Source organism: Eubalaena glacialis, chromosome X (genome assembly GCF_028564815.1).
Source record: "Eubalaena glacialis isolate mEubGla1 chromosome X, mEubGla1.1.hap2.+ XY, whole genome shotgun sequence".
In the NCBI taxonomy this organism is placed as follows: Eukaryota; Metazoa; Chordata; class Mammalia; order Artiodactyla; family Balaenidae; genus Eubalaena; species Eubalaena glacialis.
In genome coordinates, this window is record NC_083736.1 from 91295892 (window position 1) to 91367980 (window position 72089).

The window sequence follows — 72089 nt, forward strand, 5'->3', positions numbered from 1 at the left end:
TATGATTTTAGGCAGCCTCTCTGTTAATGGATGGGGCTGTGTTCCTGTCTTGCTAGTTGTTTGGCATAGGGTGTCCAGCACTGTAGCTTGCTGGTCGTTGAGTGAAGCTGGGTCTTGATGTTGAGATGGAGATCTGTGAGAGATTTTCGCCGTTTGGTATTACGTGGAGCTGGGAGGTCTCTTGTGGACCAGTGTCCTGAAGTTGGCTCTCCCACCTCAGAGGCACAGCCCTGATGCCTGGCTGGAGCACCAAGAGCCTTTCATCCACACGGCCAAGTACGTGGGGATTTTCTTGCCTTTTGGGAGGTCTGACGTCTTCTGCCAGCGTTCAGTGGGTGTTCTGTAGGAGCAGTTCCACGTGTAGATGTGTTTCTCATGTATCTGTGGGGAGGAAGGTGATCTCCGCGTCTTACTCTTCCGCCATCTTGCCCCTCCCTCTCATTGTAGTTTTGATTTGCATTTCTCTAATGATTAATGATGTTGAGCATTCTTTCATGTATCTGTTGGCAATCTGTATATCTTCTTTAGAGAAATGTCTATTTAGGTCTTCTGCCCATTTTTGGATTGGGTTGTTCGTTTTTTTGTTATTGAGCTGCATGAGCTGCTTGTAAATCTTGGAGATTAATCCTTTGTCAGTTGCTTCATTTGCAAATATTTTCTCCCATTCTGAAGGTTGTCTTTTGGTCTTGTTTATGGTTTCCTTTGCTGTGCAAAAGCTTTTAAGTTTCATTAGGTCCCATTTGTTTATTTGTGTTTTTATTTCCATTTCTCTAGGAGCTGGGTCAAAAAGGATCTTGCTGTGATTTATGTCATAGAGTGTTCTGCCTATGTTTTCCTCTAAGAGTTTGATAGTGTCTGGCCTTACACTTAGGTCTTTAATCCATTTTGAGTTTATTTTTGTGTATGGTGTCAGGGAGTGTTCTAATTTCATACTTTTACATGTATCTGTCCAATTTTCCCGGCACCACTTATTGAAGAGGCTGTCTTTTCTCCACTGTATATGCTTGCCTCCTTTATCAAAGATAAGGTGACCATATGTGCGTGGGCTTATCTCTGGGCTTTCTATCCTGTTCCATTGATCTATATTTCTGTTTTTGTGCCAGTACCAAACTGTCTTGATTACTGTAGCTTTGTAATATAGTCTGAAGTCAGGGAGCCTGATTCCTCCAGCTCCATTTTTCGTTCTCAAGATTGCTTTGGCTATTCGGGGTCTTTTGTGTTTCCATACAAATTGTGAAATTTTTTGTTCTAGTTCTGTGAAAAATGCCAGTGGTAGTTTGATAGGGATTGCATTGAATTTGTAGATTGCTTTGGGTAGCAGAGTCATTTTCACAATGTTGATTCTTCCAATCCAAGAACATGGTATATCTCTCCATCTATTTGTATCATCTTTAATTTCTTTCATCAGTGTCCTATAATTTTCTGCATACAGGTCTTTTGTCTCCTTAGGTAGGTTTATTCCTAGATATTTTATTCTTTTTGTTGCAATGGTAAACGGGAGTGTTTTCTTAATTTCACTTTCAGATTTTTCATCATTAGTATACAGGAATGCAAGAGATTTCTGTGCATTAATTTTGTATCCTGCTACTTTACCAAATTCATTGATTAGCTCTAGTAGTTTTCTGGTAGCATCTTTTGGATTCTCTATGTATAGTATCATGTCATCTGCAAACAGTGACAGCTTTACTTCTTCTTTTCCGATTTGGATTCCTTTTATTTCTTTTTCGTCTCTGATTGCTGTGGCTAACACTTCCAAAACTATGTTGAATAATAGTGGTGAGAGTGGGCAACCTTGTCTTGTTCCTGATCTTAGTGGAAATGGTTTCAGTTTTTCACCATTGAGGACAATGTTGGCTGTGGGTTTGTCATATACGGCCTTTATTATGTTGAGGAAAGTTCCCTCTATGCCTACTTTCTGCAGGACTTTTATCATAAATGGGTGTTGAATTTTGTCGAAAGCTTTCTCTGCATCTATTGAGATGATCATATGGTTTTTCTCCTTCAATTTGTTAATATGATGTATCACGTTGATTGATTTGCGTATATTGAAGAATCCTTGCATTCCTGGAATAAACCCCACTTGATCATGGTGTATAATCCTTTTAATGTGCTGTTGGATTCTGTTTGCTAGTATTTTGTTGAGGATTTTTGCATCTATGTTCATCAGTGATATTGGCCTGTAGTTTTCTTTCTTTGTGACATCTTTGTCTGGTTTTGGTATCAGGGTGATGGTGGCCTCGTAGAATGAGTTGGGGAGTGTTCCTCCCTCTGCAATATTTTGGAAGAGTTTGAGAAGGATAGGTGTTAGCTCTTCTCTAAATGTTTGATAGAATTCGCCTGTGAAGCCATCTGGTCCTGGGCTTTTGTGTGTTGGAAGATTTTTAATCACAGTTTCAATTTCAGTGCTTGTGATTGGTCTGTTCATATTTTCTGTTTCTTCCTGGTTCAGTCTCGGCAGGTTGTGCATTTCTAAGAATCTGTCCATTTCTTCCAGGTTGTCCATTTTATTGGCATAGAGTTGCTTGTAGTAATCTCTCATGATCATTTGTATTTCTGCAGTGTCAGTGGTTACTTCTCCTTTTTCATTTCTAATTCTATTAATTTGAGTCTTCTCCCTTTTTCTCTTGATGAGTCTGGCTAATGGTTTATCAATTTTGTTTATCTTCTCAAAGAACCAGCTTTTAGTTTCATTGATTTTTGCTATTGTTTCCTTCATTTCTTTTTCATTTATTTCTGATCTGATCTTTATGATTTCTTTCCTTCTGCTAGCTTTGGGGTTTTTTTGTTCTTCTTTCTCTAATTGCTTTAGGTGCAAGGTTAGGTTGTTTATTCGAGATGTTTCCTGTTTCTTGAGGTAGGCTTGTATTGCTATAAACTTCCCTCTTAGAATTGCTTTTGCTGCATCCCATAGGTTTTGGATCGTCGTGTCTCCATTGTCATTTGTTTCTAGGTATTTTTTGATTTCTCCTTTGATTTCTTCAGTGATCACTTCGTTATTAAGTAGTGTATTGTGTAGCCTCCATGTGTTTGTATTTTTTACAGATCTTTTCCTGTAATTGATATCTAGTCTCATAGCGTTGTGGTCGGAAAAGATACTTGATACGATTTCAATTTTCTTAAATTTACCAAGGCTTGATTTGTGACCCAAGATATGATCTATCCTGGAGAATGTTCCATGAGCACTTGAGAAAAATGTGTATTCTGTTGTTTTTGGGTGGAATGTCCTATAAATATCAATTAAGTCCATCTTGTTTAATGTATCATTTAAAGCTTGTGTTTCCTTATTTATTTTCATTTTGGATGATCTGTCCATTGGTGAAAGTGGGGTGTTAAAGTCCCCTACTATGATTGTGTTACTGTCGATTTCCCCTTTTATGGCTGTTAGTATTTGCCTTATGTATTGAGGTGCTCCTATGTTGGGTGCATAAATATTTACAATTGTTATACCTTCCTCTTGGATCGATCCCTTGATCATTATATAGTGTCCGTCTTTGTCTCTTGTAATTGTCTTTATTTTAAAGTCTATTTTGTCTGATATGAGAATTGCTACTCCAGCTTTCTTTTGATTTCCATTTGCATGGAATATCTTTTTCCATCCCCTCACTTTCAGTCTGTATGTGTCTCTAGGTCTGAAGTGGGTCTCTTGTAGACAGCATATATATGGGTCTTGTTTTTGTATCCATTCAGCCAGTCTGTGTCTTTTGGTGGGAGCATTTAATCCATTTACATTTAAGGTAATTATCGATATGTATGTTCCTATTCCCATTTTCTTAAATGTTTTGGGTTTGTTATTGTAGGTGTTTTCCTCTCTTGTGTTTCTTGCCTAGAGAAGTTCCTTTAGCATTTGCTGTAAAGCTGGTTTGGTGGTGCTGAACTCTCTCAGCTTTTGCTTGTCTGTAAAGGTTTTAATTTCTCCATTAAATCTGAATGAGATCCTTGCTGGGTAGAGTAATCTTGGTTGTAGGTTTTTCTCCTTCATCACTTTAAGTATATCCTGCCACTCCCTTCTGGCTTGCAGCGTTTCTGCTGAAAGATCAGCTGTTAACCTTATGGGGATGCCCTTGTGTGTTATCTGTTGTTTTTCCCTTGCTGCTTTTAATATGTTTTCTTTATATTTAATTTTTGATAGTTTGATTAATATGTGTCTTGGTGTGTTTCTCCTTGGATTTATCCTGTATGGGACTCTCTGTGCTTCCAGGACTTGATTAACTATTTCCTTTCCCATATTAGGGAAGTTTTCAACTATAATCTCTTCAAATATTTTCTCAGTCCCTTTCTTTTTCTCTTCTTCTTCTGGGACCCCTATAATTCGAATGTTGGTGCGTTTAATGTTGTCCCAGAGGTCTCTGAGACTGTCCTCAGTTCTTTTCATTCTTTTTTCTTTATTCTGGTCTGCAGTAGTTATTTCCACCATTTTATCTTCCAGGTCACTTATCCGTTCTTCTGCCTCAGTTATTCTGCTATTGATCCCATCTAGAGTATTTTTAATTTCATTTATTGTGCTTGTCATCGTTTCTTGGTTCCTCTTTAGTTCTTCTACGTCCTTGTTAAATGTTTCTTGCATTTTGTCTATTCTATTTCCAAGACTTTGGATCATCCTTACTATCATTATTCTGAATTCTTTTTCAGGTAGACTACCTATTTCCTCTTCATTTGTTAGGTCTGGTGTGTTTTGACCCTGCTCCTTCATCTGCTGTGTGTTTTTCTGTCTTCTCATTTTGCTTATCTTACTGTGTTTGGGGTCTCCTTTTCACAGGCTGCAGGTTCGTAGTTCCCGTTGTTTTTGGTATCTGTCCCCAGTGGCTAAGGTTGGTTCAGTGGGTTGTGTAGGTTTCCTGGTGGAGGGAACTAGTGCCTGTGTTCTGGTGGATGAGGCTGGATGTTGTCTTTCTGGTGGGTTCGTCCACGTCTGGTGGTGTGTTTTGGGGTGTCTGTGGCCTTATTATGATTTTAGGCAGCCTCTCTGTTAATGGATGGGGCTGTGTTCCTGTCTTGCTAGTTGTTTGGCATAGGGTGTCCAGCACTGTAGCTTGCTGGTCGTTGAGTGAAGCTGGGTCTTGATGTTGAGATGGAGATCTGTGAGAGATTTTCGCCGTTTGGTATTACGTGGAGCTGGGAGGTCTCTTGTGGACCAGTGTCCTGAAGTTGGCTCTCCCACCTCAGAGGCACAGCCCTGATGCCTGGCTGGAACACCAAGAGCCTTTCATCCACACGGCCAAGTACGTGGGGATTTTCTTGCCTTTTGGGAGGTCTGACGTCTTCTGCCAGCGTTCAGTGGGTGTTCTGTAGGAGCAGTTCCACGTGTAGATGTGTTTCTCATGTATCTGTGGGGAGGAAGGTGATCTCCGCGTCTTACTCTTCCGCCATCTTGCCCCTCCCTCTCATTGTAGTTTTGATTTGCATTTCTCTAATGATTAATGATGTTGAGCATTCTTTCATGTATCTGTTGGCAATCTGTATATCTTCTTTAGAGAAATGTCTATTTAGGTCTTCTGCCCATTTTTGGATTGGGTTGTTCGTTTTTTTGTTATTGAGCTGCATGAGCTGCTTGTAAATCTTGGAGATTAATCCTTTGTCAGTTGCTTCATTTGCAAATATTTTCTCCCATTCTGAAGGTTGTCTTTTGGTCTTGTTTATGGTTTCCTTTGCTGTGCAAAAGCTTTTAAGTTTCATTAGGTCCCATTTGTTTATTTGTGTTTTTATTTCCATTTCTCTAGGAGCTGGGTCAAAAAGGATCTTGCTGTGATTTATGTCATAGAGTGTTCTGCCTATGTTTTCCTCTAAGAGTTTGATAGTGTCTGGCCTTACACTTAGGTCTTTAATCCATTTTGAGTTTATTTTTGTGTATGGTGTCAGGGAGTGTTCTAATTTCATACTTTTACATGTATCTGTCCAATTTTCCCGGCACCACTTATTGAAGAGGCTGTCTTTTCTCCACTGTATATGCTTGCCTCCTTTATCAAAGATAAGGTGACCATATGTGCGTGGGCTTATCTCTGGGCTTTCTATCCTGTTCCATTGATCTATATTTCTGTTTTTGTGCCAGTACCAAACTGTCTTGATTACTGTAGCTTTGTAATATAGTCTGAAGTCAGGGAGCCTGATTCCTCCAGCTCCATTTTTCGTTCTCAAGATTGCTTTGGCTATTCGGGGTCTTTTGTGTTTCCATACAAATTGTGAAATTTTTTGTTCTAGTTCTGTGAAAAATGCCAGTGGTAGTTTGATAGGGATTGCATTGAATTTGTAGATTGCTTTGGGTAGCAGAGTCATTTTCACAATGTTGATTCTTCCAATCCAAGAACATGGTATATCTCTCCATCTATTTGTATCATCTTTAATTTCTTTCATCAGTGTCCTATAATTTTCTGCATACAGGTCTTTTGTCTCCTTAGGTAGGTTTATTCCTAGATATTTTATTCTTTTTGTTGCAATGGTAAACGGGAGTGTTTTCTTAATTTCACTTTCAGATTTTTCATCATTAGTATACAGGAATGCAAGAGATTTCTGTGCATTAATTTTGTATCCTGCTACTTTACCAAATTCATTGATTAGCTCTAGTAGTTTTCTGGTAGCATCTTTTGGATTCTCTATGTATAGTATCATGTCATCTGCAAACAGTGACAGCTTTACTTCTTCTTTTCCGATTTGGATTCCTTTTATTTCTTTTTCGTCTCTGATTGCTGTGGCTAACACTTCCAAAACTATGTTGAATAATAGTGGTGAGAGTGGGCAACCTTGTCTTGTTCCTGATCTTAGTGGAAATGGTTTCAGTTTTTCACCATTGAGGACAATGTTGGCTGTGGGTTTGTCATATACGGCCTTTATTATGTTGAGGAAAGTTCCCTCTATGCCTACTTTCTGCAGGACTTTTATCATAAATGGGTGTTGAATTTTGTCGAAAGCTTTCTCTGCATCTATTGAGATGATCATATGGTTTTTCTCCTTCAATTTGTTAATATGATGTATCACGTTGATTGATTTGCGTATATTGAAGAATCCTTGCATTCCTGGAATAAACCCCACTTGATCATGGTGTATAATCCTTTTAATGTGCTGTTGGATTCTGTTTGCTAGTATTTTGTTGAGGATTTTTGCATCTATGTTCATCAGTGATATTGGCCTGTAGTTTTCTTTCTTTGTGACATCTTTGTCTGGTTTTGGTATCAGGGTGATGGTGGCCTCGTAGAATGAGTTGGGGAGTGTTCCTCCCTCTGCAATATTTTGGAAGAGTTTGAGAAGGATAGGTGTTAGCTCTTCTCTAAATGTTTGATAGAATTCGCCTGTGAAGCCATCTGGTCCTGGGCTTTTGTGTGTTGGAAGATTTTTAATCACAGTTTCAATTTCAGTGCTTGTGATTGGTCTGTTCATATTTTCTGTTTCTTCCTGGTTCAGTCTCGGCAGGTTGTGCATTTCTAAGAATCTGTCCATTTCTTCCAGGTTGTCCATTTTATTGGCATAGAGTTGCTTGTAGTAATCTCTCATGATCATTTGTATTTCTGCAGTGTCAGTGGTTACTTCTCCTTTTTCATTTCTAATTCTATTAATTTGAGTCTTCTCCCTTTTTCTCTTGATGAGTCTGGCTAATGGTTTATCAATTTTGTTTATCTTCTCAAAGAACCAGCTTTTAGTTTCATTGATTTTTGCTATTGTTTCCTTCATTTCTTTTTCATTTATTTCTGATCTGATCTTTATGATTTCTTTCCTTCTGCTAGCTTTGGGGTTTTTTTGTTCTTCTTTCTCTAATTGCTTTAGGTGCAAGGTTAGGTTGTTTATTCGAGATGTTTCCTGTTTCTTGAGGTAGGCTTGTATTGCTATAAACTTCCCTCTTAGAATTGCTTTTGCTGCATCCCATAGGTTTTGGATCGTCGTGTCTCCATTGTCATTTGTTTCTAGGTATTTTTTGATTTCTCCTTTGATTTCTTCAGTGATCACTTCGTTATTAAGTAGTGTATTGTGTAGCCTCCATGTGTTTGTATTTTTTACAGATCTTTTCCTGTAATTGATATCTAGTCTCATAGCGTTGTGGTCGGAAAAGATACTTGATACGATTTCAATTTTCTTAAATTTACCAAGGCTTGATTTGTGACCCAAGATATGATCTATCCTGGAGAATGTTCCATGAGCACTTGAGAAAAATGTGTATTCTGTTGTTTTTGGGTGGAATGTCCTATAAATATCAATTAAGTCCATCTTGTTTAATGTATCATTTAAAGCTTGTGTTTCCTTATTTATTTTCATTTTGGATGATCTGTCCATTGGTGAAAGTGGGGTGTTAAAGTCCCCTACTATGATTGTGTTACTGTCGATTTCCCCTTTTATGGCTGTTAGTATTTGCCTTATGTATTGAGGTGCTCCTATGTTGGGTGCATAAATATTTACAATTGTTATACCTTCCTCTTGGATCGATCCCTTGATCATTATATAGTGTCCATCTTTGTCTCTTGTAATTGTCTTTATTTTAAAGTCTATTTTGTCTGATATGAGAATTGCTACTCCAGCTTTCTTTTGATTTCCATTTGCATGGAATATCTTTTTCCATCCCCTCACTTTCAGTCTGTATGTGTCTCTAGGTCTGAAGTGGGTCTCTTGTAGACAGCATATATATGGGTCTTGTTTTTGTATCCATTCAGCCAGTCTGTGTCTTTTGGTGGGAGCATTTAATCCATTTACATTTAAGGTAATTATCGATATGTATGTTCCTATTCCCATTTTCTTAAATGTTTTGGGTTTGTTATTGTAGGTGTTTTCCTTCTCTTGTGTTTCTTGCCTAGAGAAGTTCCTTTAGCATTTGCTGTAAAGCTGGTTTGGTGGTGCTGAACTCTCTCAGCTTTTGCTTGTCTGTAAAGGTTTTAATTTCTCCATTAAATCTGAATGAGATCCTTGCTGGGTAGAGTAATCTTGGTTGTAGGTTTTTCTCCTTCATCACTTTAAGTATATCCTGCCACTCCCTTCTGGCTTGCAGCGTTTCTGCTGAAAGATCAGCTGTTAACCTTATGGGGATGCCCTTGTGTGTTATCTGTTGTTTTTCCCTTGCTGCTTTTAATATGTTTTCTTTATATTTAATTTTTGATAGTTTGATTAATATGTGTCTTGGTGTGTTTCTCCTTGGATTTATCCTGTATGGGACTCTCTGTGCTTCCAGGACTTGATTAACTATTTCCTTTCCCATATTAGGGAAGTTTTCAACTATAATCTCTTCAAATATTTTCTCAGTCCCTTTCTTTTTCTCTTCTTCTTCTGGGACCCCTATAATTCGAATGTTGGTGCGTTTAATGTTGTCCCAGAGGTCTCTGAGACTGTCCTCAGTTCTTTTCATTCTTTTTTCTTTATTCTGGTCTGCAGTAGTTATTTCCACCATTTTATCTTCCAGGTCACTTATCCGTTCTTCTGCCTCAGTTATTCTGCTATTGATCCCATCTAGAGTATTTTTAATTTCATTTATTGTGCTTGTCATCGTTTCTTGGTTCCTCTTTAGTTCTTCTACGTCCTTGTTAAATGTTTCTTGCATTTTGTCTATTCTATTTCCAAGACTTTGGATCATCCTTACTATCATTATTCTGAATTCTTTTTCAGGTAGACTACCTATTTCCTCTTCATTTGTTAGGTCTGGTGTGTTTTGACCCTGCTCCTTCATCTGCTGTGTGTTTTTCTGTCTTCTCATTTTGCTTATCTTACTGTGTTTGGGGTCTCCTTTTCACAGGCTGCAGGTTCGTAGTTCCCGTTGTTTTTGGTATCTGTCCCCAGTGGCTAAGGTTGGTTCAGTGGGTTGTGTAGGTTTCCTGGTGGAGGGAACTAGTGCCTGTGTTCTGGTGGATGAGGCTGGATGTTGTCTTTCTGGTGGGTTCGTCCACGTCTGGTGGTGTGTTTTGGGGTGTCTGTGGCCTTATTATGATTTTAGGCAGCCTCTCTGTTAATGGATGGGGCTGTGTTCCTGTCTTGCTAGTTGTTTGGCATAGGGTGTCCAGCACTGTAGCTTGCTGGTCGTTGAGTGAAGCTGGGTCTTGATGTTGAGATGGAGATCTGTGAGAGATTTTCGCCGTTTGGTATTACGTGGAGCTGGGAGGTCTCTTGTGGACCAGTGTCCTGAAGTTGGCTCTCCCACCTCAGAGGCACAGCCCTGATGCCTGGCTGGAGCACCAAGAGCCTTTCATCCACACGGCCAAGTACGTGGGGATTTTCTTGCCTTTTGGGAGGTCTGACGTCTTCTGCCAGCGTTCAGTGGGTGTTCTGTAGGAGCAGTTCCACGTGTAGATGTGTTTCTCATGTATCTGTGGGGAGGAAGGTGATCTCCGCGTCTTACTCTTCCGCCATCTTGCCCCTCCCTCTCATTGTAGTTTTGATTTGCATTTCTCTAATGATTAATGATGTTGAGCATTCTTTCATGTATCTGTTGGCAATCTGTATATCTTCTTTAGAGAAATGTCTATTTAGGTCTTCTGCCCATTTTTGGATTGGGTTGTTCGTTTTTTTGTTATTGAGCTGCATGAGCTGCTTGTAAATCTTGGAGATTAATCCTTTGTCAGTTGCTTCATTTGCAAATATTTTCTCCCATTCTGAAGGTTGTCTTTTGGTCTTGTTTATGGTTTCCTTTGCTGTGCAAAAGCTTTTAAGTTTCATTAGGTCCCATTTGTTTATTTGTGTTTTTATTTCCATTTCTCTAGGAGCTGGGTCAAAAAGGATCTTGCTGTGATTTATGTCATAGAGTGTTCTGCCTATGTTTTCCTCTAAGAGTTTGATAGTGTCTGGCCTTACACTTAGGTCTTTAATCCATTTTGAGTTTATTTTTGTGTATGGTGTCAGGGAGTGTTCTAATTTCATACTTTTACATGTATCTGTCCAATTTTCCCGGCACCACTTATTGAAGAGGCTGTCTTTTCTCCACTGTATATGCTTGCCTCCTTTATCAAAGATAAGGTGACCATATGTGCGTGGGCTTATCTCTGGGCTTTCTATCCTGTTCCATTGATCTATATTTCTGTTTTTGTGCCAGTACCAAACTGTCTTGATTACTGTAGCTTTGTAATATAGTCTGAAGTCAGGGAGCCTGATTCCTCCAGCTCCATTTTTCGTTCTCAAGATTGCTTTGGCTATTCGGGGTCTTTTGTGTTTCCATACAAATTGTGAAATTTTTTGTTCTAGTTCTGTGAAAAATGCCAGTGGTAGTTTGATAGGGATTGCATTGAATTTGTAGATTGCTTTGGGTAGCAGAGTCATTTTCACAATGTTGATTCTTCCAATCCAAGAACATGGTATATCTCTCCATCTATTTGTATCATCTTTAATTTCTTTCATCAGTGTCCTATAATTTTCTGCATACAGGTCTTTTGTCTCCTTAGGTAGGTTTATTCCTAGATATTTTATTCTTTTTGTTGCAATGGTAAACGGGAGTGTTTTCTTAATTTCACTTTCAGATTTTTCATCATTAGTATACAGGAATGCAAGAGATTTCTGTGCATTAATTTTGTATCCTGCTACTTTACCAAATTCATTGATTAGCTCTAGTAGTTTTCTGGTAGCATCTTTTGGATTCTCTATGTATAGTATCATGTCATCTGCAAACAGTGACAGCTTTACTTCTTCTTTTCCGATTTGGATTCCTTTTATTTCTTTTTCGTCTCTGATTGCTGTGGCTAACACTTCCAAAACTATGTTGAATAATAGTGGTGAGAGTGGGCAACCTTGTCTTGTTCCTGATCTTAGTGGAAATGGTTTCAGTTTTTCACCATTGAGGACAATGTTGGCTGTGGGTTTGTCATATACGGCCTTTATTATGTTGAGGAAAGTTCCCTCTATGCCTACTTTCTGCAGGACTTTTATCATAAATGGGTGTTGAATTTTGTCGAAAGCTTTCTCTGCATCTATTGAGATGATCATATGGTTTTTCTCCTTCAATTTGTTAATATGATGTATCACGTTGATTGATTTGCGTATATTGAAGAATCCTTGCATTCCTGGAATAAACCCCACTTGATCATGGTGTATGATCCTTTTAATGTGCTGTTGGATTCTGTTTGCTAGTATTTTGTTGAGGATTTTTGCATCTATGTTCATCAGTGATATTGGCCTGTAGTTTTCTTTCTTTGTGACATCTTTGTCTGGTTTTGGTATCAGGGTGATGGTGGCCTCGTAGAATGAGTTGGGGAGTGTTCCTCCCTCTGCAATATTTTGGAAGAGTTTGAGAAGGATAGGTGTTAGCTCTTCTCTAAATGTTTGATAGAATTCGCCTGTGAAGCCATCTGGTCCTGGGCTTTTGTGTGTTGGAAGATTTTTAATCACAGTTTCAATTTCAGTGCTTGTGATTGGTCTGTTCATATTTTCTGTTTCTTCCTGGTTCAGTCTCGGCAGGTTGTGCATTTCTAAGAATCTGTCCATTTCTTCCAGGTTGTCCATTTTATTGGCATAGAGTTGCTTGTAGTAATCTCTCATGATCATTTGTATTTCTGCAGTGTCAGTGGTTACTTCTCCTTTTTCATTTCTAATTCTATTAATTTGAGTCTTCTCCCTTTTTCTCTTGATGAGTCTGGCTAATGGTTTATCAATTTTGTTTATCTTCTCAAAGAACCAGCTTTTAGTTTCATTGATTTTTGCTATTGTTTCCTTCATTTCTTTTTCATTTATTTCTGATCTGATCTTTATGATTTCTTTCCTTCTGCTAGCTTTGGGGTTTTTTTGTTCTTCTTTCTCTAATTGCTTTAGGTGCAAGGTTAGGTTGTTTATTCGAGATGTTTCCTGTTTCTTGAGGTAGGCTTGTATTGCTATAAACTTCCCTCTTAGAATTGCTTTTGCTGCATCCAATAGGTTTTGGATCATCATGTCTCCATTGTCATTTGTTTCTAGGTATTTTTTGATTTCTCCTTTGATTTCTTCAGTGATCACTTCGTTATTAAGTAGTGTATTGTGTAGCCTCCATGTGTTTGTATTTTTTACAGATCTTTTCCTGTAATTGATATCTAGTCTCATAGCGTTGTGGTCGGAAAAGATACTTGATATGATTTCAATTTTTTTAAATTTACCAAGGCTTGATTTGTGACCCAAGATATGATCTATCCTGGAGAATGTTCCATGAGCACTTGAGAAAAATGTGTATTCTGTTGTTTTTGGGTGGAATGTCCTATAAATATCAATTAAGTCCATCTTGTTTAATGTATCATTTAAAGCTTGGGTTGCCTTATTTATTTTCATTTTGGATGATATGTCCATTGGTGAAAGTGGGGTGTTAAAGTCCCCTACTATGATTGTGTTACTGTCGATTTCCCCTTTTATGGCTCTTAGTATTTGCCTTATGTATTGAGGTGCTCCTATGTTCGGTGCATAAATATTTACAATTGGTATACCTTCCTCTTGGATCGATCCCTTGATCATTATATAGTGTCCTTCTTTGTCTCTTGTAATAGTCTTTATTTTAAAGTCTATTTTGTCTGATATGAGAATTGCTACTCCAGCTTTCTTTTGATTTCCATTTGCATGGAATATCTTTTTCCATCCCCTCACTTTCAGTCTGTATGTGTCTCTAGGTCTGAAGTGGGTCTCTTGTAGACAGCATATATATGGGTCTTGTTTTTGTATCCATTCAGCCAGTCTGTGTCTTTTGGTGGGAGCATTTAATCCATTTACATTTAAGGTTATTGTCGATATGTATGTTCCTATTCCCATTTTCTTAAATGTTTTGGGTTTGTTATTGTAGGTGTTTTCCTTCTCTTGTGTTTCTTGCCTAGAGAAGTTCCTTTAGCATTTGTTGTAAAGCTGGTTTGGTGGTGCTGAACTCTCTCAGCTTTTGCTTGTCTGTAAAGGTTTTAATTTCTCCATCAAATCTGAATGAGATCCTTGCTGGGTAGAGTAATCTTGGTTGTAGGTTTTTCTCCTTCATCACTTTAAGTATATCCTGCCACTCCCTTCTGGCTTGCAGAGTTTCTGCTGAAAGATCAGCTGTTAACCTTATGGGGATGCCCTTGTGTGTTATTTGTTGTTTTTCCCTTGCTGCTTTTAATATGCTTTCTTTATATTTAATTTTTGATAGTTTGATTAATATGTTTCTTGGTGTGTTTCTCCTTGGATTCATCCTGTATGGGACTCTCTGTGCTTCCAGGACTTGATTAACTATTTCCTTTCCCATATTAGGGAAGTTTTCAACTATAATCTCTTCAAATATTTTCTCAGTCCCTTTCTTTTTCTCTTCTTCTTCTGGGACCCCTATAATTCGAACGTTGGTGCGTTTAATGTTGTCCCAGAGGTCTCTGAGACTGTCCTCAGTTCTTTTCATTCTTTTTTCTTTATTCTGGTCTGCAGTAGTTATTTCCACCATTTTATCTTCCAGGTCACTTATCCGTTCTTCTGCCTCAGTTATTCTGCTATTGATCCCATCTAGAGTATTTTTAATTTCATTTATTGTGTTTTTCATCGTTGCTTGGTTCTTCTTTAGTTCTTCTACGTCCTTGTTAAATGTTTCTTGCATTTTGTCTATTCTATTACCAAGATTTTGGATCATCCTTACTATCATTATTCTGAATTCTTTTTCAGGTAGACTACCTATTTCCTCTTCATTTGTTAGGTCTGGTGTGTTTTGACCCTGCTCCTTCATCTGCTGTGTGTTTTTCTGTCTTCTCATTTTGCTTATCTTACTGTGTTTGGGGTCTCCTTTTCACAGGCTGCAGGTTCGTAGTTCCCGTTGTTTTTGGTATCTGTCCCCAGTGGCTAAGGTTGATTCAGTGGGTTGTGTAGGTTTCCTGGTGGAGGGAACTAGTGCCTGTGTTCTGGTGGATGAGGCTGGATGTTGTCTTTCTGGTGGGCTCGTCCACGTCTGGTGGTGTGTTTTGGGGTGTCTGTGGCTTTATTTTGATTTTAGGCAGCCTCTCTGTTAATGGATGGGGCTGTGTTCCTGTCTTGCTAGTTGTTTGGCATAGGGTGTCCAGCACTGTAGCTTGCTGGTCGTTGAGTGAAGCTGGGTCTTGATGTTGAGATGGAGATCTCTGAGAGATTTTTGCCGTTTGGTATTACGTGGAGCTGGGAGGTCTCTTGTGGACCAGTGTCCTGAAGTTGGCTCTTCCACCTCAGAGGCACAGCCCTGATGCCTGGCTGGAGCACCAAGAGCCTTTCATCCACACGGCTCAGAATAAAAGGGAGAAAAAATGGTAAGAAAGAAAGAAAGAGGATAAAATAAAATAAAATAAAGCAATTATAATAAAAAATAAGAAAAAAATTATTAATAATAAATTTATTAAGAAAAACTTTTTTTAATTTTTAAAATTAGATTTATTAATTTTTTATACTAAGAATAAGAAGAAAATTATTAAGAAAAAATTTATTAAGAAAAAAAATTTTTTTAATTTTTTAAAATAAAAAATATGAAAAAACTTATTAAAAAAATTTTTTTTAACTTTTAAAAATAGAAAATAAGGAAAAATTATTAAGAAAACATTTATTAGGGAAAAAAAATTTTTTTTTAAGTAAAAAAAAAAAAACAAAAAAAAACGGACGGACCTAACCCTAGGACTAACGGTGAGAGCAAAGCTGTACAGACAAAATCTCACCCAGAAGCATACACATATACACTCACAAAAAAAGGAAAAGGGGAAAAGCTAATATATCCTGCTCCCAAAGTCCACCTCCTAAATTTGGGTTGATTCGTTGTCTATTCAGGTATTCAACAGATGCAGGCACATCAAGTTGTTTGTGGAGCTTTAATCCGCTGCTTCTGAGGCTGCTGGGAGAGATTTCCCTTCCTTCTTTGTTCATACAGCTCCCGGGGTTCAGCTTTGGATTTGGACCCGCCTCTGCATGTAGGTCGCCTGAGGGCGTCTGTTCCCCGCCCAGACAGAAAGGGGTTAAAGGAGCAGCTGCTTTGGGGGCTCTGGCTCAGTCAGGCCGGGGGGAGGGAGCGGCACGGAGGAGGCGGGGCGAGCCTGCGGCGGCAGAAGCCGGCGTGACGTTGCAGCAGCCTGAGGCGCGCCGTGCGCTCTCCTGGGGAAGTTGTCCCCGGATTACCGGAGCCTGGCCGTGGCGTGCTGCACAGGCTCCCGGGAGGGGCGGTGTGGAGAATGACCTGTGCTCGCCCACAGGCTTTTTGGTGGCGGCAGCAGCAGCCTTAGCGTCTCATGCCCGTCTCTGGGATCCGCGCTTATAGCCGCGGCTCACGCCCATCTCTGGAGTTCGTTTAAGTGGCGCTCTGAATCCCCTCTCCTTGCACGCCGCGAAACAAAGAGGCAAGAAAAAGTCTCTTGCCTCTTCAGCAGCTGCAGACTTTTTCTCAGGCTCCCTCCCGGCTAGCTGTGGTGCGCTAGCCCCTTCAGGCTGTGTTCACGCAGCCAACCCCAGTCCTCTCCCTGGGATCCGACCGAAGCCCGAGCCTCAGCTCCCAGCCCCCGCCCTCCCCGGCGGGTGAGCAGACAAGCCTCTCGGGCTGGTGAGTGCTGCTCGGCGCCGAGCCTCTGTGCGGGAATCTCTCCGTTTTTCCCTCTGCGTCCCTGTTGCTGTGGGATCCGCGCTGATAGCCGCGGCTCGCGCCCGTCTCTGGAGCTCGTTTAGGCGGCGCTCTGAATCCCCTCTCCTTGCGCGCCGCGAAACAAAGAGGCAAGAAAAAGTCTCTTGCCTCTTCGGCAGCTGCAGTCTTTTTCCCGGACTCCCTCCCGGCTAGCACCGAAGCCCGAGCCTCAGCTCCCAGCCCCCGCCCGCCCCGGTGGCTGAGCAGACAAGCCTCTCGGGCTGGTGAGTGCTGCTCGGCGCTGATCCTCTGTGTGGGAATCTCTCCGCTTTGCCCTCCGCACCCCTGTGGCTGCGCTCTCCTCCGTGGCTCCGAAGCTTCCCCCCTCTGCCACCCGCAGTCTCCGCCCACGAAGGGGCTTCCTAGTGTGTGGAAACCTTTCCTCCTTCACAGCTCCCTCCCACTGGTGCAGGTCCCGTCCCTATTCTTTTGTCTCTGTTATTTCTTTTTTCTTTTGCCCTACCCAAGTATGTGGGGATTTTCTTGCCTTTTGGGAGGTCTGACGTCTTCTGCCAGCGTTCAGTGGGTGTTCTGTAGGAGCAGTTCCACGTGTAGATGTATTTCTCATGTATCTGTGGGAAGGAAGGTGATCTCCGCGTCTTACTCTTCTGCCATCTTGCCCCTCCCCCCTAAGTTATTTAATTTACTTTTTAATTCAACAAATGTTTTAATTCAACAAATATTATATTGTCTGCATAGTTTATATTCTGTTCATTATTTTTTCCTGCTATTTTTATGATTAGCAGACTAGACGTGTCATTACCCATAATGTAGAAATATGATGATAGTGCACATATATCCATTGCGCATAAAATGAAGCAGTGTGGTATAGGACAATAAATGCTTGTCTTTGAAGACCTATGTGATTATCCAGCCTGCTCCACTTTATAGTTGAATGACCATAAATCAATCACTTATTCCCTTTGAATCTCAGCTCATGTACAATAATGGAGTCAATGATACAGACATTGACTGTCTAATAGAATTGTTACACATAGCAATTTACAAAACATTTAAAAAATATGTGCCAAGATTTTAAAGTGCTATACAAATGTGTTGTGTATCTAAATATATTAGCTACTCACTGAATTTTAAAGGTTTCATTTTATGCTGAGGTCAAAGTTCTTTGAAAATGTTCCAGACAATATTTATAGTGTACAATAAGTGTAAATGATTACTTTTTTATAGGTGAGGAACTTTAGTCAGAGAAAGTAAACAGGAGGATAAACTGAGAATAGAATTTCAGTCTCGTTCTCAATCTGATATTTTTATGTGGTAGGCCATATCTTCCTCTTCACCTGTTTCTGAAAACTAAAATTAATGAAAATGTCTTAATGAATAATGAAATGAAAATAACAAGTTATAGAATGTTCAGCTGTAGAGTTTGTGAAACTGTATAGTAACCTCACTGATAGGCAAACACATCTTGTCCAAGAGTGTACATTTCAGTTCAGAGTTCATAAATGAGAAAGCTTAATTTAAAATGTGGTCAAATATATAGTACAGTACAGAATCTTGTCCCCTTCTCAGATAATAGGGTACAGATTATATGAAATTAAGAGTTCTTTCCTATTTAAAATTCAATCACCAAGCAATTTATAGAAGCTTAGTTTAATCTGGAAGTATGAAAAACCTAATACAGTTGAATTACCTATTAAACAATTTAAGACATCTGTTATCATAAATGATATTAAAGTAATGAAGAGGTCATAAAAATCATTTGGTAGTTGTTTCTTTGAGACCAAATCCACATACCACAAAGCTGATCAGTAAAGGAACAACCAAGAGGATGTCTATGCTTTGTAGATGTTCTGACCACAGTACTCTCTTTTAGATTTAATCTCATTGGCAAAACACAATACAGTAGCTGCTTTAGTTACAATGAATTTTGGTTATGTCACTTTGAATCACACTCTAATTGTCACAGAAAATGAAGACAATGAAAAAAAAAGCCTGTGTTCATTTCAAATATATTCATGAGCCATAGACCCAGGGCATTGTTTTCCTGATCATATCCCCAAAGACGTCAGTCAAGCCTTTTCAAATCCAGCCATCTCTTTTGTCAATAAGCCTGCTTAAGAGATGAGATCATTTTGATTCAAATTCAGTATCAAAATATCAAGCCCAACACAATAATCTCAAACATTACCTCTGCATTACCTCTAACTCAATATGCAGAAAACACTTACCCTCTGACATTTCAGAGTAATAAATCAGCACCATCTGTCCCTGGGCTCTGCTTCTTCTCTCCTCCTTACACTCTGTTCAAGGGCATTCATCATGTTCCTTCCATTAGTGCACACCATAAAGATGTGTTGTTTTGACACCTGTATGTCAGCCAAAGTTACACTGCAGGGATGCCAAAATACCTTATCATATTGTCATGAATGCCAGCCCCTTTTTTCCCCATTGAAAAGCTCTTTGGCTGTCTGGAGAAAAATGGCTGCCCATAAACTTACCATTATTGGTTGCATTTTGTTTGAGAAGAACCCAATGTCAACTACATTACAGCTTGATCTTAGAGTGATTTCAAACATCAATAGTGAGCGTGAGAATGGAGAAATATAATCCTGTCTTCAAATATGACAATGCCCCAAATTGTAATTAATTTGACAGCTTCTGAATATAGGGTTTATATACTGCAGATTAGTTTTGTTCCTTGCAGAAAAAAAGTGTATTATAGTACACAGATTTAACAATTGTGACTCCACTAATCCTAAATGACCTTGAAAATTGTTGCTATGTGGTGATTAATATTTTATAATCATATTCAATAACTCTGCTTTAGAAGAGAGAGTTAACATAGCATGCAGCCTATGTTTCTCTAGTCACCATTCCATCTTCTATAACACTTCAGAGGTGAGACAAACTTTATTCCTCTGAGAAAATGCTTCCTCCCAGGATGTGATGCAATTGAAGAGTAAGTAAATGGGGCTAAAAGTAGTGATATACATGGTTTTCAGGATTTCCTTACAATACTTCTAGATAGGAAGATTTGGGATGGTTTTATGGAAGGAGCAGAGACAAATAGTTAGGAATCTTCACTTGTTATCCCATATTTAATTCTCCCAAAAGTTCTGTTTTATGGGAAGAAACAGTCTCAGAGAAGATGAGCAATTGAGTAACTTTTCTGAGCCACATATTCCCCATCTGGATAAAGATTAGATACCTCTAAGACATATAATAGTTATGGCAGTCTGTGATTCTTACTTATTCCCACCTCACCCCCTTTCAGGATCTGCCACACCTCAGATTCCAGAATACTACAGAGGTTGTTGTTGTTGTTGTGTGTGTGTAGGGGTGGTGGGTGTGCTGGGAAGGGGAGGGGTATATGAGACCCATGAATCTTGCTTTTTGTCTTCTTCTAACTTTGATGCTCTGGCTCATGCCTTGCACCTCAGTATCCCCAATCACTGGATTTACTGCCTGGAATGCAAGTTCCCTAGTGTCTAGGTCTCCTGCCAGTGGACTTGCTGCCTTGTAAGTGCTTCTAAAATACCTAAACAAGAATTTTTTCAATGTCATGTCTGCCTGAATTCCCATTACTTAGTTATCCTCTGCTTTCCATGCTGGCCTGATTTCAGATTTCAAATCTTCCTTTAGATTTATAATCCAGTGTTCTGAACCATGTGTTTGAAGTAAACAAACCCTAATATTACTGTGTTGTCTGGATTTTTTTCATCTTTCAGTTTTACCTCAACTTTTCCCAGTTTTGCCTCTCTTAACTGCAGTCTAATTCCCAACTTTGACAAAGTTAATGGTCAAAGTGCACATTTTTTCTGATCTTAATATTGATTGGTGCATGTATGAGTGTGTTGTTAAAGGGGGGAATACCCCCACTCTTCCTAATGTCCACCCTTCTTTATCTTCTTTATTATATTATCCTAAAAGATCTGGTTTTTAGGAATGATTCTGTTTGGGTTGTTGGAACTATAGAGACTTATGAACCACTTCTGCAACGCTTAGTAGATTGTCTCATTAGAAACACAAAAGACCAGGTAAGGTAAAAGAGAAGAAAATGTACCATGCCAATATTTTTTAAAACCACAATTAGAAAACCAAATATTTTACTTTTTCTGAATATATTTGTAAGACATTCTGAAGGCTAAAACATAGTTATCATTAGGTTAGAATTTTTCTTGATTAGGTTATAAGTGGAACACTATAGAAGGATGAATGAGTTCACATTACAAGTCATTTTACTTTTGCAATTTGGATGTAAAATATAGAGTTTACATTTAAATTGTAAAATTAAAAATGTGTCAGGCAACTTAGAGAAGTATATGGCACTTATATTGCAAGTCCCTTAATATGACCGTTTAGTTTATATGACCACCTGTAGTGCCTATTCAATGTGAGGATAAGTTTTAATTGAGGTATGACAAAAAATGTTTTTGGAAGAAAATGAATTACATGGACAAAAATATGTTTAATCAAAATAACATCAATGGATTCCACCTAGGAACATTATCTTTACTTGTGATTATATTATTCTGGAAAATAAATGATAAAATTGAGAATTGTGACCAAAATTACAAAACACAAGATGTTTTAAGAATAAATGCATTCTTTTTCTTTAGGGGTTTACACAACCATTTTGTCTCATTATGCCTTATTGGTGTAAACCCCTGAAGCAAAACTGCATGTATTATTAAAAATGGCCACCAGAAATCCCTGGCCAACCAACATCCTCCTTGCAATTTCTGCATCACCCTTATTTAACTAACAGTGACAGTGGCATTTATCTTTTCCTAGCCTAGGAATGCAAGCATTGTTATCTACAATGTTTTTATTTAAACTATTATAAAAAGCATATCTTTGTCATATTTAATATCTTTTGTGCTACCAACGAGAAAGATTATTTTCCTTTAGATCAAAGAGTCTTTATAATAATCTTCTATAAAAACAAAAAAGCAAAATCAATTCTGTGATGTGAGAACATATTTTTTTTCCATTATACTCCAACTCTAAAAACTGATCAAAATTATAGCAAAGAAACTATTTTTCCAGGTTTGAGTTGATATTTTAGAAAAGTACACACACACACACACACACACACACACACACGTCTCCTAACTTGATTTTAAAATGAGGTTGAGTCTCCCAATATACACTATGTGGGTTTAGGCAATTGCCCATATCAAATTTGTGAAATGTATTGATTTTTAATGAAAATATATTGTAAGGGTGGGAGTACCATAACATTTCAACTATCTTGCCTATAACCAAATAAAGTGAAGTGTGTTTGTTTTTAAAAGTACTCTTAGCTTATCAGTGCTGTTGTCAAAAAGAAGGCATAGTCTCAGGCAGAATACAGGTGTCGACATTTTTGGATTTCATTTTCTCTAAATAGGATTCTTTTTAAATAAGATTGCATTCAAAGGCTGTCTTTCAAGACAGTTCTATTTCTCTTTGAAGTGAGAATTTTCTGTTCCTACGTTTGCATTTTTAAAAGTATTTTAGAAGGAAAAGATGTCATCTCAAATCAGTGACGCAACACTTACTAACCTGGAAATTTAAAGGCAACCACGGTACTCTATAATTAATATACTTCAAACTTTCCTTCAACTACTCTTCAGAGTGGCATTCTGATAAACAAATCCTTTGAAAACTCACAGCCAAGGGTAAGAGTAGAATACTTATTTGGATCTTGTGAACAGAATTAGAGAAAAGGAAAAACACTTTTATCACTTTTCTGAAAATAACTGATCAGATAGGCCTGATTTTTTCTTCATAAGTACAAAAGGCCTGGGATTCCTGATATCCATTCCATTTCACAGCTCTGGCACCATGCTTATATTTAAGTTTCTCTGGTCAAATGTTTTCAAAATGGCGGTAGCAAATAATTCTGCTTTTGTTTTGTTGTTTGTTTTTTGGTGAGTCTTCCTGAAAAATCTGTTTTTACATACATATGTTTCAAGAGAAAATTAAAGACATTTTAAGGGCTTTGCAGGGAAATATAGAAAAAATGTTAGTAGAGATGACAAGTCTATTAACATTACCACCTTTCTTTTGATGTTTTCTTAATTTCTGCCCATGAAGGAATTTAGAATATGTCATCCCAAAATATGCCACTATAGCATGTTGATCATTTTGAATTAATAGCAGATGCAAGAACAGCACTCTGACCCTACTTCTGATCCCTGAAAGCAGGGGATGAAATTCTTATATGAGAGATATCCTCTCTATACTAGAAGGAAAGAAACATTCTTTTTTAAAAAAAATTTTGTATTAATTTGTATTAGAGTATAGTTCCTTTCTTATCAAGGATGAGAAATAGAGACCAAGAGAATTCTATACAAACAGACCTTGTTAAAATAAATCTTATCTTCCTTCAGCCTCTCCACATAATTTAACTACTTTTCCACAATTGCCTCTCGCACTTCAACCTACTACAAAAGCATGTAGGTTTGACATTTCTTTGGGTCTTCATTCCTTATAAGGGCCCCTGTGTCACATAAACTTAATATAAATGTATATGCTTTCCTCCTATTGACCTGTCTTATATCAGTTTAATTCTCAGGCTCAGCCAAAAAACTCTAGGAGGGCAGGGGTAAAAATTTGCCTCCCCTATACCCATGTAAGAACGTAAAGAGAAGAGGACTAATAATTATTAATTAAATATTGTCAAAGCATGTGAGGGGAAAATATCTGTGAAAAAACAGGCTCTTTTCTATTTTTTTTTTCTTTAGTTTTCCAGTCTGGTGGCTCTATTACATCCCTGGCAATAATCAAGCCAGGGCTCCTGAAAAAATGGCTCTCTTTGGGCCTGTAAGGCAAATGTATGTAACTGCTCACCTGTTCTAACAAAACTGCTACTTGGGAAGTTTAGTTTAATCTTGAATGGATAGTGTTTATTATTTTTCCTTTTCTGCTAGCTCTTTGTGCAGCTATGTAGCCATTTACTTTCTCTTTGTGTGAGTTCATACATTTATAAAATCTGATACCTTCCTCTCAGATGTCTTAACAAGTGGAATGCTTGTGAAATGCTTGGAAAGTTGTGAAAGCTACTTCCTATTTAGAACACGTAATAATCAGCATCTTTCTGCTTTGAGAAATTAAAATACTTAGTCAAGATTTTAGTAAGAAAAATCATCTTAGATTGTAGTACTATCACCCGAAGTAAGGGTCAGCAAACTATGGCCCAGAGGCCAAATCTTCCCTGAAACCAGTTCTTGTAAATAAAGTTTCATTGGAACACAGTCACACTCATTTGTTTATATACTATCTATTGCTGCTTTCGCACTGCAACAACAGAGTTGGGTAGTTGAAATAGACTGTAGGTTCTGTAAAGTCTAAAATATTTACTAATTGGCCCTTTATAGAAAAAAATTTGCTAACTGCTCACCTAATCAACATTATCTTGAGTTCTGTTGAGATTATTCATGTGTCAAGATTTGCATTAAGAAGTATTCATTTTATAACAGATAGGCCCCTATATACTGTTTACTATAAATAGATATACATTAATTCCCTTCTCTCAACCCTACATCTTCCCTTTAAGAACTGGGACTTTATGAAAATCTATCAGGAATTCCCTTGCGGTCTGGTGGTTAGGACTCAGTGCTTTCACTGCTGGGGCCTGGGTTCAATCCTTTTTTGGGAAACTAAGATCCCACAAGCCACATGGTGCGGTCAAAAAAAAAAAAAAAAAGAAAATCTATCATCTCTATTCCTACACTGGTGCTGTGAAAAATCTGTCTCGTTAACTCATTCATTCATTTATTCATTTATGTTTACTTAGTAATTACTATGTCAGCCACTGTGCTAGATGCTTGTGCAATAGTGGTGAAAACCTCAGAGACAGTCCTTGCTTTCCCAAAACTGACCTGTAAGTTCTATGCATTCCTTCTCATGGCCAATCTTTCCTGCAACATCTTCCAATTATTTCCCTCCCTACCCCTTGTGGGTCAGACTGGACTATTCACTAACCTCCAAAGGCAATATTGTATTATTTTTTCCATCTGGAATACCTCTCTGTTCCACTGCCAGCTGTCAAAATCCTACCGTGGGTTTCCTTGTAAGATGAAAGCCTGGCTTGTTTTATAGTTTTTTCTTTCAGTCCTCAAATTTCAAGAAGTGGTATAATTGATATAAACAAGTAGTAAAGCTATGATTATCTCCCCCCCCAAAACAAAACAAAATAAAACAAAACAAAAAACAATAATGGTGGACTAGACTCTGTGAGAAAACCTTGAAAGAAGGTGAAGGCCAATAGATAATCAGCTTGAAGAAAGAAAAACATAACCCAAAAACATATGAGGGACTATTCTACTATAAAACACAGGAGTAAACGCCATGCTTGTAGAAAGGTAATACCAGGAGTAAGAAGAAACTCAAAGGCAACCAACAGAAAGGATAATTGGAGTACCACAGAATGGGAAACTGGTCACTTTGGCCACTGCAATTTACATCCCACCTGACATTTGGAGTAGATAGTAGCTGTGTCAGTGTCTACTTTTAGGCAAAAACGGGTTTGAGAGGTGAGGAGAAACTCCTCATGATACATGAGATGATTTTTTTTTTTTTTTGGTAGTACACTGACATTTTTTAAAATTAATAGTTATAAGTAACTGGCATAGTAACCTATGATTTCATGGATATAACTACTTAGAGTGAGTTTAAATTGAGTTAAAAGTGAATTAACTTAAATAAGTTATTAATAAAATAAAATTATAGTGGTGTTCAGATATAAAAATTGTGAAAGTGATAAACAAATGACTTAAGTTTGAGAAATACTGTACTACAATATGTATTACAACAAGAAGAAAAATAAATCCAAGTTGAAAAATTCAAATATAAGAAACAACGATGAATAAACGACCAAAGGGTAACAGATTATGCCACCCCAACATATGCCACTTTTGGCATAAGCATTATTTTGAGCTGAAGGCAATTGAGAAGAAGCCAATGCAAGAAAAGATTTTTCCCCTTGTTTGTCTAAGAATAAGACATAAATTTACAAAGGCATTCCTCATCTCCTCTCTACCAGAGGACAAAAGTTTACCAGAGAAAACTTTAAAGTTTTACCAGACAAAATTTTAAACCCTTAACAGCCTGGAGAATGCACCAGAGGAGTCTACATAACAAACTTTACTAATTAGCCTTTACCTCTGCCCTTGTAGATCTAAAACTGCTTTCCTTTGTCCTGTCATTTCTCCACAAATTTATTGTTCTTTATTGCAAATGCCATGTAAACTGGAATTCTAAGACAATTTGGGTACTTATTTCTCCCTGGGTATCTCCTATGTATGCATGAGGTATACATGTTAATAAACTTCTGTTTGTTTTTCTCTTGTTAATCTTTTATTACAGAGGGCTCAGCCAAGAACTCAGAAGGGTAGAGGAAAAATTATTTTCTCCCCTACAGAACTAATACAAATTGTTAAAACTAATAACTGTTGATGGTAAGAAAAAAAAAGTTAAATTCAAAACTGGAACTGAACTCCACATTTTAAAAGGGGAAGAGGAAGAGGGAAAGCAGGAAGAAAAGAGGTATGTAGGACTTCCCTGGTGGCGCAGTGGTTAAGAATCCGCCTGCCAATGCAGGGGACGTGGGTTCGAGCCCTGGTCTGGGAAGATCCCACATGCCACGGAGCAACTAAGCCCATGCGCCACTACTGAGCCTGCGCTCTAGAGCCCACGAGCCACAACTACTGAGCCCACGTGCCACAACTACTGAAGCCCGTGCACCTAGAGCCTGTGCTCCGCAACAAGAGAAGCCACCGCAATGAGAAGCCCGCACACCACCACGAAGAGTAGCCCTGGCTCGCAGCAACTGGAGAAAGCCCGCATGCAGCAATGAAGACCCAACAAAACCAAAAATAAATAAAATTTTAAAAAAAAGAGGTATGTAAATATGTGCTGCATTTCTTGTTTTTGGTTGAGGGACAGAAAATAAATACCATTGAATACTTTTGAAAATCTAGGTTTAAATGTTTGTATTGTTGTTGAAACCAAGTTCCTGTGCCCCAGGCACAGTAAGGCCAAACAAACCTAATGTTGGCTTTTGGAGCAGAGAAAGATTTGTTGTAGGGCTAAGCAAAAAGAATGGGTAGCTTGTGCTCAAAAGACCAGAATTTCCCAATGGGTTTCAGGGAAGAAGTTTTTATAGACAAAATTTGGGGGGAGGGCTGCAGGGTGTGTAACCCTCTTCTGATTGGTTGGTGGTGAGGTAACAGGGAGGTGTTCCAGGAATCTCAGTTATCAGCCTTCTTTTTCCAACCAGTCTGGGGTCCATGTGCTTGTGGTCAGTCTGAAGTTACCATCCTCCACCTGGGTGGGGGGCCTTAGCTCCTGTAGAAGAACTCAGAGATATGTTTCAAATTGTTATGCACATCCCCAGAGGAGGAACCAGGACCAGGCCCCATGCTGCACTATTGTTTCTTTCTGCATTTCCTCACTCTCCTAATTAGTAACTGTTGAATCTGCCCTTTGGAACTCAGGGAAGGGCTAGGAGGCTGAAACCTTTTCCCTACAAACAGAAGTGGGAGACATGGAAAGGCTTTTGTACTTGGAAGGGCCCCACAGGGTCCTGCTTGGTTTCAATCCCCCCTTTTCTTTGATACTCCTCAATCTTGAGGGGAACAGATGTTGGACAAGAAAGGGAATAATGTTTTGGCTAGAAAGGTTAATCATAAACTCAGCAGAGAAACTCGGTTTTAGGGGGACTCAGTTTTAGTATTAAAGTTTAAGGATTATCACTAGCAGAATACACATGTAGAGAGAAACACACATAAACCTAAACAGAAACATATTTCAAAAAATTAAGAAAAAACATGAATTAAAGAAAAAAAAAACTAAATGCATAGATAATAGAAAGGACAAAATTATACATTGGGAATAAGACCAAATATATATAGGCGTAATATAAGGAGGTTAAACTCTCTCAGATTGGCTAAAAATGTCCAACTGTTATTTACATGAGACACAAGAAGTTTGAGAATAAGAGATGAAAAATATACTAGGAGAATATTAATAAAGAAATGCAGGTGTAACATTATTAATATCAGAAAAACAATTCAAAGCAAAAAGTGTCAAAAGGGCACAGAGAGAATATTTCATACTGAAAGAATAATCCATCAAAATATATAACAGTCATGAACTTTTATTACTTAATTATGTAGTTTCAAAATATATCAACAAAAACTGATAGAATTTCAATGAGAGCCAGGAGGAAACACTTAACTTTGCATAATGAGGTCAGGAAAAGCAAAAAAAAAAAAAAAAAAAAAAAAAAAGAATTTCAATGAGAAATCTGCAATCGTAGTGAGAATATAACATATTTCACTAAGTTTCTAGATCAAGTACATTAAAAAAGTGAGAAAAAATATAGAGTATTTGAATTTAACAATTAAAAAATTCAATTTAATAAACATATAAACATATAAACACACACACACACAGTTGTACTGTTGCAGGAGAACAGGGTGTGAGAATGGTCACGTCCCAGGTCTCAGGTGAGTCCCTGGGATGGGCCACCAAGTGAGGGCCCTTAGCTTCGTGCAGAAAAGAATATAAGAATGAGCCATAGTAAAGTGAAAGCAGGTTTATTTAGAGAGGTACTCCATAGGCAGAATGTGATCTGTCTCAGAGTGTGAGAGTGGCCCTGGGATGATTAGTTTTTATAGGCTAGGTAGTTTCATAAGCTAATAAGTGGGAGGATTATTCCAACTATTTGGGGGAAGGGGTGGGGATGTCTAGGAATTGGGCCACTGCCCACATTTTAGCCTTCTATGGTCAGCCTCAGAACTGTCATGGCACTTGTGGGTGTGTCATTTAGCATATGCTAATGTATTACAGTGAGCATACAGTGAGGCTCAAGGTCTACAGGAAGCCGACTCTTCCTCCATCTTGGGCTTAGTAGGTTCTAACCAGTTTTTTTTGTATCCTCAATGGCTATGTTATTCTTTTAAAGGTTGTTCCGTGCCCCCTTCCCTCCTGTCTCAGTACCTGTAAAAAATTACAGATTATTTTCAAGCACATATAAAATATTCTCAAAAACAGACCATATACTAAGCCTCTAGAAAAAAATCTCAACGAATAAAAGAATTAAAATCTTCTAGGCCACTTTACCCTTCTTGATCACCACACAATAAAATTAGAAAGGAATAACCAAAATGTAACAAGACAAAAGAAAGTCTTATATACCTGCAAATTTAAAAGCACACTTTGGAATATCTCTTGGGTTAAAAAGGAAATAAAAATGAAAATTACAATTTATTTAAAACTGAACGACACCCATATCAAACTGGTAGAAAGGGACCAAAAGAAAATTTAGGGGAATATATATATCGCTCTAATAAAATGAATTTATTAGAAAACAAAAGTACAAAATAAAACAAGCTTTTGACTCATGAAGCTGATAGAGGAACCACAAAATACATCCCATTAAATTGAAGAAAGAAATTAATAAAGATAAGTGCAGAAATAATAGAAAACAAAACAAAATAGAGACTTGATCAATAAAACACAAACTAATACACTGCAAGGACCAAAAAACTAGACAAACTGTTGTTGAATGTAATTAAGGAAAAAAGGAAGGGAAATTCAAATAAACAGCTTAAGGAATAAAAAGGGGACATATTTATTTATTTATTTATTTTTATACATTTATTTTTATTTATTTATTATTTTTGGCTGTGTTGGGTCTTCATTGCCACACACGGGCTTTCTCTAGTTGCAGCGAGCAGGAGCTACTCTTCATTGCAGTGCACGGGCATCTCATTGCAGTGGCTTCTCTTGTTGTGGAGCACGGGATCTAGGCATGTGGGCTTCAGTAGTTGTGGCTCACAGGCTCTAGAGCGCAGGCTCAGTAGTTGTGGCGCACAGGCTTAGTTGCTCCGTGGCATGTGGGATCTTCCTGGACCAGGGCTCGAACCCATGTCCCCTGCATTGGCAGGCGGATTTTTAACCACTGTGCCACCAGGGAAGCCCAGGACATATTTTAAGAAGAAATTAAAACTGCTTATTAACTCAGGCTATGGAAATTCTATATTAGAACACTGATGTGGTAAAATCACCAAGATATTTGTTGAATAAAATAAATAAATTGCAGATCCCATGCAAAGTATGATCCCATTCAGGTTAAACACAAAGCAAAGCAACATTGTGTATGTAATCGTGTTAAAAAAAAATCTGGAAGGACTCATTTCCTAACTGATAATAGCACTTACCACTGGGAGACAGGATAGGGCATTTGAGGTAGTGTGCAAATTGTGTCCTAGTCTTGTAATATTTTAATTACTTTACCAAGGGAACATATTCATTTATTATTTGTTTAATTAAACATTAGCCTAAAAAAAAAGCAATCACAACAAAACAGTAATATTGACCAATTAACTTGTCATTATGATTGGATTATAGAGATAATGGAGAGAGTTTAAGGAAACAATGAGGCTAAGAGGGGCAGGCAGGAGTCAGATAAAAAGGCAGGAGTCAGTCCTGCAAAATATTCAGTTGGCCAAAAAGTTTGTTTGGGTCTTTCCATAACATCTTACCAAAAACCCAAACAAACTTTTTGGCCAACCCAATATTATTGATTTTTGCCACAAAGGTGAAATGGGAGCAGTTGAAGAGTATTAAGAAAGATTTGTGTTTGAGAAAATTAATCAGATGCTAGAGAATATGTTTGCACATGAATGCATTTGTAGTAAAGAAGTTATTTGTGAGCATACCTTATTTGCCTGTCTAAATTGTACATTTTTGAGAGCAGGGCATGTGTTTCATTATTTTGGAATTCCACCACAATGCCTAGCCAAATGTTTTTTTGTAAGTCAGCATAAGAAAGTTTGTTAAATCAAATTTGAATTGTGGTGCTCTGATTCCATGAAAGTGAGAGTATTCACAAAAGTCTATAATTCTCCTTAATTCCTAACATATTATCAGAGTGGTTAGAAGGATTTTGTGATTCTTAGAGAAAAATATTTAAAGTGCAAAAATGATCAGTTATTAATGACAACCACTGCTGAATATTGTGGTAAGTGAAACTGAGCAGGACCCTGTGGGGCTCCTGGGCATGGAAGCCTTTCCATGTCCCCTGTTTCTTGTTTGTAGGGAACAGACTCCAGCCTCCATAACCTTCCCTAAGTTCCAAAGGGAAGATTCGAACAGTTGTTAATCAAGGGAGGAGCAGCCAATAGACCACCTGAGGAAAGATTAAAGGAACCAGAGAAGCTCATCAAGAAGATTACTTGAGACCAGATTAGAGGAGTGCAGGCCCTGCACACACCCTAATCTTATCAGCAACCCCACCCCTGAACCAATGCCATAAAACTCCTCACCAAACTCCCTGGGTCGGGACACACAGTTTTCGAGGCAGGAGCCTGCTGTGTCCCCCTTTGCCTGGTAAAGCAATAAAGCTAGTCTTTTCTACTTCACCCAAAACTCCGTCTCTGAGATTTGATTCGGCACCGGTGCCCAGAGGCTGAGCTTTTGGCATCACAATTTTTCCTGGCATTCAACATTGCAATTTAGAATTGTAGTACTTACTAATAGAAAATGAAGATATAGTTAAAGTCCTATGCTTCACTATGGAATCTAAATACCTCATTTCAAGCTATATGAGAAAAAAAAAACCTTCACAATGTTTCAATATGCTTCAAAAATGCTAATTGTTCTCTATGCTATTTGCTTGATTCAAGCAAGGGGCAATCCATATATTAACCATGTGAAGTAATGGGTGCACAGGTTGAAATTATTGCCTACACTGTAGTTCCCCATGGCTAATTTAGGGTTCAAGCAGGTCTAAGGGACCAATGAGTCCTTGATGCATAACTGCAGTGATTTTTGTCTTTTAAAACATTCTGAATCGAAGAATTTGCCCATCAGAATAAACCGCTATTACAAGTAAAGTTCTCTCACTGGTAATTGTTAATGAATAATCTGACAAGGAGCTTCTTACTGTTAGGCGGTCTGTCATCTACAAGGCTCTCACATCAACCATTTCTGGACTTATGCTACAGTAATGATAATTTAAAAAATGAGTCATTTTACTAAATCTCATGTAATCTTGATATTTTGTGTTAACTTTCTTTCCTTTTAGTCATAGTCATGTTCTTTGCTCAAGACTTAAAGCAATTCAAACAGGTCAGTGAGAGCTGAAGAGGAACCTATGCTCTAAGGCCCTGGCATCTTCCTTTGAGATCTTTTAAGTATGTTCTAGAATGTTCTAGTTTTAGTATTCACTTCATACTACTAAAAGGTAGAAAATCATTATTGTCAAACCCTTCTACTATCTTTTTTTCCCCAGCTTTATTGAGATATAATTGACGTATAATGTTGTGTAAGTTTAAGATATACGATGATTACTCCAATAGGGTTAGTTAATACTTCTATCATTCTATCACCTCACATAATTACCTTTTTTTTTTTTTATGGTGAGACCACTTAAGATTTACTCTCTCAACAACTTTCAAGTACATAATACAGTGTTGCTAACTATAGTCACCATGCTGTACATTATATCCCTAGAACATAGTCATCTTATAACTGCACGTTCGTACCCTTTGACCAACATCTCTCCATTTCCCCCACCCCCAGCCCCTGGCAAGCACCATTCTACTCTCTGTTTCTGTAAGTTTGGCTTTTTAAGATTGCACAGATAAGTGAGCTCATACAATATTTTTCTTTCTCTGCCTGAATTATTTCCTTTCTACTATCTTTTGAGAGATTTTGTTAATACTTATGACAAAGCAATTGCCTTATACTGGTAAGGTTCTCAAAATATTTTATAGAAAAGTTACAATGCTATTTTCCACACACTTATGGAAATATCTCCACATCATTCAAACTCTTTCAACTATTCAACTATTGAACACAGTTGTCTCTCCTGTATTGACATAATTTGTGGGGAGGAGAAAACAAACAAATAAATAGACAAATCTACCCCCCTCTCAAAAATAAAAGGAATAAATGCAATAACCCTTTCCTCTGATCCCCTCTTTTTTTTTAATTAAATTTATTTATCTATTAATTTATTTATTTTTGGCTGCGTTGGGTCCTTGTTGCTGCATGCAGGCTTCCTCTAGTTGTGGCGAGCGGGGGCTACTCTTCATTGTGGTGCACGGGCTTCTCACTGCAGTGGCTTCTCTTGTTGCAGAGCATGGGCTCTAGGCATGCGGCCTTCAGTAGTTGTGGCTTGCGGGCTCAGTAGTTGTGGCTCACGTGCTCTAGAGCGCAAGCTCAGTAGTTGTGGTGCACGGGCTTAGTTGCTCCGCGGCATGTGGGATCTTCTCGGACCAGGGCTCGAACCCGTGTCCCCTGCATTGGCAGGCAGATTCTTAACCACTGTGCCACCAGGGAAGCCCTGATCCCCTCTTATATCTTTGTTTGAATGCTGGTTTGTAAAAAGTGCAGAAAGTGAATTGTTAGATGATGTTCATCTTGTAGCTTTATTCTCTAACAAACTCTGAGGAGCTTTCCTGGAAGGGACAAAGAAGGAGCAGTTACTTTGCTCTATAGAGAAATTCCTCTTTATACTTACAGCAAACCACATGACAAAAAATGAGCCAAGAACTCAAAAGTTAATGATAATGTGTAATACCTAAGAGTAAATGAACTATGTGCAAGCCTTTGTTTGCTATGGATTGTCTCTTCCCCACTAGAATTACTATCCAAACAGAAGCCAAAGATATTTTTTTAAAAATCCCTTCTTCATTGGATACCCTGAAATTTATATTCATTCTCCCAATTTATGTTGCAATTAAATTTGGGGCAATATAACTCTACAAATAATCACACCAGTTTTTCCTTTTTCATTAAAACAAGTGCCATCTCCACAGGTAAAGGTAGGGTATTTATATACATATATGTATATACCTTGATTTTTAATTCAGAAGCAAGCTCATCAATAATGCATGCATTCTCTTGTCTTTATTGGTAGTTTGCCAAAGGTGTATGCCTCTGCATAGGCCACAGAGAAAGAGTTAAGTAGAGAAACAAAACAATTAGCCCTTTTCAATGCCCCAAATAAGTGACAGTAAGGTAAGGCAGAGTGGGTCGCCTGCTGTTTGGTACTCATAATAAGTATTTTTAACTGCATTCATTAACTTATTATGTTATAAATAATTATGCGGATTTTAAATACAAAATGTTAGTTTCCATGGAAGAAGATCCATTATTGTAGTGTAATTGTCCAGATATTTTTTGTTTGTTTTGAACCTATGTAGCACTAAATTCTATCAAAAATGTCATTTGTTAATACAGGTGAAATCATTTTAATGGCAGCACCTGTCTTTTTATAATGCTATTTAGGTAATTTTGAACCTATAATTGGTCTATGCTTAAGAAAAAAAATGGAAATTATAATAAAATGATTGACTTTTTTTAAGAGAGGAGAGGAGAAAGAAGAGGGGAACAAGTCGTACAGGTACCCAAGACACTGATCAGGAGGATAGCCCAGGGATGGAATAGGGTTCCAGCTTGGGGGTGAGGGCACAGGGCTGACAGACAAACAGCTCCTTTCCTTCACTCTTCCCTCCCTGCTGCTCTGTTTCTCATTAATTATTCCTGTCTAATGGAGCAGGAATGAAAGCAGACTAGAGAACTAAAAAGGAGGCTGGAGGCCTGCTGTGATATCAGCCCAGATGTGGTTGTCCTGACCCTGACTTTGGGGGCCTATGGAAGGCCCCCTTGCCCACTTTGTCCTGGCTGACCAAGAAAAGAAGGAGACAGGGAACGATTCTCCTTGAACCCATTCTCCCTTCTCTGGGCACTGAACTTTGGGCAGGTGAGAGAGGTGGTCCTTGTGTGAGGGGACCAGCATGACGTGAGCTCCAGGGGTTTTTCTGCTTGCTCTTTTTGGTTGGTTTTTCCCTGACCTCAGTAGTTTCCTAATGTGCATGTGCAGATCAGTCTATAGCCAAAAAACTCAAGGGAAACCTTCATAGATCTTCAGAACTCTCTTTTTCTGGGCGGCTCTCTCCTGTATGGTACTCTGCCCTATGAATTCTATCTGCCTGACTTCCCTGAATGCTGAAGTTTGTCTCAACTTTGGGAAACTGTCAGGCTCTGTTTGGGTCCTCCCCTCCCTGTTCTACAGCCTGGGCACTCTCCAGACATTAAGCCAGGATAATGAAGCACCTGTTTCATTCAAATATATATATTAAAATAGAATTTTGTTTGATTTAGTTGTATATATGTCTTTCTCTGTGTGTGTATGTATATACATATACACACAGAGGGAAAGACACAGACACACACACACAAAGTTAGACAGAAAATTAAACACATGATCTTAGCCTACCTGTGTGAAAAATGTAATTTATTTGAATTGCAATAATTTCAGAGTGATCAAGGTGATGGAGTTGCCTGCTTTCTATATGTGAATTTATTTTCTTTCTGCATTTTTACCTTTCTTCCTCAGGTTTTCCATAGCTTCAACACTACTGCTCTGCTCTGGCTATGCATGCTGATTCTTGGACTCTCAGCCACTTTTTACTCTCTCTAAACTACCAGAATGATGAAATCATGAATGCTGAGTGACATTTAATAAAATGGTACTTTATATTACAGTTTTCTTATTTGTGATTTATGACAAGGATATATATACTATGCAGAAAATCATTTCGGTTTCTACCTTCTTTTATTTTGTGTTTCCACATGCTTTATTGAAAATACCTTGGCATAACTGGCCTATCAGATGACTTTTGAACTTAGACATAAATCTTTGTTTTTTTAATTAATTTTTGTTGGAGTATGGTTGCTTTACAGTGTTGTGTTAGCCTCCACTGCACAACAAAATGTATCAGCCATACACATATAGATATCCCCTCCCTTTTGGACTTCCCTCCCATTTAGGTTACCACAGTACACTAGGTGAGTTCCCTGTGCTATACAGTATGTTCCCATCAGTTGTCCATTTTATACATAGTATCAATAATGTATATGTGTCAATCCCAGTCTCCCAATTCTTCCCATCCCACCCCTTTCCCCCTTGGTATCCATACATTTGTTCTCTTCTAGACATAAATCTTGAGTCTAGTGGCAGGGAGGGGGAGATAGGATTCTGTCACCCTGGCCGAGATGTTTATCTTTATGTAAATGTGCAAAGCTTTGTGTTCAGTTGGGGTCCCATGAGTGATGCTTTAAAATGACATTTTCCAAAGTCAAAGAGCATGTCCACACTGGGAATGGAATTAAAATATGTGGTCCCTGGCAGTGATTTCCTCTGATATTTGTGTTCCACATTTGAATATGCAGTTTAACAATATTACTGACTCACATGTTGAGAGCACAGAATTTGTTTCTAAAACAAAATAAGACATGAGACATCATTTACAATTTTAGCAAATGTTCTGTTTTTAAAAAATTAGGGACATTTAGCCCTATATCATGCATCTGAAATCCATACTATGTATTTCATTTGGAAAACCCACAAGTTCAATTTATATTAAACCGTATCCTATTTTACAAATCCATTTTACTTCCTATGCAATGTGGTTTGCAATGAAGAGTGAAAGTCATCTGTATAGACTTTTGGCTATATAACCAATCTTCTAGGAGCTGATTTTATTTATTGAAAACTAGCTGGATATTATAGTTGAACTCTTTTAGTCAAGTCCACTTGCCAAATGTGAATCAGGCCATAATTACTCACTATACAACATCCTTTTTATATATCACATAAGCTGATTGTTCCTGTCATTTTTTTATATTCAAAGCTTATTATATTCAAAGTTTATGAAAATCAAATTGAGAGCTACATGATGCCAATGACTTGAAATATGGAAGTCATTCAAGAGCACTTTTCATTTGGTCTTGAAGACTATAATTTTGGAAACAAACTGTGGAAACAAAATTATTTCTTAATTGGAAATAAACCAGAGCTACCTAATACAATCAGGTCCTAAAAAGCCATCAGGAAAAAAATAATTACATCTGGCTATGGGAAATGCTATTGAATCAATCAAAGCAGGAGTCATGTTGTCTTTTTGGGACTTTTTTTTACTTATCAAGAGGGACATAATTTTGTTGATCAATAAACATTACTGATTGTCAGATACTGAGATAAAAATATATTCAGGTTATGATCCTTCTTGAAAATTTTCTAAAATCTTTTTGGAGATATTACATATATGAAAAAAGAGGAACAATGATACAAAGTAAAATATACTACTAATAATAATATATCTAGGAAGACAAGATGTAATTCCCATGAATTACATGGTGAGGAAAGTCTTCATAAGTAAACTGGCATTAAAGCTGGATCTAGAAGAATGAATGGTTATTAAATAAATGAAAATGAAGGAAAACATTCAAAGCAAAAGAAATCAAATGAGCAAAAACACAGATAGATGAAGAGGTCACACCTCCGGGACAGAGGAATCATCTGGAGAAGAAATGAGGAAGGTAGGAATTTTGAGTTTTTTCACTTTTGTGTAAGTTACTTCTTCAGTATTTATAATCAGCAACAAAGCAAGTCTAAGTTGTGAAGAACTTCCAATTCCAGGAAGTATTTTGTGCAATATAGAGTCCTGAATACTTTTTGAGTGGTAGAATGACAATTGATGTTTTCAGAAAGTTAATTTGGCAACAGACGATAGTGTGACTTGGACCAGAAAGAGATTTGCAATGAGAAGACAAATTTGAAGATTAAAAATTGATAGTTGCAGGTCTGTGGTTATTATGCCATGAGATGTATTGTTATGAGTAGAATTTGAAAGGAAACGAAAGTTGCATAAAGATGGTAAGACTGGTTGATTGGTCTTAGTGAAGGCAGGAGAGGTAAGAGAAAATTTGGAAATGGGAGACAAATAATAGAGTAGGAAAATTAAATTTAGAGTTGAATTGTTTTTAAAGCTCTGTGTGACTCCTGAAAATCCATTTTGCCTTTCAGTATTTCTTGCTCCCTATGCAAAATAAGGAGATTTGGGTGAGAGGGTATCTTATGTCCCTTGTCAGTTCCAACATTCTATGATTCCAAGCACGTGAATAAATTGAATAAATGTAGGTGTAATTGAAAATCGGCAATAAATACCAAAAGAAAAGATATACAAACTGTGAGACTTCAGAGGAGAGAGACATTGTTTTGATCTGGGGTTATCTGAAAGTCTTTACAGCATTTTGTAGCATTCTGACTGGGTCCTTAGAAGGATAGTGTAGGCATTGGGTGAAAGGAAATCCCAGGAGAATAATGTGATCATGTATGATTAATATGCTGTTATTATCAAACACTGATCAGTACAAAGTTAAAAGAACACATTTAATGATGTACATCATTTATAAAGGTTAAAATGATTTTTTTGAGTTCCACTTATGGGACTATGTGTGTTACATATCTTGTTCATCTACAACTTGCAGATAATTATGCCTACCTTGTGAGGTTTCAAATAGGAAAACATGATGTTTAGAGAGATTGAATAACTTACTTGAGATCATTTAATTAGTAAGGGACAGAAATGGAGTAAAGAACCAGGGTTATGTGACTACTAAATATATTCCCTTTCTGCTTGACTGTGGCATCTTCCATTGTCCTTCATGGTAATTAGTCCTAAAACATTTAGCATTTTATGTGCATGTCTAAAATTCATTCAATTTTTACACAGATAAGCCACCATTTTTGTTTTTCTTTTCTGACTTAGAAATACAATAAATCTCATCATAGATAAGCATTAACAAAATTTATAATCAATTTTAATGCCAGGGAATACTAACTTTGCACCCTAAGTGAAATGTTACCCCCTTCCCCAAAAGAAGAATTCCATTCTTCTCATTAGTTTTCCAGTAAGAAGTAAAAGCACAATTGCTAACAGTTTCTGCAGATAGCAGGGAAGATTCAATCATCTTATATCTTAATCACCATATAGAGACACATTGATATTCATCTATTCACAGTGAAAGATGACTATTCTCTTCTTCCATCCCCAAGAACTGTGGTTCCCTGTTTTCCTCTCATGTATGCCCATTGGTCTAGCCAGTTCCATATTCATGCTCATTGGCCCACACTTTCATTCACTGCTAATACAAACACATGCACACCTCTTATGAGAAGCCTATGGGTCATTTTGCAGGGCTCTTTGCTTGCCTGAGAGTGGACTCAGTAGGGTTTGAAACAATATAAATATTATATGATGAAGGAGTGAATTGCCTGCTATACAGTGATAGCATATTCACTACACTGCAGAGTGATAGGTATACCCAGTCAGGGGATAATGGCATAGGAAAGGAGAGTAGGAATCTGGGAGCAGAAGTATGGGAATGGGGCAGTTAAGAGAGGGCCTAGTAGAAAGGAAAAACCTAGACCCCCTTTTCTATTTTCTGTCTCTTTGTCCCCCTGAACTTTCTGCCACCAACACCATCAAAAGTCAACTGTAATCCACGGGCATGCCATAGAGCTAGAGTCAGCAAACCATAGTCAAGGGCCAAATCCAGCCTGCTACCTGTTTTTGTTCAGTCCATGAGCTGAGAGTTATTTTTACATTTTTAATGATTGAAAAAAATCAGAAGGAGCATAATATTTGGGGATGTGAAAATTCTATGAAATTCACATTTCAGTTCCAAAATAAAGTTTTACTTAAACACAGCCACACTCATTCATCCATTTTCTGTGGATGATTTTGTGTTACAACAGCAGAGTTGAGTAGTTCTGACAGAAACTCTATAAGATGCTCTTATTTCTCACTGTTACTATAAATCATAATGATGTAGTTATCAGCATTCTGAATGTCACATATATTACCTATCTGTGTGAAAAGACATTTTCAAAAATGAAATTCTTAAAATCTCATTACAGATCAGCATTAACAAATGAAATTTGCAGTTAATTTTAATGATTGGGAACACTAACTTTGAACCCCATGAAATGGGGTAAAATGAAATTTTACTGCTCCTTTCCCAAAAAAGAATTCCATTCTTCTCATTAGTAGACTTATATTACAAAAAAATAAATGATGATGATTATATTTATAATTTTAATGTTATTATTATTATATTTTAAATTTTGTCAATAAAAAATTGAGGAAGTTTTCTCTTTTTTAATGTAAGTACTTTCATAATATCCTCAGTTTTGCCTCTTGGCCTACAAAGCCTAAAACATTTACTGTCTGCTCTTTACAGAAAAATATTTGCCAATCCCTGATATAGAATGTTGGGGAACTTACTGGGAAAAGGAATCAAGAAATATTGGAAGTAATCCTGTAGTCTGCAAGCCATAACTAGAGATTTTTAAATTTGTTTTGTGTTTTTCCTTTGCTCTTCACTGTAATATTAGGAATCATGCGCTGTAGATTTGAAATAACTTAGGTGGCCGAGCAGCAGCAAAAAGGTGTGAAAGATTCAAATATCTATCCCATTAAAAGGTTGGAGCTGTTGCCCATAATTAACTCCTTCAATGGGAATACTAAAAAGAGGGGGAAAAAAGCCTCAAAAATCAAAAACCAACCAACCAAACGAAACCTCCTTTTCCTTCCATGCTCAGGTTTTGATGTGGATTTTGTCAGTATAAGGAAGTTCAGCTTTCATTTTACATGGCTAACTTTATACTTGCTTGTATGCTGTTTTTAAATGCCAAATTATATCTTATTTAGATAATGCTATGGATAAGAGTATCTGAGGCACATTTAAGACATTCTCTGGAGTGCCAGGGCAAACAGAGAGGTAGGGATGGGAGAAATACATCTACATGTAAATCACAGAGAGATCACATAGTCAGTGATGGGTCACAATGGACACAGCACAGAGCTGTCCCCATCTGTCACATATCTATATACCAAAGTATGCTTAGCTGGAAGGGTATATTCATGCTTTCATTCATTTCTATGTAATAGTTATGCAGCTGGAACTTTGCTGGGTACAGAGGGTGGGAGGAAGGTAAGAGCAATGCCTTTAATGAACTCACAGTCTAGTGGGGGGAAAAGACATAAGAATTACAACAAAATGTAATAAGTGGTGGTATATCTATTCGGTAATTACTTGTACAAAATTAGTATACAATGTAATGAGAAGAGAGAGGAGGTTCTACTGGCTCTGTCTTGGGGAGTTAGGAAAGGCTTCACAGCAAAAATGGCCTTTCAGCTCAGTTCTATAGGTGAGAGGGAATTAATCAGAAGAAAAAGAGTTATATAGAAGATGGAAAAACATAGAAGCACAAAAAAACATTTTTTGGTGTGTGTTCTAGAATAAAGTTTTGTATGGTTAGAGTACTTCCTACTTCCTGATTATGGGTGGTTAGGGAAGAACGAATGAAGGTGAGAGTAGAAATGCTTCTATAATTTAGGGAAGGATTGAAAATACTTGTTTTTTTCTTCCTACTATTTATGAATGTATTATTTCTCATTGGAAGAATAAATAGTGCAAGAGAACTTAAAATGGAAAGACAACCTGATACCTATTTAAAGATCAACATTCATATCTAAGAGTGACGGCTGTTTCTAGAAATACTCAACTTTACAGTGCTTCTTTAGACCAGTAAATCCTATTTTAAAGCATTTAAAAATTTCATATGTATGATGTACTTTCTAATACATTCTTCCATTTTGAAACTCGTGATATTTGTTGGAAGTGTTTATAGTCCCATTTTATTAGATGAGAAAACAGAAGCCCGTAGAGTTTAATTGAATTACCTCAACAGCAGAGCTTAATGTAATTTAGAACAGAGATTCTTATCCCTCAGGACCAAAGCTCAGCTCATTTGCCATTGTCAACCACACCCCCCTGAATCACCTTTAAAATTGTTCACTTGTTCTTGGAAATAGTCTCAATGACTTACACCATCTGGACAGGACAAATCAATTTAGATGGAATAAATTTGGCGATGTGTTTCTATTCAGTGGCACTGTTTTCCATTTGAAGCTTTTTCTTGCTAATGAGTCTTCCCAGAGCCTCTGCTAAAATCACGTGAGTTTCGATTTGTGAATATCATTTTCCTAGATTTTGACAGCAGAGGAGAGAGAAGTTAGTAGAGCACTGAGTTCATGATTGTAACTGAATCTGAAAAAGACCTTGAATGTGTAGAGAGTGACACTGACAGACAGCCCCAGGTGACAATGGGAGACATTTATGGCCTCAGGTTATCAGCGAGTTCTATAGGACTTTTACCATTTTAGGTCCTGGTGAGGCCAATGGCTTGCTTGTCTCTGTAATCCCTACATCTCTAGTTAATCTTCTGTTAGAAGTCATCCTCCCAGCCTCAAGGAAAAAATGAAATGTAAAAGAAAGAAATGAAAATGTAAGCAATATTGCATCCTGAAACCTAGATCTGAAAGGCTACAGTGAATATAGGCATGAACACAAAACAGTTCAAAAAGATTCACAGCTGTTCACTTATGGATTATTATACAAAACAAAATCATTGAATTATGATGAATTAAAAGATTTAACAGCTATATAGTTTGTTTGAATCCCAAATAAGAGGTTCTACAACAGTTTGTCCTAAGTTACCATACAGCTCAAATTTATACAACTCTCTCTCTTCTCAATTGACTTATTCCCATTAGTATTTACACTCCACAGGGACAGGGACAAATATTAGCTAAATAGTTTCTGGAAATTTCTGTTTCATAGACCAATGTATCCTCAAATCTTACCACAGTAATGAGAACATAGTAATTTCAATGTTAACACATATTGCAATCTCAATAACAGCACCAGTTATAATAACCCCTTCCTATACTCCCCCCAGCCCCCAATCCCCATCCCTCCTCCAAAAACTTCCTCCAAAGCCTAGAAAACAATTTCAGAAATATTTGCTGTCTGTAGTCTGGCTTGCAGGAGAACACTCTGTATCAACAGAAATCAGGAAAAAAGGCTGAACAATGTAATTTCAAGTGAAGAAACCCTGTAGGAAGAGACTAATCTCAATAACACTCAATAAATCTCAGCTAAATAATTTTTGGAAATTTCCCTAAATCCCAATTATTGTGGCACTGGCAGGTACCATATCTCTGTCATGGTTTTCTATCTCTCAAAGTGTGGTCTGCAAGATCCCTTCAGGGGATCCACAACATTCACACTATTTTGTTTTGCATTTGTTTTTGTTTTTTAATTTTTATTTTATATTGGACTATAGTTGATTTACAATGTTGTGTTAGTTTCAGCTGTAGAGCAAAGTGATTCAGTTATACATATGCATATATCTATTCTTTTTCAAATTTTTTCCCCATTTAGGTTATTACAGAATATTGAGCAGAGTTCTCTGTGCTATACAGTAGGTCCTTGTGGGTTATCTATTTTATATATAGTATTGTGTATATGTCAATCCCAAGCTCCCAATTTATCCCTCCTCCCCACCTTTCCCCTTTGGTAACCATAAATTTGTTTTCTAAGTCTGTGAGTCTGTTTCTGCTTTGTAAATAAGTTCATTTGTATCATTTTTTTGTTTTAGATTCTGCATATAAGTGATATCATATGACATTTGTCTTTCTCTGTCTGACTTACTTCACTTAGTATGATAATCTCCTGGCACACTATTTTTTTAATAATCCTAAAATTCATTCATTGTGTTGAAATTCACATTGATGATGCAAAAACAGTGATGGGTAAAACTGCAGGGGCTTTGGCATGAAATAGCGCAGTGACAATGAACAGTAAGATTAGTCGTTGTATTCTTCACCACCATGCATTTGCAGTTGAAAAGAAAGCCAGTTTCACTTAAGGATATACTTGATGAAGTGTAAAATTTGTTAATTTTATTAAAGCTTGACACTTATGTACATGTCTTAATAGTCTCTGATGAAATGGAAGTGCACGTAAATTACTTCAGTATACTGAAGTACTATTACTATCTCAAGGAAAAGCACTTGTGCAGTTGTTTGAGGTATGTGCTTGAAAGGCCGATTTTTTTCATAGAACATTATTTTTACTAGAAAAGATGAACGTAGACTATTGTTATTCAGACTTGGATATGAGGCAGATGTTCTCTCAAAAATGAATGAAGTGAGCCTGTTTCTTTAAGGAAAATGACTGGCAGAATTTTTGGCCAATAATGATAATATTTAAGATTTCAAGCAGAAGTTAGAATTTTGGACAACTTGTTACTATTATTACTTCCATGAGATTGACAGCTTCCTAATACTTGAAAACTTTTCTGATAAGATTAGTGGTGATAAAAATAAAGGTGACTTTGTGATAGTGTATAATGAAATACATCAATATTTGGAAGATCTGTATAACTTAGTGAATGAATATTTTCCAAATGATCAATACCTGTTGGTATAAAATCATGCATAAAAGATCCATTGAAGGTCTTCTGCCCATTTTTGGATTGGGTTGTTTGTTTTTTTGTTATTGAGCTGCATTGAAAATATAAGTTTATCAATAGCTTTTCATGTAACAGAATACAAACAGTTCATTGACATAGTTTCAAGTTTTATATCACAACTGTTTTAAGAAACTACCTCCTGGTTGAGTTTTGGTAGAGCAGGGTTTTAGGGAATGACTAGTTTTCACTAGACAGCAAAGAAGAGAAAGAAGAATCCATGTCAAGGGCAGAGCTTATACAAACTCATAGAAACATGAAAGAGCATGGTGTGCTTGAGGAATTACATCTGGCTTCATGTTGCTGGGTCATAGAATGAGAAGCGAGGGGGAACAAGAAGTGAACTAGATCACCAAGGGTCATGAATGAAATAATAAGAATGCAGATTTTATCATATGGTCAATTTGAAGGAACTGGAATTTGTCTAATATTTCACCTGAGAAAGTGTGGGCCATAGATTTTATTCTGGAAAGCAACTTAGAAGGCTGTTGCAATACTTCAATTAAAAAAAGTTTTGGTGTTTGGAATAAGACAGTGGTAGTGGGTGCTGGAAAGTAGAAGACTGTTTCAAAATCTGTGTGTGTTGAAATCAAAATAAATGATTTAGAGACTGAATACTGGTAATGCAAAAGAACAACAAATCTAGAATGGCTCCCAGCTTTCAGACTTTGCGACTAGAAGGATTGTAGAGTTAGTCCCTATCTACCCACTAAGTCTGAAAGCATTTTAACTACAAAATCTATTTCTTTAATAGATATAGGGCTATTCAGGACATCTATTTGCTTTTAAGTGAGATTTGGTAATTTATGTCTTTCAAGGACTTTTTCCATATCATCTAAGTTGTAGAATGTATTGACATAAAATTGTTCATATGATTCTCTTTTAGTATTTGTAGAGTCTCTGGGCAGATCAACCTTCTTATCCCTGATAATTGTAATATGTGTGTTCTCTCTTTACCCTACTCTGTCTTTCAGGGACTCTAATTACAGATATATTAGGTCATCTAAAGTTGTCTCATGATTCACTGATGCTCTGTTCTTTTCTTCTTTCTTTCTCTTTTTCTCTCTCTCTTTCCTTCCTTCCTTTATTTTTCTTCTCCATATTTCATTTTGATTAGTTCTTATTGCTATATCTTAAAATTTTACTAACACTTTTCTTTTACAGCATTTGATCTCTGTCCATCCAGTGTATTTTTTATCTCATTCATTGTAGCCATCATCATTAGATATTTAATTTGGATCAATTTTTTATCTTTCATGTCTCTCCCTATGTAATAATTATAATAACTGTTTTAAGGATCTTGTCTGTTAATTTTAACATCTGTGTAAGTTTTGAGTCCATTATGATTGTTTGGTTTTTCTCCTTATTTTTGGTTCTGTTTTCCTGCCTCTTTGCATGACTCAGTTTTTGATTGGATATTAGCTACTGTGAATTTTACCTTGTTGGGTGCTGCATATTTTTCTATTCCTAAAAATATTCTTGAGTTTTTTTTCTGGGATGTGGTTGAATTGTTTGGAAATAGACTGATCCTTTTGGGACTTACTGTTTAGATTTGTTGAGTGAGACTGAAAAAGTATTCAAACTAGTCCTAATATTTCCCACAAATAAGTCAAGACCCTCTACTCAATGACTTGTGAATCATAAGGTTTTCCAGTCTGGCTGGTGGAAACAGGCACTATTTCTTGCCCTGTTCTTTCCTAGGCCTTGGGTAATTTTCTCACACACATTTGCTGATCAGTAGTCAGTTTAATACTGAAGGGGACCCCTCTGCAGATCTCTAGAGTTTGCTCTCTGTGCAACAATTTCCTTTCTGGTACTCTGTTTTGTGAACTCTAATCCCCTTGTTCTCTCCAGACTCTCAACAATGTCTCCTCAATTTAGACACTCTTCCAGGCTCTGACTGGGTTCTCCCTTCCTGTGCCATGGCCTGGAAACTCTCTCGAGGCAGTGATAGGGAACAATCATAGGCCTCACTTTGTTCCGTGCTTCTCAGGTGTCACTGTCCTTCATTGCTTGGTGTTCAGTGATTTGGAAACCATTATTTCATGTATTTTGTCTTGTTGTTTTGTTTGTTTGCAGGTGGGAGAGTATATCTTGTCCCCCTTATTCTATGTTGGTCAGAAGTAGAAGTATTAGCTGCTATTTTTAATGTATCCTCACCCCTCTGCTAGTCTACATCTATTCAGAGACAGCACGTCCCATAATACAATTGAGTAGAAAATAGGAATTGAAATGGAAATATCACATGGCATACTGGGAAATGTAATTCTGACAAATCATTTATATAGAAAGAGAAACAGAAAGAATCCATGTAGAAGTACATGCTAGGAATTATGAGTTTTCATATATGTAATGGACTGAGTATTCAAGGAGAAACGGTGTGGACCCCAGATTAATACATGACCTAGAATCTAAGACTGATACATGAAATGAGACGGATGAAGCTATCCCACTTTGGTTGGGAAGAGTAATAAGGCTATGAAATTGCTGCTTAGGAAAACAGAAGAAGGACCTCACAAAAGACAAGAGAAAGGATTCATAGCAATGGTCAGTGATTACTTGTACTTACCATCTTATACAACAGGAAATCAAGCTATGGGTATTTCTCTTACCAGTGGAGCATATTACTTTCCCTTCCTTGCTTCCTTCCTTCCTTAAGTAAAAATAACTAACGTTTCTTGAATATTTACTTATGTAACAGGCACTGCTCTAAAATATACTAATTCATTTAATACTCAAAACAAACCTTTAAGTACCTTATTGTCCCCATTTTACAGAGATGAAACTGAGGCACAGACGGTTCAAGTAACTTATCAAAGGTCATCCAGCAGTGGCAAAGCTGAATTTAATGCCAGTCAGTTTGGCTCTATAGTCCATGCCTTTAAGCACTATGCTATATAACTGTCTAGAACTAATGGAGAAACATGCTCCAAAAAGAATATTTTCCAGATAATAATATGTTATACCAATTTTCCACAACTTCCCATTATGCACATGATTGTCACCCATGAACTATTTCTAAAGATGCTTTCTAATTTCTTACTAATGGACACATCCGATATTTATCTTTCATAAGTTCTCAGTAGCACTTGACCATTCCCTCCTCCTTGAAAGATGTTATATTTTCCTGGTATCTGAGAAACTAGTTCCTTGACCTATCTCCCTTTCTCTGTCAATTCACATAGCCAATAAATATTTACTGAGCCATTTAATTTGTGCCATTCTTCTAGGTACTGAAGGTAAAATGAGAGATTTGAAATCCCTGCCCTAAGGAGATTGAATTCTACTGGGAAAGAAAGACAATTTAAAAGTAATGCATAATTGTGAAACTTCAAATACTGTGGAAAAGTAGGGGGATAACCAAAAACATTGCCTCACCCCGTCCCAATCCTGCTTTCAAGAAGTAACCATGTTAATAATTTGGTGTGCTTTCTTTCAGATATGTATGTAAGGATACACACACACACACACACACACACACATGCTGTATGCACACAAATATATGTATATATATACAAATATACACATACACACATATACACTTAAATACATCTAGACACACAGAGAGAAATACATTTGGACTTAGTTTTCTACAAAAATGTCATTATACCACACATTTTTCTACCATGAGCTTTATTCATTTAAGAGTGCATCATTAATATCGTTCACATACTTTTTCCTTATCCTTTAACCACTCTCAGTTGATGGACATTTAGTTAATTTCCAAATTTTTGAACACAGATAATGCTGCAATGAATAACTTTGTACATGAATGTTTGGGTGTTAATGCTAATATTTCCTTAGGCTAGATCCCAAGAAATGGAACTGAGTTTTTGAAGAGTATGCATATGTAAACCAAAGGCATGAGTTCATCATGCCTTTTATTTATTTATTTATTTATTTAATTTATTTTTTATATCCTTAGTACTTATTTATCTTATACCTGGAAGTTTGTACATTTTGACTACCTTCATCCAATTTCCCCTCCCCTACCCCCACCTCTGGTAACCACAAATGTGATCTCTTTTCTATGAGGTTGTTTGTTTGCTTGTTCCTAGTATACAACATAGTGATTCAATATTTCTATACATTTCAAAATGACCACCATAATAAGTCTAGTTACCATCTGTCACCAAAGGTACAATATAATTATTGACTATATTCTCCACATTCTGTGTTTCACACCAGTGACTCATTTATTTTGCAATCATGCCTCTTAATATCTACATAAATAGATAAGATTTATTTTTTTACTGGAGTATAGTTGCTTTACAATGTTGCATTAGTTTCTGCCGTACAGCAAAGTGAATCAGCCACATGTATACATATTCCACGCTTCTTTGGATTTCTTTCCCAATTAGGTCACCACAGAGCATTGAGTAGAGTTCCCAGTGCTATACAGTCTGTTGTCATTAGTTATCTATTTTATACATAGTAGAGTATATATGTCAATCCCAATCTCCCACTCCATCCCACTCCCTCTTCCCCCTTGGTATCCATACATATGTTCTCTACCTCTGATTCTCTATTTCTGCTTTGCAAATAAGCTCATCTATAACATTTTTCTAGATTCCACATTTATGCATTAATATACGATATATGTTTTCCTCTTTGTGACTTACTTCAACTGTATGACAGTCTCTAGGTCCATCCACGTCTCTGCAAATGGCACAATTTCATTCTATTTTATGGCTGAGTAACACCCTGTTGTTTATGTATACCACAACTTCTTTATCCATTCATCTGTTGATGGACATTTAGGTTGCTTTCATGTCCTGGCTATTGTAAAGAGCACTGCAATGAACATTGGGGTGCATGTATATTTTTGAATTATGGTTTTCTCAGGGTATATGCCCAGGAGTGGGATTGCTGGGTCATATGGTAGCTTTACTTTTAGTTTTTTAAGGAACCTCCATACTGTTCTCCATAGTGGCTGTATCAGTTTACATTCCCACCAACAGTGTAAGAGGGTTCCTTTGTCTCCACACCCTCTCCAGCATTTATTATTTGTAGATATTTTGATGATGGCCATTCTGACTGGTGTGACGTGATACATCATTGTACTTTTGATTTGCAGAGACAGAGAAATATGTTGCAGACAAAGGAGCAAGGTAAAAATCCTCAAGACCAAATAAATGAAAAGGAAATAATAGGAAATCTACCTCAAAAAGAATTCAGAGTAATGATACTAAAGATGATCCAAAATCTCAGAAAGAGAATGGAGGCACTGATTGAGAAAACAAGAAATGTTTAACAAGATTTAGAAGAACTAAAGAACAAAGAAATAGTAATGAACAATACAATAACTGAAATGAAAAATACACTAGAAGGAATCAAGAGCAGAAAAACTGAGACAGAAGAAAGAATAAGTGAGGTGGAAGACAGAATGGTGGAAATAACTGCCAAAGAGCAGAATAAAGAAAAAAGAATGAAAAGAAATGAGAACAGTCTCAGAGACCTCTGGGACAACATTAAACACACCAACATTCGAATTATAGGGGTTCTAGAAGAAGAAGAGAAAAAAGAAGGGTCTGAGAAAATATTTGAAGAGATTATAGTCGAAAACTTCTTCCCTAACATGGGAAAGGAAATAGTCAATCAAGTCTAGGAAGCACAGAGTCCCATACAAGATAAAGTGATGATAGAGAAAAACCTACAGCCAAGTTTATTCTACCCATCAAGGCTCTCATTCAGATTTGATGGAGAAATCAAAAGCTTTACAGACAAGCAAAAGCTAAGAGAATTCAGCAACACCAAACAGGCTTTACAACAAATGCTAAGGAAACTTCTCACGGCAGAAACACAAGAGAAGAAGAAGAAAAAGGCCTACAAAAACAAACCCAAAACAATAAAGAAAATGATAATAGGAACATAAGCATCAATAATTACGTTAAAAGTAAATGGATTAAATGCTCCAACCAAAAGACACAGACTGGCTGAATGGATGCAAAAACTAGACCCGTATATATGCTGTATACAAGAGACAAAATTCAGACCCAGGGACACATACAGACTAAGAGTGAGGTGGTGGAAAAAGATATTCCATGCAATGGATATCAAAAGAAAGCTGGAATAGCAATACTCATATCAGATAAACTAGAATTTAAATAGAGACTGTTACAAGAGACAAGGGAGGACACTACATAATGATCAAGGGATCAATCCAAGAAGAAGAAATAACAATTATAAACATTTACATACCCAACATAGGAGCACCTCAATACATATGGCAAATGCTAACTGCCATAAAAGTGGAAATTGACAGAAACACAATAATAATGGGGAACTTTAACACCCCACTTACACCAATGGACAGATCACCCACACAGAAAATAAATAAGGAAACACAAGTTTTAAATGACACAATAGACCAGACAGACTCAATTGATATTTATAGGATATTCCATTCAAAAGCAGCAGAATACACTTTCTTCTCAAGTGCACATGGAGCATTCTCCAAGATAGATCATATCTTGGGTCACAGATGAAGCCTTGGTAAATTTAAGAAAATTGAAATTGTATCAAGCATCTCTTCTGACCACATCACTCTGAGATTAGAAATCAATTACAGGAAAAAGAAACCATAAAAAACACAAACACATGGAGGTTAAACAATATGTTGCTAAATAACCTAGAGAACACTGAAGAAATCAAAGAGGAAATCAAACAATACCTAGAAACAAATGACAATGAAAACACGATGACCCAAAACTATGGGATGCAGCAAAAGCAGTCCTAAAAGGGAAGTTTATAGCAATTCAATCATACTTCAAGAAACAAGAAAAATCTCAAATAAACAACCTAAACTTACACCTAAAGCACCTAGAGAAAGAAGAACAAACAAAACCAAAATTTAGTAGAAGGAAAGAAATCATAAAGTTCAGAGCAGAAATAAATGAAATAGAAACAAAGAAAATGGTAGCAAAAAATCAATAAAACTAAAAGCTGGTTCTTTGAGAAGATAAACAAAATTGATAACCCTTTAGCCAAACTTATCAAGAAAAAAAGGGAGATGATTCAAATCAATAAAATTCAAAATGAAAAAGGAGAAGTTACAACAGACACCACAGAAATGAAAAGGATCATAAGAGACTAGAACAAGCAACTGTGTGCCAATAAAATGGACAACCTGGAAGAAATGGACAAATTCTTAGAAAGACACAACCTTCCAAGACTGAACCAGGAAGAAATAGAAAATATGAACAGACCAATCACAAGTAATGAAATTGAAACTACAGTTAAAAATCTTTCAACAAACAAAAGTCCAGGACCAGATGGCTTCAGAGACGAACTCTATCAAACATTTAGAGAAGAGCTAACACCCGTCCCTCTCATGCACTTACAAAAAATTTCAGAGGGAGGAACACTCCCAAGCTCATTCTGTGAGGCCACCATCACCCTGATACCAAAACCCGACAAAGATACTACAAAAAAAGAAAATTACAGACCAATATCACTGATGAATATAGGCGCAAAAATCCTCAACAAAATACTAGCAAACAGAATGCAACAATACATTAAAAGGATCAATCACCATGATCAAGTGGGATTTATCCCAGGGATGCAAGGATTCTTCAGTATACACAAGTCAATCAATGTGATACACCATATTAACAAATTAAAGAATAAAAACCATATGATCATCTCAATAGATGAAGGAAAACCTTTTGACAAAATCCAACACCATTTATGATATAAATTCCCCAGAAAGTGGGCATAGAGGGAAACTACCTCAACATAATAAAGGCCATATATGACAAACCCGCAGCAAACATCATTCTCAATGGTGAAAGACTGAAAGCATTTCCTCTAAGATCAAGAACAAGAAAGGATGTCCACTCTCACTCCTATTATTCAACATAGTTTTTGAAGTCCTAGCCATGGCAAACAGAGAAGAAAAAGAAATTAAAAGGATTTCAAATTGGAAAAGAAGTAAAACTGTCACTATTTGCAGGTGACATGATACTATACATAGAAAATCCTAAAGATGCTACCAGAAAACTACTAGAGCTCATCAATTAATTTGGTAAAATTGCAAGATATAAAATTAATACACAGAAATTTCTTGCATTCCTATACACTAACAATGAAAGATCTGAAAGAGAAATTAAGGAAACAGTCCCATTTCCTATTGCATCAAAAAGAATAAAATACCCAGGAATAAACCTACCTAAGGAGGTTAAAGACCTGTAATCTGAAAACTACAAGATATTGATGAAAGGAATCAAATATGACACAGACAGAGAGACATATACCATATTCTTGGACTGGAAGAATCAATATTGTGAAAATGACTATACTACCCAAAGGAATCTACAGATTCAATGCAATCCCAGTCAAATTACCAATGGCATTTTTCACATAATTAGAACAAAAAATTGTACAATTTGTATGAAAACACAAAAGACCCCGAATAGCCAAAGCAATCTTGAGAAAGAAAAATGGAGCTGGAGGAATCAAGCTCCCTGGCTTCAGACTATACTACAAAGCTACACTAATCAAGACAGTATGGTACTGGCACAAAAACAGAAATATAGATCAATGGAACAGGATAGAAAGCCCAGAGATAAACCCACGCATCTATGGTCACCTAATCTATAACCAAAGAGCCAAGAATATACAGTGGAGAAAAGACAGTCTCTTCAATTGGTGGTGCTGGGAAAACTGGACATCTAAATGTAAAAGAATGAAATTAGAACACTCCCTAACACCATCCACAAAAATTAACTCAAAATGGATTAAAGAGCTAAACGTAAGATCGGATACTATAAAGCTCTTAGAGGAAAGCATAGGCATTACACACTTTGACATAAATCGCAGCAAGATCTTTTTTGACCCACCTCCTAGAGTAATGAAAATAAAAACAAAATGAAACAAATGGGACCCAATGAAACTTAAAAGCATTTGCACAGCAAAGGAAACCATAAAAAAAAAAACAAAAAGACACCCATATAAGGGGAGAAAATATTTGCAAATGAAGCAATTGACAAGGGATTAATCTCCAAAATATACAAACAGTTCATGTAGCTCAATATCAAAAAAACACACAACCCAATCAAAAAATGGGCAGAGGATCTAAATAGACATTTCTCCAAAGAAGACATACAGATGGCCAAGAGGTACATGAAAAGATGTTCAACATCACTATTTATTAGAGAAATGCAGATCAAAGCTACAATGAACTACCCCCTCACACTGGTCAGATGGGCATCTTCAAAAAAATCTACAAACAATAAATGCCGGAGAGGGTGTGGAGAAAAGGGAACCCTCTTACACTGTTGGTGGGAATGTAAATTGATACAGCCACTATGCAGAACACTATGGAGGTTCTTTAAAAAACTAAAAGTAGAACTACCATATGACCCAGCAATTCTCCTTCTGGGTGTATACCCTGAGAAACCCATAATTCGAAAAGACACATGCACCCCAATGCTCATTGCAGCACTATTTACAATAGCCAGGACATGAAAGCAACCTAAATGTCCATAGACAGATGAATGGATAAAGAAGTTGTGGTACATATATACAATGGAATATTACTCAGCCATAAAAAAGAATGAAATTGGGTCATTTGTAGAGTTGTGGATGGACCTAGAGTCTGTCATACAGAGTGAAGTAAGTCAGAAAGAGAAAAACAAATATGTATATTAACACACATATGTGGAATCTAGAAAAATGATACAGATTACCCTATTTGCAGGGCAGGGTTATAGACACAGACGTAGAGAATGGACTTGTGGACTTTGGTGGGGGAAGGGGTGGTGGGTTGAATTGGGAGATTGGGATTGACATATATACACTACCATGTGTAAAACAGATAGCTATATAGTGCAGAGAGCTCAGCTCAGTGCTCTGTGGTGATCTAGATAGGTGGGATGGGCAGGTGAGAGGGAGGTCCACGAGGGAGGGGATATATGTATACGTATAGCTGATTCTCTTCATTGTACAGCAGAAACTAACACAGCATTGTAAAGCAACTATACTCCAGTTGAAAAATAAGATAAACTTGAAATTAACATATCTTCCATTTTTCTTATTTTCAGTAAATACATTTAAGGTTATACATATTCCTTTCAGAATCACTTTGTTTCCAGACTAAGACTTTGAGATGCAGTAACTTCATTTCTTAATTTTCTGTATTTCAGTTTTGATTTCTTCATAAAGCAAGTTAATTAGAATAGTTTAAAAATATTTGTCAAGTAATCTTTGTGTTTTTTAGCTAATATTTTGATTTATTTCTAGTTGATGACACTGAGATTGAAGAAAGTAAAGTAAAGTAACCTCTATGTTTTCTGCTTTTGTATTTTATTGAGTCTTTCTTTGTGACTTAGTACATGGTAAATACTGTAAGTATTTTGTTAGAATTTTGTGGCATTTTCAACTTATGATAGGTTCACATAGTAGAATTAATTTTGTGAGAAATATATGTCATCAGCTTTGACAGAATAGCTTGCAGCAGACCAATACTCCTGCTGAGAACAAACAGAAAACCTGGATAAAATTCAAGATTTATTTTGAAGTTCTCAGGATAATTTCAAGACAACTAGGATATGATGGTCCAAATCGAAGAGAAATTGGAAGTTATCGAGGTAAGCCTAACCTTTTATTTGCTGCTTTTCCTCTTGGTCTATTTGTTGGTGCCAAGAAAGAGGCAGAGAAGCCAGGATAGCTTTGGTCAATATCACAGAATAGGGGGACAGATACTGGATTTCTGGTATTTTAAAGCATCACAGCATGAGAGACTAAGATACCAGAGAGGAAGAAGGCACAAATACATGAGTTAGACACCTGGCACCAATTTCCTCCTCAAGGCCTTTTCTCACTGAGCTGCACAGGGCAAGATGGTAAGAAACCAAGCAGAAAACTGCTGAAAAGCAAAGTGGAGTTTCCATGGTTTCACGTCCTAGCAGCAAAAAATTGAAGTTAAGTGTCCCTCATTACGTAGTATCGCTAAGAGACACTACAGGTTTTCAGTTGGAATCCATGAAGGATTCAACTCCAGGAATGTGGGCAAAACAGAAGGAGAGGGAGTTTATAGAGACTGCAAAGTAGGAATGGGCCACTTCAGTCCAGGACCAGATTCAGGTGATCTGCCCCTTTGCAGCATGGATAGGAAATAGAGTAAATCTTCTCTGGAAGAAGATAACCTCATGTAGATCTTCCATAATTTTTCACAGACAACTTCTAACACTCAATAAACAAAAATAACCAACTTCACAAAATCAATTTCAAGAGAAATGTATAGACAATAGAAGAGGACCTTCTGGGAATTCAGCCATTCAGTTGACAGACTTTGACTTTATGATTATTGTGAGCAATATCTTCAAGAAAATAGATGGCAAGAGAGTAGTTTTGAATTTTTCCAAATGAATGAAAGACATTAAACCACAATCCAAAAATTGTGATGAACCCCAAGCAGAATAATACAAAAAGAAAGCCACATATAGACAAATCACAGTGAAACTGCAGAAAGCTAATGTCAAGGAGAAAATCTTGAAAACATCTAGAAAAAAAGACTCACCACCTTTAAAACAGCAGCAAATAAACAGAAAACTGCAAAGCACTGTTGTGAATAATTAAAGAAAACTAAATAATTGAAGGAATAAACCAGGCTAATGAATTGGAAGACTTTATATTGGAATTATATCAGTTTTCCCCAAATTTGTCTATAGGTTTTGTGCAATTCCAATAAAAATATCAACCAGTTTGTGTGGGTGTGGGTGTGGGTGCATGATTTCAAGAGCTCATTCTAAAATTTATAAGGAACTGTAAAGGCCCAAAAATAGCCAAGACAATCTTGAAGAACAAGAACAAAGCTGAAGGATGCACACTACCAGATATTGGGGCTTATTTTTACAGGTATAGTAATTAAGACACCGTTAATTGTGCAAGAATAGATGAATAGGAGAAACAAGAGAGTTCAGAAATGGAGTTGCATGATCAAGTCTGCACTAAAATTCAATGAGGGAAAGAATAGTATTTTCAATAAATGGTGTTGGATTAATTGGATATCCAAATTAAACCTTGATTTCTCCCTCCTACCATACTAAAAAATTAATTCCAGATGTATTGTGACCTAAATATAAAAGATAAAGCATAAATCTCAAAGAAGAAAATAGTTTAATCTTGGAATACACACAGATCTCTTAAACAGGACACAAAGAAAAATATCCATAAAGAAAATATATAATAAATTAGACTACATTAAAATTAAAAATACATTTTCATCAGAAAACATAATTAAAAGAGTAAAAAGGAAAGCCATAGAGTAAGAAAAGATATTTGCAGTTTTTTATATATAACAAAAGACATGCATCCAGAGCAATGAGCAAAGTAAAAGGCCCAAGAGAAATAAAATGGAAAAAAGACTTGAATAGCTTCTTCAAAAAAATATATCCAAATGGCCAACACACATATTAAAAAAATTAAGACAATGCAAATTAAAACCACCATGAAGTACTGCTGCACATTCACTAGAATGAATACTTTAAAAGACTGGCAATACTACATACTGGAAAGGATATAGAGCAATTGGACCTTTCATACACTATTGATGGAAGTGTAAATAGGTATAAACACTTTGGAAAAAGTTTTCAGTATCTTTAAAAGCTTAGCCTATACTAATCATGTAACCCAACAACAGTCCTAGGTACATGCCCATGAGAGATGAGTGTGTATATCTACCAACATAATATAGAAGAATGTCCATAGCAACTTTGTACAGAATAGCCCCAAATTGAAAACAATCCACATATTTATCAACAGTAGAATGGATAATGTGTTAATACACTGTATTACTACACAGCAATAAAAATTTTTTAAAAATCATTATTACATGTAACATTAAGTATGAATCTCAGAAACAATATTGATTGAAAGATGCTAGGTACAAAGAATAATTACTGCAAGTTTACATTTCTATAAATTAAAAAAATCAGCTTAACAAAACTACTTTGTGGCATTAGAAATCTGGATAATGATTACTTTTGGTGAGGGATAGTAACTAGTTGGAAACATAAGGAAGGCCACTGTTGTGTTGGTGATGTTTGTCAGAGAGGTGAAAGGATCAAAGAGCACCTACATTACCACAACTGAATTTTTGAAGGTGAGGGTATTGGTCAGTGCCAGAACCTTAATATGATATGCTGGTAGGAGAATATTTGAAAATTTATGAGAAAGATAAAAAGATATCCAACTAAGAAAATCTAATTCTGAAAGATATATGGTCTAACTGATGCAGTATTTGACGATTCAAATTATTGTGAGGAGTTTTGGCTCATTGTTAGTAAATTCTATCAAAATATATGTAAAGCAGTAAATATTCTTTATATACTGGATGGAAGTAAACATGTTAATATCTCTTTAGGGATCTAAGCTGCATATCTGAGCTATATATATATATTTGTTCTCTCGTGGAGACAAAAACCTCCCGTTTTGCTGATTTTTGCTTCACTCTTTTGTCCAGAGCTAACCTATGGTAGCTTTGATATTTGGAGCTATATTTTTAAATGATGCTTATTCATTCATAGATATTTTTAAAAATTCTGTGAGTGCAGAATGTAAAAGTTATAGGCTATATTTTCATTTTCTGAAATAAATTATTTGAACTCAACATGGAGCAGTAATCTGAACTTCACTTCATGTCATTCATTTATTCATACGGAAAATTTATTTAGCAGCTCCAATGCATTATATACCATGGTAGCAATGGGAAGAATATGCAATACTTGCTCCTAAGAATTTTCTGACAGTTTGGTATCAGAGACAGAAACAAACATGGGATAAGTATAGTATACTGGTTAATAGAATGACGTTTGGAATCAAATTTCCTGGATTAAAAACCAAGCTTCTCCAGTTGCTAACTGGGTGACTTTGGACAATGTGCTTAACCTCTTTATGCCCATTTCTTCCTCTTAAAATGGAATAATAGTACTAGACTTACAGGGGTATTGTGAGGGCTAAATTAAAGGAGAGAGTATGTATAAATTGCTTAACACAATGTCTAAATGCCTAATAAATCCTAATTATTATTGTAAAGTCACCACACATTGTGATATATTTTATGATAAAGGTCAGTACAGGGTATTATGTGAACCCAGAATAGAGGTAACACACTAAACTTGGTTTAGGGAAGAACTTCTGTAGGTGACATATTCTAAGGTCACAATTCAAATATTCTTATTGATTGCCTACTAGTGCTAGGTATTGTGCTAAGTCTTGAGAACATAATGTGAACAAATAATAATTTGTTCCCTCAAGTTATTTGCTGTCGACTGGGGAGGCAGACAACTATAATGTAGTATGATACATGCTGTGATTGGGTAAAGTACAAGGTATCCTAGGTACATAAAGGCAAGGTATCTCACTCAATATTGGGAGACCAAGAAAAACTTTTTAAGGGAAATGTTACTTAAGCTTAGATGTAAAAAATGAATAGTAGTAGTACAGAAGAAGTAAAGGAGACTCAGTATTCCAAAAGAAGCAATGTGTACAAAGAGCTGAAAGGAAGAGAGAGAACAACACAATTTTCTAGAACAAACCTGATATTTGCCTAGTACCCCCCCTCCAGTTTTAGATATGAAAGGATTTCATTAGCATTTGAATAGACAGTGAGGAGGACTAAAACGTCAAGGCCTGAATTTCTGTACTTTGGCAAATTAAAAAATATATATATATAAGGTTTATGAAAAAAACGCTATAGCCTAGAGAAGGCTAAGAAGAAAAGTACATCTCTGAAAAAAAATTACTAAAGGAAACAGAAGAACAATATAGAAACTACCTGTTTCAGTTTCTCATTATATAAGAATAAATTTTTCTATGCTATAAAACATGACTACTGCAAGACAAAAATAGTTTGAGATTTAAAAAAAAAGACAACAGATTAAAAACAAGATATATGGGAATAGACTAATGTAAGATAATGCAATGGTAAAATTAAAACTCACCAAGTAAGAATTAGAATTGATCCTCCAAAATAAATCAGACATGTAGACTGTTTTAAACTAAAAATTGAGCTCCCCCAACAAAATATCCACATCAAATCCTTGGAACTTACAAATGTTTCCTTACATGCCAAAAGACGTGATTAAAGATCTTGAGATGTGGAGCTTATCCTGGATTATCCAAGTGGGTCCTAAATGTAATCACATGTATCCTTATAAGAGAGAGGTACAGGGAGTTCTGAGAGAGATACACAGAAGAAGAGAAGGTGATATTGAGATGGAGGCAGAGATTAGAGCAATGAAGCCAAGAAATGTCAAGTCACCAGTAGGTGGAAGAGGCAAGAGACAGAACCTCCTGCAGAGCCTCTGTAGAGAGCACTGCAGACACATTGATTTCAGACTTAATGGCCTCCAAAACTGTGACGGAATAAATTTCTATTTTTTTAGGCTACTAAGTTTGTGGAAATTTTTTTACAACTTCAGGAACTAATACATTGATTAATACTAATAATACAACTATTTTCATATATGCAAGGGTTGAAAAAAGAGCGTACCCTGGTGCCCATTCTGAAAAAAATGTTACTTTAACAAGTATTAAGGGTTATAGACAACTGAGAGGGAAATAAAGATCAAGAACTCTGGAATGTTAATATCATAGTGTAGAAGCATTGGAAATGCATTTTGAAGTTAAATATATATTAAGTAGAAATAATCATTAATAGTTAGGTCACATAGATAGCTAGAAGTATAGATAGCTAGAAAATTCAAGACAAAAGCCAAAAGTACTCTTGGAATTTTATGTTTAAAAATATTAATAATATGATAACATAAAGTAAACAAACTAGTAAAACTTGCCAAATCACCAAATCCACAAAACCTTCTCCTGAAATCAACATGTAGTCTCCCTAGTGTTTTCCAGTCAGAGAATAAGAACAAAAGGGAGAGGGTGCTCTTTTTTTTGGCTGCTATTTGACAGAGCAATTATTGCATTTCACACAAATGACTAGTAAGAAATAGGGGCAGTGACTAGATTTTTCAGAAATTTTTTTTGTCACAAAGATAAAATTATTATGAGAAATGCTTTGAAAATTTGGAATCTTGTACATGTGAATTTTTATACATTTCTACTTTTTAGACTTTTGAATTTCAAAATGCCCAAATGATGGAATTTCTTTTCCTTCTTCCTTGAAAATACATGATACATAATAAAATGCTAAATTGAAATTAGGAATCTAAGATTCTAATTTTGGTTCTACCATTTACTAAACATATATTATTAGGCAAATAAATTAATATAATCATCTAGATTATGCTTAAGTTCTTTGATGACTTAAAGTCAACCTGTATTTTAAGATTTAGATAAAATTGAGTTCCTTATATATTTTGGATATTAGCTCCTTATCAGATATATGGTTTGCAAATGTTTCTCGCATTTTGTAGGTTGCTTTACACATACAACTTAATAGCAAAAAAAAAAAAAACCAAAAACTGATTAAAAAATGAGCAAAGGACCTGAATACGTCCCTTTTCCAAAGAAAACATGCAAATGGCCAACAGGTATATGAAAAGGTGCTTAATATCACTAATCATCATGAAAATGCAAGTCAAAGCTACAATGAGATATCACCTCATACCTGTTATCCAAAAGACGAGATATAAAAAATGTTGGCAATAATGTGGAGAAAAGAGAACCCTTGTGCACTGTTGGTAGGAGTGTAATTGGTACAGCCATTGTGGAAAACAGTATGGAGGTTTCTCAAAATAAATAGAACTACCACATAGCCCAGAAATCCTACTACTGGTTATATATCCAAAGGACATGAAATAAGTACCTCAAAGATACATCTGCACTCCCATGTTCACTGAAGCATTATTCAAAAGAGCCAAGACATGAAAACAACCTAAGTATCCATTGGCAGATGAATGGATGAGGAAGTAGTGCTCTATATACAATGGAATATTATTCAGGTGCAAAAAGAAGGAAATCCCATTGTTTTTGACAACATAGATGAAACTGGAGGACATTATGCTAAGTGAAATAAGCCAGACAGAGAAAGACAAGTACTTTATGATCTCAGTTATATGTTGGAATTTTAGAAAGTTGAACTCATAGAGCCAGAGACTAGAATGGTAGTTACCAGAGGGGTGGGGTCGGTGGGGAAAATGGGGAGATGTTGGCCAAATGGTACAAACTTTCAGTATAAGAGGAACAAATTCTGAGGATCTAATGTACAACATGGTGACTACAGTTAGTAATAATGTATTGTACACTTGAAATTTGCTAGGAGAGTAGCTCTTAAGTGTTCTCACCACACCAAAAAAAAAAAAAAATTGTAACAATGTGAGATGCTGAATGTGCTAGTTAACTTGGTTGTGGTAATCATCTCACAATGTGTATGTATACCAACTCATTACGTTGTGCATTTTATACATAAATACAATTTTGTCATTTATACTTAAAGCTGGAAAAAATAGTAAATGACTTGACAGTACACTTGGAAAAATATTTAAATAAAATAGACTCAAATCCTCACCCATATGTTATGGGAGGCACAGGGTCCTTTCCAATATCTCTAATCTACATTTCTCTTGGTCACCTCTGTCTTTGATTTCCTGATGCTGCTTTATTCTTGATTCCCATTATGCTTCTCACATATTCCAAATGTGCAGTCACCATACAACTCTATGCAAAACACTGCACTTACTCTAGCATTCCCTCAATGTAGCACTGACACAAAACTTGGTTGTAGCAGCCTTTTACTGAAGCTTTAAACACAGCGGGAGGTGACAAAATATAGGGCAGAACAGGGTACTTAAAATGAAATACCAGGCATTCTTTGCCCATTCTTGCCACTAGAAAGTTCTCACTTGTTTATTGCCATTTACCCAGCCTTTCTCTGTTTTATTCTCTCTCATAGTTACCCCATGCATCCCTCCCCTCTTGACAAGTTCTGTCCAAAGAAATTCAGCTATTTGTTTGCCTCCACCCCTGCTTTTCCACCGAGACAGGCCATGCCCTGGGGATCAAATTTTTAATATCCAACAATCTATTAAGATATTTTGCTAAATAAAAAAGAATTCTCTCCCTGAAGTAATCTACTGCCAAATTTTAAAGTAACAATAACTCACAACTTTAAAAATATTTACCTCAATTACCTCCAAAACAGAGAGGAGAGGTTTCAAAATAAAAGATGGATATATAATAGAATCATTCAAATACAAATATATATGTATGGAGCAATAAGTCTAACACAATCTGGGTTAATATAATTAGTGAATTTGAATATTAAATTCAAATTCTGGAAGCCAAGGCCAAAAATTGAAAGCATGGTGGAATATCTAATCCTCATTATTTGATAGAAACATTAGGCTTTAATGATACTATCAAACTCTTCCTCATATTAGAATCCCAAATTAATTTATTATATTTGTATTCTTATAAGGGCCATAACATAGTGAGTGCCATCTTTATATTTTATAGAACATACAGAAACTTCTTTTTAAAGACCCTTTCTTAACTTTTCTATATGGCCAATAAAGATAAAATGTAACTCAGTAAGACATTTTCCAGAATTTAAGTTAATGATATTAAGGTACAAAAATTTCTGGTGACTAAGTAGTTACTAAGTTAAAATTTAAAATAGCTAGTGTAGATGGATAACAACTCTCTTAAGCAGGGGTCAACAAACCACAAGTCAAAGGCCAAATCCAGCCTACTGCCTGTTTTTGTATAGCCCATGAGCCATGAATGAGTTTTCCATTTTTAAATGGTTGAAAAAAATCAAATGAATAGTATTTTATGACATATGAAAATTATATGAAATTAGAATTTCACTATCAATAAATAAAGTTTGATTTGATACAGCCATGCTCACTTATTTGCATATTGTCATTGCTTGTTTTCACGCTTTGAATGAAGAGCTGAGCCCTCCCAACAGAGACCACATGACCCACAAAGCCTAAGACATTTACGATGTAACCCTTTACTGAAAAAGTTTGCCAATCCTGCCTTAGATTGACAGACTTAATTAACAAATGGCTTCAGTAGGCTCTTGACAGAAATTGGGTATCATTAGTTTAATCCTGAGAGTTTTGAAGAACAGTTGAGCAGGAAGCATGTGCTATGAAACTCTAAGAATCTGACTTACATTCTCTCCCTGTAGGAGGGCTACCCCACCTCCGCAGCGAATTGGGTCACAGGTGTAACTGGGAGTGAGCCAAATTTTTTCAAAGCAAGAGCTATGATTGCTACCATCCCTATGCCTGAGAAAGCACTTGACTGAGACTCAGAGGTTTTTCTGACATAATTAAGAGGATCAGCACCTGCCCACCCTAATATTAAAAAATTCCTATGTGATCATTTTAGCAACTTCATTGAGATATAATTAATTCACATACCATACATTCACCCATTTAAAGTGTACAGTTTAATGTTTTTAGTGTATTTAGATATGTGCAACCATCACCACAGTCAAGTTTAGAACATCTTTATCACCTCAAAAAGAAACCCTGTACCCTTTAACAATCACCCTTCTATCACTTGTCCCTCCCCTAGGCCTAAGCAACCACTAATTTACTTTCTGGACATTTCATATGACTGAAATGATATAATATGTAGTCTTTTGTAACTGGCTTCTTTCATTTATCATAATGCTTTTAAGGTTCATTCATGTTGTCATATGTATCAGTACATTATTCCCTTTAATGGCTGAATAATATTTCATTCCATCAATATAGTATATTTTGCTTATCCATTCATCAGTTGATGACTATATTGAATTATTTCCAATTTTTAGGTATTATGGATGCTTTTATGAAGAGTGGCATACAAGGTTTTGTGTGGTCATATGTTCTCATTTTTCTTGGGTAAATACCTAGGAGTTGGAATCACTGGGCCATATGATACCTCCATGGTTAATCATTTGAGGATCTGCTACACTGCTTTCCAAAGCAGCTGCCCCATTTTACATCCCTAACAGCAGTGTATGAAGGTTCTTATTTCTGCACATCCTCACAAACAATTGTTTCTGACGTTTTGATTCTAGCCATACTAGTGGGTGTGAAATATCTCACTGTGGTTTAGATTTGCATTTTCTTGATGACTAAAGGTGTTAAAGATCCTTTCATATGTTTACTTCTCTTTTTCCAGAGTTTACTACACAGAGTTTCTCTTTCTCCAGTGTTTTAAGGTAGAAAATTAGGCTATTAATTTTGAATCTTTCTTCTAATTTTTTTTAAAAAAATTTTATTGGCATATAGTTGATTTACAATATTGTGTTGGTTTCTGCTGTACAACAAAGTGAATCAGTTATACATATATATATCCAATCTTTTTAGATTCTTTTCCCATATAAGTCATAACAGAGTATTGAGAAGAGTTTGCTGTGCTATACAATAGGTCCTTATTAGTTATTTACATTATATAGTAGTGTGTATATATCAATCACAATCTCCTAATTTATCCCTTTCCTCCCTGGTAACCATAAGATTGTTTTCTACATCTGTGACTCTATTTCTGTTTTGTACCTAAGTTCATTTGTACCATTTTTTTAGATGCCACATATAAGCAATATCATATGATATTTCTCTTTCTCTGACTGACTTACTTCATTCAGTATGACAGTCTCTAGGTCCATCCATGTCTCTACAAATTGCACAATTTCATTCCTTTTTATGGCTGAGTAATATTCCATTGTATATATGTACCACATCTTCTTTATCCATTCCTCTGTTGATGGACATTTAGGTTGCTATCATGTCCTGGCTACTGTAAATTGTGCTGCAATGAATATTGGGATGCATGTATGTTTTCTATTATGCTTTTCTCAGGGTATATGCTCAGTAGTGGGAGTGCTGGGTCATAAGGTAGTTCTATTTTTAGTTTTTCAAAGATGCTCCATACTGTTCTCCATAGTGGCTGTACCAATTTACATTCCCACCAACAGTGTAGGAGGGTTCCCTTTTCTCCACACCCTCTCCAGAATTTATTGTTTGTACATTTTTTGATGATGGCCATTCTGACCTGTGTGAGGTGATACCTCATTGTAGTTTTGATCTGCATTTCTCTAATAATTACTGGTGCTGAACATCTTTTCATGTGCTTTTTGGCCATCTATATGTCTTCTTTGGACAAAGGTCTATTTAGTTCTTCTGCCCATTTTTTGATTGGGTTGTTTGTTTCTTTTAGATATGGAGCTGCATGAGCTGTATGTATATTTTGGAAATTAATCCCTTGTCAGTCTCTTTGTTTGCAAATATTTTCTCCCATTATGTGGGTTGTCTTTTCATTTTGTTTATGGTTTCCTTTGCTGTGCAAAAGCTTTTAAGTTTCATTAGGTCCCATTTGTTTATTTTAATTTTCGTTACTCTAGGAGGTGGGTCAAAAAAGATCTAGCTGCGATTTATGTCAAAGAGTGTTCTGCCTATGTTTTCCTCTAAGAGTTTAATAGTGTCCAGCCTTACATTTAGATCTTTAATCCATTTTGAGTCTATTTTTGTGTATGGTGTTAGGGAGTGTTCTAATTTCATTCTTTTACATGTAGCTGTCCAGTTTTCCCAGCACCACTTATTGAAGAGACGGTCTTTTCTCCACTGTACATATTTGCCTCCTTTTTCATAGATTAGGTGACCATGGGTACATGGCTTTATCTCTGGGCTTTCCATCCTGTTCCCTTGACCTATATTTCTGTCTTTGTGCCAGTGCCATACTATCTTGATTAGTGTAGCTTTGTAGTATAGTCTGAAGTCAGGGAGCCTGATTCCTCCAGCTCCGTTTTTCTTTCTCAAGATTGCTTTGGCTATTCGGGGTCTTTTGTGTTTCCATATAAATTCTACATTTTTTTTTGTTCTAATTCTGTGAAAAATGACATTGATAATTTGATAGGGATTGCATTGAATCTGTAGATCACTTTGTTTAGCATAGTCATTTTGATAGTTTTGATTCTTCCAATCCAAGAACATGTTATGTCTCTGTGTGTGTGTCATATTTGATTCCTTTCATCAGTATCTTATAGTTTTCTGGGTATGGGTCTTTAATGTCCTTAGGTAGGTTTATTCCTGGGTATTTTATTCTTTTTGATGTGATAGGAAATGAGATTGTTTCCCTAATTTCTCTTTCTGATCTTTCATTGCTAGTGTATAGGAATGCAAGAAATTTCTGTGTATTAATTCTGTATCTTGCAACTTTACCAAATTAATTGATGAACTCTAGTAGTTTTCTGATAGCATCTTTAGGATTTTCTATGTATAGTATCATGTCATCTGCAAACAGTGACAGTTTTACTTCTTTTCCAATTTGAAATCCTTTTTATTCCTTTTTCTTCTCTGTTTGCCATGGCTAGGACTTCCAAATCTATGTTGAATAATAGTGGTGAGAGTGGACATCCTTGTCTTGTTCCTGACTCTATAGGAAATGCTTTCATTTTTTACCATTGAGAATGATGTTTGCTGTGGGTTTGTTATATATGGCCTTTATTATGTTGAGGTAGCTTCCCTCTATGCCCACACTCTGGGGAATTGTTTTCGTAAATGGGTGTTGAATTTTGTCAAAAGCTTTTCCTGCCTCTATTGAGATGATCATACAGTTTTTATTCTTCAGTTTGTTAATGTGGTGTATCACATTGACTAATTTGTGTATATTGAAGAATACTTGCATCCCTGGGATAAATCCCACTTGATCATGGTGATTGATCCTTTTACTGTATTGTTGCATTCTGTTTGCTAGTATTTTGTTGAGAATTTTTGCGCCTATATTCATCAGTGATATTGGCCTGTAATTTTCTTTTTTTGTGGTATCTTTGTCTGGTTTTGGTATCAGGGTGATGGTGGCCTCATAGAATAAGCTTGGGAGTGCTCCTTCCTCAGCAATTTTTTGGACGAGTTTCAGAAGAATAGGTGTTAACTCTTTTCTAAGTGTTTGGTATAATTTGCCTGTGAAGCCATCTGGTTCTGGACTTTTGTTTGTTACAAGTTTTAAAATCACAGTTTCAATTTCATTACTTGTGATCGGTCTGTTCATATTTTCTATTTCTTCCTGGTTCAGTCTTGGAAGGTTGTACCTTTCTAAGAATTTGTCCATTTTTTCTAGGTTGTCCATTGTTTTGGCAGAGTTGCTTGTAGTAGTCTCTTATGATCCTTTGTATTTCTGTGGTGTTAGTTGTAACTTCTCTTTTTTCACTTCTAATTTTGTTGATTTGAGCCCTCTCCCTTTTTTTCTTCATGAGTCTGACTAAAGCTTTATCAATTTTATTTATCTTTTCAAAGAACCAGCTTTTAGTTTCATTTAATTTTTTACTATTTTTTTCTTCATCTCTATTTCATTTATTTCTGCTCTGATTTTTATGATTTCTTTCCTTCCATTAACTTTGGGTTTTGCTTGTTCTTCTTTCTCTAGTTTCTTTAGGTGTAAATTTAGGTTGTTTATTTGGGACTTTTCTTGTTTCCTGAGGTAAGATTATATTGCTATAAATTTCCCTCTTAGAACAGCTTTTGCTGCATCCCATAGTTTTTGAATTGTCTTGTTTTTGTTGTCATTTGTCTCTAGGTATTTTTTAATTTCCTCTTTGATTTCTTCAGTGGTCCATTGGTTGTTCAGTAACATGTTGCTTAGCTCCCATGTGTTTGTGTTTTTTACTTTTTTTTTCCTGTAATTTATTTCTAATCTTCTCTATATTGGTGTTTATATCTATAAATCTGTAAGTACTATGTTAGCTGCATCCCATTTTTTTTTTTAGGTTGTATCTTCATTTTCATTTAAGCAAAGTACATCCTAACTTCCCTTTTGATTTCTTCTTTAACCCATTGGCTATATAAGAATATGTTGTTTAATTGCCACATCTGTGAATTTTACAAAATTTTTTTTCTGTTATTCCTTTCTAATTCCATTCCATGTGGTCAGGGAACATACTTTGTATTATTTATAACCTTTTGATTTTATTGAGGTTTGTTTAATAGTCTAGTATATACTCTATCCTCAAGAATGGTCTGTGTGAATTTAGGAATAATATATTCTGTCACTGTTGTTGGGTAGAGTATTCTATATATATACATGGTTAGGTACTGGCTGATTTATAGTGTTGTTAAAGTCTTCTCTTTCCCTGCTGATCTTCTATCTAGTTGTTCTGTCCATTATTGGAAGTGGGGTATTGAAGTCCACAACCATTATATTTCAACTGCCTATCCCTTCATTTCTTTTAGTTTTTCCTTCTTATATTGTGGTGCTCTGTTATTAGGTGCATATATGCTCATAATTTTTATCTTTCTCATGAATTGGCTTACTTGTTATATCTTTTTTGTCATTTTACTTTCAGTCTATTTGTATCTTTGAATCTAAAATTTGTCTCCTATAGAGAGCATGTAGTTGAGTCATGTTTTGTTTTTTGGGTTTTTTTTAAACCCTATTTAACAAGCTCTGCCTTTTGATTGAATCATTTAGTTCATTAACATTTATTATTATGATTGATATAGTTGTTTTATGTTTCCCATCAAAATTTTTGTTTTTTATATGTCTCATGTGTTGTTTGTTCTTTTATTCCTTTTACTTATTTCTTTTGCATTAAGTGAATATGTTCTAATGTATCATTTTCTTTAATAGTTTTTTATTGTATTTATTTTATTTATTTTTGAAGAGTAGTTTAAGGTTTACCACATACATCTTATCGTATCTGATTCAGCTTCCAATTTGTGCTAGCTTAATTCTAGTGCTAGAGAAATGTTACTCCTCTATAGCTCTATTCCTTTTCCCCCCCTTTCTGTTGTATTTTTGTTATATGATTTCATCTATTAATGTTACAAACCTAATGATACCCTGTTATAATTATTACTTTAACATTTTTGGTCATTTCCTTAGCCTAATTCAGCTTTGCTCCCACCAATCTCCTAGTGTTATTATCAGTGAATATATTATACATATATTACATTTTTATATGTTATAAGCCCAACAATAAACACATTATATACATATTATCTTATACAAGTACTTTTTAAATCTGTTAAGAGAAAGGAGAAAAAAATGCATTTCTACCGTCTTTTATAGTTGCAATTACCTTTATTGGTGTCGTTTGGTTTTTCATGTGGATTTGAATACTGTCTGAGGTTGCTTGCTTTCAGTCTGAAGACCTTCCTTTAGTATTTCTTGTAAGGCAGTTCTGCCAGAAACATATTCTCTTAGTTTTTTTAATAACTGGAAAAGTCTATTTAACATTTATTTTTGAAAGATAGCTTTGTGGATATAGGATTCTTGGTTGACAGTTTTGTTTTTTTGAGCAGTTTGCCTTCTGGCCTCCATTGTTTCTACTGAAAAGTCAGTTATTCAACTTATTGACACTCTCTTGTAAGTAATGAGTAATTTTTCTCTTGCTCCTTTCAGCATTTTCTCCTTGTCTTTGACTTTCAGCATCTTTTACTCTGTGCCTTTTTGTGAATCTCTTTGTGTTTATACCACTTAGAGTTTTTTGACTATTTTTTTTGAATATGTAGGTTATTGTTTTTCAGCAAATCTGCTAGGTTTTCAGCCATAGTTTCTTCAAATATTTTTCTTCTCCTTTCTTTCCCTTCTCTCCTTTTGGTAATCCCATACTGAATAATTTGGTTCACTTGATGGTATACACATTTCTCATTTTTCTTCATCCTCTTTTCTGTTTTTTGGCTTCTATGATCTTTATTCCTGTATCTTCAAGTTTGCTTATTCTTTCTTCTGCCAGTTCAAATCTACTGTTGAGCCCCTCTAGTGAATTTTTTATTTCAGTTATTGTGCTTTTCAACTGTTTCATTTCCATTTGGTTCTTTTTTTGTAATTTGTATCCCTTTATTGATATGTCTCTATTTGATGCAACATTGTTGTCATACCTTCCTTTGCTTCTTTAATCATGGTTTCTTTTAGTTTTGTGAACATGGTTAAAATGGCTACTTTAAAGTATTTTTCTGATAAATCTGACATCTTTTCACTGTCATAGGCACTTTCTGTTGCCTGTTTTTTCTCCCAGTTGATGGGGCATACTCTTCTGTTTCTTTGCATGCCTCATAATTTATTATTGTAAACTGTATTTTAGATAATATATTGTAGCAACTTTGGGTAGTATCCCCCCAGGAGCTTGTTACTGTTTTTTGTTTACTTATTTAGTGGTTGACTTTCTTATTTTAGTGAAATCTATCCACCCCCCGCTTTAGTGTTCAGCCTCTGATATTGTTGTTCATAGAGGCACAGCTTTGGTTATAATCTCAGTTATGCTGGAATGACAGTGGTTTTTGAAGGGCTCTTTTCTTCTTTCTCTGACCACACCCAATTGCTAAACTCCAATAATTGGCAGATGATTGCTCAATTGTTTGCAGCAATGCTCTGGGGCAAAAATTGTTCTGCAAATGAACAATTCTGGCTCCTTTGAAGAAATACTTTCTGACATCAGTATTTGATTTTTGTTCTGATCCCAGGAGAGCTTCTCCCAGCTGTTTCATTCCTGGTTTTCTCCTTCAAACTAGCTGGCTTACACTTACACTTTAACCTCTATCTTAAATCTCCTCCCAACTGCCTTTCATTACACTTATTGGATGAGCACTCACTGAGTAAGCACACATTGCAGTGGGCAGCAGCCTAGATACTCTCTGTTTGGCTCTCCTGGCATAAAATCACTACCCTCCAAGCTGGAGCAAGAGTGAAAAGAGTTCACTATTCTCAGAGGTGCTACACTAAAGGTAGAGCCTCCATTCCATAAGTCAGGGCTGAGCAGAAGGAAGAAGGCCTTCTCTCAATTGTACTCAACCATGACTTAGCTTCAGCAACCGGTAGCTGGGGGCAGGATGAGAAATGCTGGCACCCTGTTTCTCCAGGAGGAAAATTTTCCATCTTGGTGCTATTGGGAGAAAGAGCTCTATATTCTTGGCTACAGGAGTTTGGAGTAGTCTCTGGCCTTGTTTGAGCTAGGAGGTGGGAAAGGGACATAATAATCTTGGTTCAAATAGACGTTTCTTTATTTTCTATTCACCCTTAGGATCATTTCCAGAGGCTTTAAATGGTTAGATATTTTAAAAATAGTTTTCACCTGTTTCACTGAAGTCAACTTCACTTCTATGTGATATTGATTAGAATTGATTTATTGATTAATAGTTCCTTTTTATAAAAAAAACAATTTTAATATCTTTGGACCTTAGCTTCCACCACTATAGAATGATGAGTTTGGTGTAAAGTAAGGCTTTTTTTCACTGAAAATTCCTATATTTTTCTATTTTAATACTGCGACAAAATACATAAGTTTAAATAACTTAGCTTATGCCACATATTCAATGAAGGAAAAAATGGTGAAAAGAGTTTTTGATTTATGTCAAACAATATGAAATAACTAGCTATGCATAAGTAATCCAGATTTTAAATATTAGAATACAGAAAAATTGCCTATTGATTCTTCCAACCAAGCTCTTTGATCATGGGAGGGGTATCCAGTTACACATAATGCCATAGTTAATCAATTGTTGAAAGAAAGAAAACAAATTCTCCATAGGGTATTTCCTGGTGATTTTATTTTATTTTTATTAAGTAAACATTGCTGATTTTGGCTTTCTAAAATATATTGACTCTCCCAAGTTTTAACAATCAGCAACAGTGCTTTTGTTAAACCAAATTCAAGTTAATTTTATCCTCTATGACAGTTTGTGAGTTAAAAAATACCCTCTTGTGGTTGCTATCAAAACCATATATAGCTTGTTTAGCAAGGGAGGTTAATAAGGGAAAAACTTACCTTAATGATTAAAATATGTCTCAGACTGGGTCACAGTGTTCCCTAAAGTAATTCATTCTATGAAATTTAATGTGGGAATGGAACTCTTAAGAGAAATGTAAAGCTTAAGTATTATTCTGTTTGGAATGTAAAGGCATTACTTATCTACAATTGACATTGTGTCTCACTACATAGAATCCTAGAAAATAAATTGTTTTGCTTACCAGTTCTATAATGCTAAAATGGTACAATTCATTCTTATGATTTCCATAACTGTGGCTGTAAAAATATTCTATATTTTATCTGACATTTTGAAATAAAAACAGCATTCTTTCTAGTAGGAAGAGATTTGCTATTGGGTTTGAACATGTCTTCATTTGTATGCAAGCATCTTTTGTAATTTAGATTTGTAAAATACAAACAATTTGTAAAATCTACCCCAAGGAGGACTTCTAGTTTCAACTCCAACATGTAAAGAGCTTGAAAGTCATCACTCTTGTCCTTACAATAAGAGAAAGCTGGACAAAGACTTTTCTTGGACATATCATAGAACTAAGTAGCAGGGCAAACTACAACTTCCAAATCTGAAGAGAGAGGTAAGTCCAGAGAATCAGAACTAAGATCTGTTTACCTAGAACAGAAGCCACTACAGCCATAGACTTGTGATCACTGAAATAGTAATTTTGATAAATTGCTGGAAGCTGAATATTGACTATCATGAGAGTGAGAAAGTTCTTAGAGCAGTAGTCTTACATATTTGGGGGTTATAC